Raw genomic sequence first — 60,948 nt, 5'->3', positions numbered from 1 at the left:
AATAAAGAAGGAGGCTGTGACCTACCCAGGAACCGTGAGGGATAACTAGCAATAATCCTCGGCTGGCCTTTCCCACGCCATGAACCCTCTGAGGCTGGGCACTGGTTTAAATGGGTGCACCAGGGTTTTCTGACAGGGTAATCTAGAGCTTTCCCACAGGAGAAGCCGCCTCTACATTTAGAGTGAGGGGGAGGTACGTGCGTACATACAAATGGCACACACACACATTTTACGTATGTTTTTATACATGCACAAATTTTACAAAATACGTTTAAAGTACATAATTCTCTCTACATACACGCTATCTATACGTTTCTACTTGAACAAGTTTTGCAAAGGGCCCTTTCTATGTTACGTCAGCAATGAGTGCACTATTTCTTACGTTGCCTGAAGCTTTCCTTTAAAAACCATGGTTCTGAAGACAGGTATAGGCTCTCCTTTATAAACTCTTACATTTTCCAAGGATAACTATTAAACATTTCTATTACAGAATTTCCTTTGCTAACGGGAATGAATACTCCGTATTTTTTTTTCAATAATTTTTTTTCAATTACCATGCTTTCTTCATTTACCGGCTCTCACTAACTAGCAAAAGCTGGATGATTTTTCTTCATAACAGAGTAATTCCCTCCTACTCCCTGACACAGAATGTACCTAAGATAATAATCTTCATATGAATTAAAATGTATGATTTTGTTTTGTCTACTTCTTATGCATTTATCTTTCCATTCCTTTAAAATGCAAGTGTTATTTATGCAACAGGGACAGACAGCTCCCCATGCTGACATTGCCACAGCTAAGAATGTGAATGCTAAAGCAAGGACAGTCAACATACAGCTCCTGCAGAAAGCACGACTCAGCCACACTGCTCAGCTAGCTCAACTTAAAGCCTGATGGCATATGGAACAGTAACTGTTATGGGCATGGAGGGAAGTCAAGGCCTGTTCCTGTACGAAACCTATCACTTCATTACCTAACGTATTACACCCAGCGTTGCTTAACTGAAAGAAATTTGTACAAGCAGAAAGTTTGGATTTATTGCTTAATTCTCCATCTATAGGTATGAAAAAACGTTGGCTGTTTTTGGAGGGCACGTGCCAAATGAGCTGAAATCAATGGAGCTGCTACAGGGGTGCGTGTCGGACTTTCAAAGAAAAACTGCAGAAATCACAAGACTGCTTGAGGCAGAGACCTCATGCGAGTCACATGAACTGTTACTACAGAGGGAGGGAGGAGGAGGAGCGAAGGAGAAAACAAGAGATAGATTTTAAATGAAACAGGACAACATGGGAGACATGTTGTGTGCAAGTGCTGTCAGACCAGGATGCTGCAGCTGCTGTTCAGAGAGAAGGGGCTTCCAACATACCCAAGGCCTTCAGCACGCGGAAGCAGCGTCTACAGCAGAGGTATTTAACATCACAGTATGATACTTCTGAATTGAGACAGGTTAAGCCTGAGTTCTTCCACTTCTTGTGGGAGTGCAAAACATTCACATTTGCTTCTAACTGGACAGCATCAAACTTTGCAGCGTCAGGCTTGTGCAGCTACTGAAAGAGGACTCCGTGCCTTAGATGACAATAAATGCCTTTGATGTGATGAACGGGGAGAAGATTGCACTCTAGCAAGCTCTATGCCAATGAGGGATTGTAAAACAGGGAGGGAGCCAAAAACCTACAGTTCTTGAGAAGGCAGCATGCCATGGATTGCAAATCCTGTTATATTTGAGTCAAACAATAATGCAGGCACCCATCCAATGTAGCTGCTCAGGAGCAGCCTGCAGGCTGCCTGCCATTCATTACTACTATTTTTGTAGTTTATGGCACGGTTATGCTTTATGGGCCAAATTAACAGGCTGTGTAAATTATACACTGGTGAGGGAGGGGCAAGGGGTTAAGTAGGAGGAGAAGACATAAATTTAAACTTCCTGAAATTTCACTCCTGCGTTCAGTTTTTAGTCCTGCCCTAACAGATTGCTGTCTAGAGACAGATAAATCAAGGGTAAGAAAGAATAAGATGCATTTAGAATGATACTAGTAGAAGTGTCCTCTGCAGTTAAGGCAGCTTTATCTTCATGTGTTCTCAGAGTGAGCTCTACCATTTACCAGGAAAGCAACATACAGATAGTTGCTCTCCTTACAGATGGAGCTGAGAAACCATACTGGAGATTTGTGACGGGTGGGGAGGGAAATGAAAATGATGTGAAGTGCTCAAAGCCCGTGCAGTCAAGGAGAAAGGAAAGAATCACATCAGTAAAATGGTGGCTTGCCAGTGATACAGTTTGCCTTCTTTTCCTGTGCCAGCTGTCAGGTGTAACCACAGCATCCCTTCCTCTACCCTCACTGCAGCCCCCATGGCTCCACACCCTCCAGAGTTGGAGATGCAGGAGCCAGAGGCCTTGGAGTTATGCTGATCCTTTGCAGGAGCAGGATGCCGTGGAGAGATTCAAATGGGTGAGTGTACAGCAGCCATAGAGCTAGACAGGAGATATTTCATCCTATGATTATTCCAGCCATGAATCAGTATTTAATTACTGAATGACAAGCTAGTAGCTTCTTGTTCTACCCAGCAATCTAAAATACATTCAAATTTCTTCATGAAGCAGAGACAAGGCATCCCGTTTGGAGCTGCGACGTCCTATGTACATCTAGAGAAGCTGTGTGAAGGATCCTGTGCAACTGTTTACAAGGGAATCAGCAGGTAAGCAAGGACCACCAATTCCATTATTGCCTTCCCAGTGCCAGCTGAAAGCACCCCTTTAGGGAATCTGTAAGAATGAGCTTGAAGTGGGACTGTTAATGTTGTCATGCCAAGCACTGAGATGCTTCATGTGATCTTCCACTCTGACAGGATCAATGGCCAGTTGGTGGCATTGAAAGTGATCAGGCTGGAGGCAGAGGAGGGAGTGCCCTTTACAGCCATTCGGGAAGGTAAGACATAAAGAGCTTCTTCAAACATTGGGGAAGAGCAAGGGACATCATTCTTGAAAAGCATTTGTTTAGTCCTGAAAAAGCTCCATGTGACGTCTTCCTAAGTCCTTTCTTGCCTACTTAATGTGCCAGCTGTCCTTCTCCCAAAAATCTTGGTTTCCTTACCCCTTCATGAAGTCTTTGTGCTGGGCTGGGTGAGCATCTGATGGATGGAGGGGGAACCTGCTGGCTGGTGTATTGCCTCATGACAGATGCATCCGAGCTTGTGGTAACGACAGTGCCGGCTGCAGCCAGAGCATGTCCTTTCTAGCGGTGCAGGGCTCTCTTACACTTCTGCCTGCTACCTGCTCTGTGGTTGCTCTCTCACTCCCATTTCTATACACTACCACCAAACAGCAGTTTTTGCTGCTGTTGCATTGGGCAGTTGTGGACTGGAAGTGCCCTTTGCACCAAGGTCTCTGCTTGCTGTTATCACAAATGGTGCCACTTTCCTGTGTAATGGTGGCTGATACCTGGACTATTACATATCCCAGCATAAAAAGAAATGCTTTCAATGAAACTGGTGTTTAATAACATCTCGCATTGCAGCCCAGTGAGAAATTCTCTCTATCGGTCGACTTTGTAGGGCACTGGGCAAAATGTCTGCAGCTTTCTCAATTTCTTTGAGAAAGAAGTGCTTTTGTTTAAATGCTTGATTTTGGCTGAATGTATTTACATGTCCCTACAGACTAAGTTCATAAACTGCTTGATTAAGGCTTCTATTTTTGTCTGCTCTACAGTCCCAAGAGGATCATAATCTGGTTTCTTCCTTACATAGAAATATGCAATCTTTGTGCCAGTCTGTTGTCTGGTACTAGTGAGAGCTATCAGTGTAAGAGATCACATATATTTTGTTTTCTACTCTTACTGCAGTTCAAAACTAGGGTTGATTTTGTCACCACAGGGATGAAGTGTCAGGGACCAGATGTGCCAGCTTTCACAGAGCAGCCCTAGCACAGAAGGACTCTCATACCAGTTAACTCAGAATAACGAGAGAGGTCAGTGCATCCATTCCAGGTTTATAACAGTGTAATTAAGATAAGAAAGTTTACAAAGTCCTTAGTCCAATTCTGGGTGAAAGCAGAGAGATGCCTTAATATACCTATTTACAGGATAGCTTGTGTTAGTTTCCTATACACTCATTTGCTGTGCTGCTTTTGCTCTGCATTTACATTTGTAGCCCACCAGTAAAAGAAGCCTTAAAAGCTTTATCTACGTAGAACTAATGATGCTCTAAAGATCATCACCCCTTTAACATGCTCTACTGGACAGGCTGAGAGCCTTAACTTCATTCATTATGGGAGAAAACAAGAGTGATCCTATGAAGGGTCTACTTTAAATAGATCTTTTGTGTACTGCTGAGCTTTGCAGCATCTGACACCTCAAATTTACAATGTAAGTCAGTAGCACAAACAAAGCACAAGATTTATTAACGTGGTGCATTCTCTGCTACCCTGAGGAATGGAACTCCCCTGACAAAGAGGCACTTCAATCCAGGAAGCCCCCCAGAGACAAAATGCGTTTAAAGCTCAGTTCTGGCTGCAGCACCTGACACCCCAGCAGGGGGTTGTAGAAGCAACCAAGTGAGGAGCAGTTCCCAGAGGCCTGGTTCAGGCACAGGGGCTGAATTCTCCGTTATTACTGTGGACTCTCTGTACTGCTCCTCTGGAGCAACAGCTCTGGTCATGCTGGATTTTTGAGGTATCACAGAGCCAGTTTGTATCCGCTTTCCGTAGCAGATGGGATCTAGCCAGAGTATCTTTACTGGGTTCATAGGCCATTAGGTGCAATGTGGAGCGTGTTCAAAGTTCACACTGCCGTGCACTGGAAACATACTGCTGGTAGCTAAATGGGCTAGCATCTGTACTAGAGGCAGTCTAGCTGCAGCAGCACCAAGCTCTGTGCAAGAACTAATTCATAAGTTGTGCTGTTTCCAGTAGTTATGCTGAATCAGGCATCCCTCACTGCTCAGCAGTCTCAGTATTGACATATGCTTAGGCCACAGCTGTGTAATACGGTATATCTGGCTGTAGGGCTTTTAGAACCAGGTGAAATTGTTATGGTCACAAAAGGCGAAGTGCTAATCCAGTATAAATTTGCTTTGCCAGCATGAACTCTTCAAATATCTTTTGCAGATTGTTTGAAAAACAAAAAGCAGCTTTTATCCAGGACCAAAACTCATTTGGCCTCCCACGGCCAGCGCAGGCTCTGTATTGTGTGCTTCGGCTAATTCAGCAGAAACAAGATTGTATGGTATCTGAATGAAATTTGTAGCACTGCGTGGTCTGACGGTAAACTAATTTGGTTTTGTTCAGCAGGGAGAGGCAAGTCTGGAGCAGCTCTGAGGTTATTCTGCTATGTCAGAAGCTGAACTAAAATCTGGAGTCAGGGACCCCTGTATTTGTTGAGCTTTGGGGCTTCAATCTTTGCACAATTTTGGTATAACAGCTGGCTTGGATTTTTCAGTAGTGCCAGGGATCTACACCCAGAGGAATCCCAGCTCCACCACTTCCCTGTGTCCCCTCTCTGTATGGAGCTTTGGCAACTATTGTCTCAAACCTATGGTAGTAAATGATGAAACTTTGGATTCTCTTCCCCCATAAAGATTATCTTTGAGACTTTCTGCTGAGAAGCTGCCTTCATGAATGTGTTGGTGGAGCCTGCTCCATCATAAGAAACGTAACGCAAGGCTGAAAGGCTCAGGAGACTGTAGCTTTTGTCTTAGGTTCAGTCAGTGCTCTGTGGTCTATATGGAGGCAGAGACTCTTTCATGTGCTGCCCCCTCCATCATCAGACCCTAGGTGTGCTGAGGCTTAGCAAAGGCATGTCAGCACCTAAGGACCAGGGCCACACAGTTGCAATGATGCTTTTAGATGGCCAGATTGAAAGAAAAAACATGCCAAAGTTGTATAAATACAAACAAGTTACTGTTCATTCAGTAACTTCATCATCTTTGCTCTTTGAGTTTTAAATCAGAGAAAGTAACCAATGTGCTTTATCCAAGCCAAAAGCACAGAGCTAAATTCAGAATTCGGCTTAGCATCAACAGGGATTTCTTTTGGCAGATTTTTACACCCTGATATTGCGAAGCTAGGAGCTGATAGAAACCCAGCTTTCCCCACAAGTCTCCTAAGGCCCTTGTTGAGGGCACGTGCCAGGAAGCGGATGGGAGAAGGATGGAAAGCTCAGTGACAGGCCAGGGACTGCTGCATTCTGGCTCTGGGAGCTTTTGCCTCTCGGCATTTGCCTTGAAGAAATTATTTCTCCTCAGCTGAGAAGCTGACAGCTAGGAACTGTGAACTGCTATTTCTGACAGAGGCAAGATCCCACCTCTGAGAGATGGACGGGTTCCTGCCAAGCCTGGAGCACTGATGCTTGCTTCTGTAAGGAGCTGTTCCATCCTCCTCCAAACTCAGTAGCTGCTGCTTCTTACAGAACTGCCAAGTTTGGACTATTTTTCCCCAGTTTTTATTTTCGCTGCCTTGCTGTGTGTACTGTCTCCTTCTACTTCCAGCAGCAGCAGCAAAGTTGATCTTCCTTTTGTGTTTCCTCAGCTTCTCTTCTCAAGCATTTGAAACATGCCAACATTGTACTGCTTCATGACATTATCCAGACCAAGGAGACACTAACATTTGTCTTTGAGTACATGGTGAGTTGATCTTCTCTAACTTCCTGTGGAGCTGGTACTGGGAAGTACTAGGAAATGGCTCCATAACGAATTTACTTCATTATGAGACATCTATAAAGAAACAAGTTGTAATCCTTTACTGCAATGATTGATTTTCCTTCTTGATTTCCTGCTTTCTATCCTTACTCTTTTCTTTCTGTATATGCAACAGCTGGATGCAAATATGATTCCATATCTTTTCTCCACTAGAGTGGCAGACACTATTTACCTTCACTTCTGCCTTGACAACACAATAAAAGTACTGTTCTTGAGCCACAGCATGGATAGGAAATAATGATACAAGGTCACATCCTGGTTGGGGTCAGATTTGGCAGTGACCCCAGTGTCTCACCATAACCAAGCTGTGGGTTGCTCTCCTGGGGAGGGCAGAATGCCAATAAAAAAGTTCTCAGCATGAGTCTTGCTACTTCTGTTGCTTTTGCTGATAGCTATCAACCAAATTATAAGGAAAACACAGGGGCTGTGTCTTCTTACTGCAGATTTATGATTAATTCTGGCACAAGTATGAAATCTGTTAACTATCAGCTTCAGGTCATAAACTGCTAGGATGAGGTAACGGGTCAGCCAGGTCCCTGTTTTGACCCAGCACTTCAGCACATCCTTGCGCCCTGCATCAGATCAGATGTTTGCCAAGGTGAAAAAGACACCTTTGTAGTGGTTGCGTATTTTTTCCATTTACAGAAAAGGCATTGGTAGGTGCATTTTACACTAGTAGCCTTGCCTCAAATTCTCCTCTTTTGTTTAGCACACAGATCTAGCACAGTACATGGGCCAGCATCCTGGAGGACTTCATTCGTGCAATGTTATGGTGAGTTCCTTAGAAGCCTCGTATCCATTAAAGCATGAGGAAGGGTTATTTTCCACTATGTATGGACACTGTAAATTGCTTACTAATATTTATTTGTTCCACATATGAAAAACACTTTGGAGAAAAGCTGCCTTTGATAAAGATATAACAACCTCCCTCTCAGTCTGCTAAGCCTTTTTTCAGTTACTCCCTCTTCTCATTTTCTCAGCCTGCAAGAGGACATTCAGCTTTTGTGAACGATGACATCTTGTGGCAAGCAAACAAATTTGTATCCTCTTATCATTAGAATACATTATTCATCTCTCTAATTAAAAACTCAAATCTCTCTCTCTCCTCATCTGGAGCTAGCTTCATATTTACAGTCACTTAAATCCCTTTTGTTTCTACTGCAGCTTTTTGGGATTGACTGGACCTGAGCAGAGCTGAAGACGTACCCTTACTTGATAGACTGATATTATAATAGTCTCCTACTCTCCTTTGTACACATCTTCACATTTAATTAACTTTCAGGATTGTTGCTGCACACTGACTTAAGGTTTCAGTGCAGATGTCCTCAGTGAACGCCTGGGTCCTTTTCCTGAGCAGCTTCAGTTAATTTATCTTACAGCTGTCAACAATAACTTTGTATCTTACCAAACGGCCTATTCATCTGACTTTGTCAGATCTCTCTGAAGTTCCTCACTGTCACTTCCTATCACGGCTAATCTAAATACTCCTGTCATCTTCAAATGTTGCCACCTTGTTCACATCTTTTTACAGATAGTTGTTAAGCAACACCAATGAAGTTTCTTGGGGGCCCAGATTTTAAACATCCTTAAAGCTCAGATATGTCCAAGATGCAGTGTTGTAGTTTTGGCACAGATCTCAAGGGCTCTGCTACCAGGCAGGCTTGTAAAGCACATGGAGTACATGGCTGTAACATGTACTCACTGGCATTTCTGTGAGTAAACACTGGCCAGCTGCTTGGCTTTCCTGTCCGAAATCCTCATTGTCAGCAGGAACTGACCTGCAAAATGATATACAGGTCCTTTAAGAGGGTCATCTAGCTTACTTCATTTTTGCTGGAAAATGTTGTTTGTTTTTTCTCTGAGTGATTCCTATTGAATGTGATGCAAGTATGCAAAATGTTACAGGGACACTTTCCTGGTACAAAAATGACCTATGGGTGTCACTGTTTTTCCTCCTCTTCAGATTAAGCTTCTGCTGAAAAATATCTTTTCTCTGGTGAAGTCTAATTACTTTTGCTATATTGTTTCTACCCATTGTCCAATTTCATACCTTGCTTCAGCCCAATTTATTTTACCCCAGGCCATGGTGGTGGATGTTGGATATTCCTTTCTTGCTTGCTTTCCTGCTTCATTCATCATACTTATTTGCTATATCTGTTCAAAATAGGTCCTTGTGTTTTCTCCCAGCTTGAAGGTAACAGTTCACATGTTGTCAAATAAGTCAGTTCACTGGTCCAGCTCATACTGGGAAGAGGTGGTGTGTACAGCGGCTGCAGAACTCCCTCTGCTGGTGTCAGCTGGCTGAAATGGGCAAAACTTCCAGCTTCTTAAACCTTCATTTTGCTTGACTGTAGGTCTTTGTCTTGAACATTGAAATCAGAGTATCTGCTGTTCTGAAAGGTGGGTCTGTGTTTTGGCAAGAAGTTGTGCTTGCTCCTGCAATCAATAGTCCATTTCTAAAGAAAAGTTAAATTTCCAAAATGTGCACTTAGGGACTGTACTGTAGCTGCCCTCATGACCAAATATGCCACCCCAAAAACTTCAGAAAGCTGCAGGGCAGTCATACCCATTGCAGTTTTCCTCAACCAGCTCTACTCATTTTTTTTATTTTTACTGGTTTCTTACTTGCTTTGTCTCTGCTTTGTTCCAGGAATTCCCCTGAAGGTCAGAGATTAATGTGTCAATGCAAAGTCACACAAAATCATTTCAGTTTTTTGCTGGCTTTTTCTAGCTCTTCATGTTCCAGCTTTTGCGGGGCCTGGCTTACATCCACCAACAACACATTCTTCACCGTGATCTGAAACCCCAGAACTTGCTCATCAGTTGCCTTGGTGAGCTCAAATTAGCTGACTTTGGTGAGTCACAGTTTGGATACTGCTAATATATCTGCCCAGACCAAACCTTTAGCGTGCATATAGATCTGTATCCACTGCCAATTAAGGCATAAAAGCAAAACCTCTAACTGAACTTCAGGAAACTATTTCTGTGGTCAGTACAGCCTTTCTTGCCTTTATACTGATAGGTGCAGGGAGTAACCTCATTTAAGTCAAAGCAATTACTGCCACATAAAACTGGTTTAAGAGAATTGAGAATCAATCCCTCTCTCTTCAGAAAATAATGTAACATGTAGAGTCCACAGCAATGTGCTGAACCAAAAGGCTTTCTTGGCATTGCTTTGGGACGGCTGCTTCAGTCACAAATGGTAAAGCCCTGTAAAACATAGCACATTGCTTGATCTCATCTGCCTCAGAGGTATGTTCCAGACTTTCTTTGTCAGTTGCTTGTAAACTGCATTGGGATTGCTTGTGTTTAAAGATACAAGAGAAAATAATGTCTTGTTTCCAATTATTATTATCTATGCATTGTACAGGTAGAAAGACTGTCCTAACACAGCAGTCTTGCTTTTTTTTTTTTTGCAGGCCTTGCTTGTGCCAAGTCCATCCCCAGACAGACATACTCCTCTGAAGTGGTGGCACTCTGGTACCGTCCTCCTGATGCATTGCTTGGAGCTACAGATTATTCTTCTGATCTAGATATCTGGTATTGACCAATTTCAAGGCATCTGGGGTCCCTTGGGAAAAAATAACCTTTATCTAAATTAAATTAAGTCAACAAAATTACAGCAAATGCAGTTGTAGGTAGAGGAATTAACACCTGTGAGCAGAAAATGTGCGAGCAGTGGAGTTTTGCACTGCTGGGTTCATAGAAGTTTTTGGGAATGATGTCACTACATCTCAGCTATGGATTTATATAAACCTCATCTGATAATATTTATGAGATATGTACATCTCCTTTGGTAACATTTATGAAGCATTTTCAGATCTTGCAACAGAACACCTTTGCTTAATGCACTTCTTGTTTTGTATTTATGTGGTCAGCTGAGTCAGTAGTAGCTGTCTACAGCAATGGCTTTGTGAAGAAACAATGGATCCAGTCATAACTGCACCAACAATGACTTCAGCCTTGGTATCAAAAGGTGGCACTGAAGGGTTTCTGATTGGGTCTGGAGATAGAAAGGTGTCTGAGACTTTGATTACTTCTGTGATACTTTGTCCTTCTTCTCAAAGAATGTCTCATGCACTCTGCATTTCATACAGGAGAAGGGCTATGTTCTGTTAAATCTTACCTTATGAGCTCTATCCTAAAATCCTAACATGGCTAGGAATTGCAGGAAACAAGCTGCATGTTAGAAGAGCTGAAGTCAGAGGGGTCTCTGAGGGCAGGCAGAAAGAAGAGAAGATGAGGGCTTCATTGGGGTCCCAGTGGACTTTTTGGGCTGGCCAGGATGCGTAGCTGGGCCCTAGGGTTCATCCACTTTCTGGCTCACTTCTACACCAGCCTGAGCCCACTTGCAGCAACACAGTCCAGACTTACTCATGAACAACAAGCAGCTCATGAAGCTGTAGGAGACCACCCTTATTCTGGACAATTTTGCACATGTAGATAGTACTGCTGCTTCACCGTTTCTTCAGACCAGTTAATTTTCTGTCTGTGCCTGTCACACCAGGACTTTTCTTAACTGCTCTGCAGAGTGAAAGGCTGGGAACGGGTGGGATCGCAGCAGGCTGAAGAATGTGCAGGAAGAGGGTTGGGTAAGCTTACAAACAGCAAAGCTCCAGGTCTTCTCAGGCTGTGTCCTGTCTTCTCTCCCCCACTACCCGTCACCTCTCCCCTCCAGACAGTCTCTCAGGAACGTCTGCTGAGTTTGAAGAAGATGCCTGCCTAGCAGATTGGAGGGTTTGTATTAGGCAGATACTGGTATAAGCCTGTGGATTTTTCTTCCTGAAAGTTGACCCATGTCCAAAGCCCCGGCTACGCAAAGAAAGCCTGGCATTTCTGCCTGTGCAAAACCAACATCCCTGCTACATAACTCTGCTCTAGTGTAATGAATAGCAACATAGGAGTAGTATACAAAGATCCCATCCAGCTCTGACCAGCTCTAACAGCATAGTACGCTCAGTCCCACTGAACTACATTCACACTATGGGCACCTTTGTTATAATGCCTCCTTATAATAACAACATTCAAAGTGTTTGCTCTAAAGAAAGATGTCACGCTGAGAGAATAGAGAGTACTTCGGTGAGCTCTATTCAGTAACTTCCTCTAACAAGAGTCATTTATTATCTTGATGTACACTGCATTTAAGTTCAATTTTTGTCTATTAGGAAATAATGTGAATTCACACAGATGTTACTTGTCTATTGGAAAGAAAGGGAAAAAAAACCCCTATGTCTTTTGGATGCTGCAATTTACATGAAGGCAGGTCAGAATGCCCTTGGTAATGGCATGAGACAGTGGGTGTTAAACCTTAGTTTAAAGAAACCAATTATAACAAAATAAAACATTATGGCAATTCATGCATAGCGTGCTTGAGCAGCAATACTGTCAGTGGGAGGCACATGGGAAGTGAATGAGGTCTTGAATAGATGAAGAAAGAGATATAGAAGGAGACTCACTTGCTCTTGGACTAACTAGAAAAGCTGCTTTAATCTCTCTGTATCTTTTTTTCTGTCTCTTTCTCCCTCACTATCTCTTCAGGACTTTAAAAGATTCAATTAAGGGATTTCAGGGAGACTAACGTTTCAGGGAGATTACACTGCATATCAGAAAGACTTTTTTTTTTTTTTTTTTTTAAAACACCAAGTGCTTTATGCATGTGCCGCACTAGTAGCTGCTAACATCACGAGTGCCTAAGTCATGTCTTCTTTTCAGTCAGGATTTCCTTGTATAATCTTCCATTTAAAAAAATAATAAATAAAATCACAGGAATCTTCCCAGGTAGATTTAGGAGTTCTGGTGCAGTCATTTAATATGGACCTCCCAGGCCCACTACAGCCTTCCCCCCAGCCTGGTTTGCATTGCGTTGCCCCACTATGCCAAATTGGGAGATATAAGCTAAGGGCTTCATAGTACAGACCACGCTTGGTGAGGAACAAGAGAAAGGATATATTTCTGGTTAAATATAAAATCGCAATCTCCCAATGCCAGAAAAACTGTGGGGAGGGAACTCTGAGATACCACAGAGTTATCTTAGATCTTAATCCTGATGAAGTCGTCTCTCCACTGTGTGATGCAGCACTGCAGGCTGAGGAGCAAGTGCAGTGTTCAAACCTGCCCCAGGGACTGCAGGCAGAGGCAACCTTGCTGTCTGAATCAGCTCTGTTTACGCTCACTGAAACTAAATAACCAGTTACACCTCTCCTATTACTTTAGCAGTCGCTGCCTTGCTTCACGTGTGTATCTGGCACACGCTGAAACGTCATGGTTAGGCCTCGTCCTGAAATAGCCCTTCCTCTGCCCTGGCTCTTCCCGAGGCAGCTATATGGGACTGAGTCCCTCTGAGAAAATTGTAGACTTGAAGGTGGTTAGAGGGCCTTGAAAATAAACCTCAGAGGGGTAAGAAGAAAAAAGGGGAAAAACAAAACAACACTAAGTTTAGATCTTCAGAAATTTTTTTAAAGTAAATGTTTTTGAATCATCCTCATTAACAGAAGGATCCTAATAATGCTGTCAGAGTAGTAACTGTAAATCCTGTATCTCAGAAGGAAAGCCGAGGCCTCTACCGAAAGGCTGATATGATGACTAGCACATAGTTTCCAAAGTCCTACTTTAACAGGTAGACAAAAATACCTAGGAAAAAGAGGGGGGTGCCCATACATCAGTTGTTCTAGCTACTTCTGGCCTTTTTTTTGGTCAAGAAAAGTGCATTTCATCCAGAAACACAGAGATACAAACAGTCATAATTGTCACTGATGAATCAATACAGTATCAAGCAGGCATTAAAGGCAGCTGGTCAGCTGAGTCTCCCTACAGGAAACAAAAAGCCCTTTCTTTCCAGCAGTTGTGGTTGATCTGATAGTTTTGTCTTTATTAGAGACACTGAGGTTTAAAGGCTTCCACCTATAATGGGAATAAACCAGGAATACAAAAGAGTGCTCTCCCAGAAAGTGCATTTGTAACAACAACCCACAATTGTTCCTCTCCTCAAACTGTCATCTTGTCCACCAGTGAAAAGACTGTTTTATTAGATTTGAATTCTTGAACTCTTTGCTCATGAGTAATTCTTAGCAAATGCTAGCTGAATCTAGGAAGAAAACAGCTTTCTCGTTCTTACTTCCATTTGTTGCTCTGTCTGGATTTCAAGCCTTCTCGGCAGTAACAGAAACCATAGCAGATCTGGTTTTCTGTCTGCCATGAAAGCTGTTGCCTGAGCCCTTGCAGCAGAGCAGTTAGCTCACAAGGACCACATTTATAGGGCACTTTCACTGTTACTAGCCCCTTTTCCTTAGTAACTGCTGTGTACCTCCAGTTCCCAAACCCTCAGTGTCTTAAATTCAATTTAGGAAACAGCACAGCCAGCACTGTTTGTTAGAAAGAATCTCTACAGAAGGTCTAGTTGCGTCTGTCTCATTTAGGGGCTGTAGTGAATTCATACAAAGTTTCTGCTGTTGCCATTTCTAGCTGAGATATCAGAACCCAAACTGTGGGTGAGTGTCAGGATCATTTGCTCCAGAACCACATAGAGCTGATTCTCTTCTTCTTACAAACCAAGAGGACCTAAATCACTTTGACCATATACAGTTAAACTTGTGCAATGGGATGAGTGGATTACAGCAGCCCCTGTGGTTGCAAAATAGGGTGAGCCATTTGGGCATGTGCATTGGCTGTGAAAACAGAGGGTTGGTATGACACTGGTCTCAGTAGAATCAATCTGTGGGCTCCAGAATAATATCTAGTGATGTGGTAGTGCTATGAAACACAAAAAAAAAATCTAAGTTGCAAAAGCTGTGGTTTAGGTTTCATGACGCCTGGACCCTGTAAGAGCATATTAAACAAGTATGGAGCTAAGCCCACAAGACCACAAGGTTAGGGTACAGGAAGCTAAGGGAAAGCGCAGCACAGATGTTTGTGAAAACAGCACTAGATATGGATCTGCAAACAGGCTTGGCATCACCTGATGCGCAAGGATGACCAAAATGAATACCACAGATGAGTTGCATGTCAGGCTTACAACTGACCAAAGCCAGGTGGGAATCTACAGTATTGCAAAAACAAAGTGCAAGGGGTAACGTAACAGTACAGATGACCAGAAGAGATTACTAGTTGTAGCTCAGCAAGCGAAAATAATACTTTCAGAGTCTGTTAAACAAAACTGGGTTTTCAACATCTGAGCTTAAAGGACTCAAATTTGCTATAACCAAAGAAGGTTGAGACTGAAGCCTGAAAAGTTGGGATCAGGCATACTGAAAAGACAGGAAACCTAGAAAAAATTTGGAGGAAAAAGTTTAAAAAGTAAATGAGCAGAATTTCACACCATACAATAAGAGATGTAAATACTTGCAAAGAGGTAAATCTACTCTGACCACAACTATTTCATCATTATTGCCAGCAGGACAAATCCACCTTAGTAAAGTTAAGCAGTTTTTAGAGTTTGTTTGTTTTGGTTTTCTTAAGCTGGCTGGTTTGCTTTGGCACAAGTGCAGAGCAGGGAATGGCATAAAAATAAGAATACTTTAACTTGCTATTGTCACTGAGTTCTTTATGCTATGAAATCTTGCCTTCCGTTTTCCAGTGAAGAGCTAATTTCTTCTGAAGGAAAAATTGCTCCAGTGGTTAGTGCCTCTGTGTTCTTTCTGCATCTAATGTATCCTTCAACTGCTGTGTAGTAGTTCCCTGTTTGTCTTTCCTACTGTTATCACTCCAATTTTGCACCTTTTTTTCATGGAAAACAACCTAGTATTCCACAGGCTTCTGCCACAAACATCTTTTTTGGATGGATTTGTAACAGCATAAATTGAAAGAGACCTGAAACAGATTGTTTGGTGCTGGAAAAAAAGATGGTGCTTAGTGGGTTTCTTTTCCAAGGATATCACCTGTCTTGTCTTGCTGGTGAAGGGTGGGGTTTTTTAGTGGATAGTGCTGATGAGAAAAAGGAGATGGGAACAGACTTATGTGGAACTTTGACTGCTTTATTTTTTTCTAAAATCCTGGAGGGATATGAATGTCATGAATCTCTAGCCTGCTCCCACCCTATTTGACTTGTCAGCTTTTTAATTCAAGTGTTTCAATCTGTAGAACTTGGATGAGGTTAATGATACCACATACAACTTGCAACAAGTGCCAGTTTTAAGTGCTTAGAACAGCGCTGCAAGACCACGGATGTATAAGATGGCCCTTCCCAAAGGAAACCTTCCTGACTTTCCACAATCAGTAGGGTTTTTTTATAATGTTACATCCTGCCTACCACTGTACTGTAGAGGTATATCAGCCTTCACTGAAGCCTGTGTTTATTTACACGTATACAAACACCCCGCATCCTGCACACACTCTTACTAGATGACATGAGGTGGGTATACAATACCTACACAACAGACTGGTACTTTTCAGACTCCAGTTGCAAAGTATATAGGGTTTGCAGCTTCTGTCAGGATTTCTGCAGTTACAAATCAGGATTTCTAAATTTCTATTCCAACAACTACCTCTCTTCCTTTCTCCCCTGCCCATCTCAACAATCATATATATGTAATGTACATGAATGAGTTAATACCTTGGGTTTCTTGCAGGAGTGCAGGCTGTATATTTGTTGAAATGATCCAGGGCCAGCCAATATTTGCAGGAACTTCTGGTACTTGTGAACAGCTGGCAAAGATCTGGGAGGTGAGTAAAATATAGCACGAAATGGGAGAGAAAAAGAATATGTTGCTCCAGCCCCTTACTTAATTTTGAAGTCCTAAGCATAGGTCCTATGAATAGCAGAAATAATTTGGTCCAATCTGCCAAGTTCATAGGAGACTTTGTAACCCATTTTACATCTGGCAACTTTCTTCCAGAGACAGGAGTAAATCAAATGACTTTCCTTTGATGTTTGTCATCTCATCAAAAATTTAAAGCCAATTAAAATGACATCAAATTGAGGAAGGCATAAAAGGTGTGCAGGTACTGCAAATTCTATTCCTTCTTGTTAAATCCTTTACTTACTGTAGGATACAGCACACCATATTCTCACAAAGGAGCTCTAATACCGCTCTTAAACTGCCTTGAAAATGGCAAGACCCTGAGGTTTTTCAGAGATCCTTCTTCATTTTAACTTGGAACATTTTGTATCATCCAGTTTATGGTGCAGCCCTGGAGACTGCTTTGGCATAATGGAAAGTGTGAGATTACTTTATAAAGGCAGCAGTGAGTGAGAGCAGACGTACTCGGGAACCTCTTAAGCCATTTTTTCTGCTGGGGAAACTGAAACAGAGCCACATCCTTTGTGCAGCTTGGTAGAACCGAGGCAGTTACCAGCACTAGCGGATTCTGTATGTTCCTTACTGCTTGCTGCTGACCCTCTTACTGATTCTTCAGGAAGATCAGCCTATAGATTCCTATTGGGTTTTGCTGTAGGTGTCTGCCTTTCGCATCTCCTCCCAGGGATTTACTCTTCTGCATAGAGTTCTTCCCCAGACGTGTATTTTCAAAGGGTAAAGTACAGAAAACTGAAATTTGGAAAGTGGTGAGGAAGAACTTTATAGCCTCAAGTATCTGTAAGTCAGATTTTTCCTTCTTAATCCCTTCATCCAGAAACAGTCCTGGTAGGGCTTTCCTCTCTGCTTTTAGTTAAAATGTGATAAAAAGACAGACAAGGGTGTCCAGTTCTTAGACTTGAGTTCAGCCCATTTAAATAAATGCTGAACTTCTCTTTCATAGAGAGTGGAAAAAAAAAAAAAGAATTATTGTGGAAGAAAAAATAATCCATACTTGGCCAATTAACAGGGTTCAAAGCCAGGGCAGGGCCCAGTTTCCCAGACTGTGAATGAAGGGTATCCTTCCACTTACAGCTCTGAAATCTCTGGATACATTTCCTGTGGTTTTGCAGTTGGAGGGTTATAGCCCTATCTTCATTTCTCTGGTATTATAACTAATACCGTGATTAATAGGATTTGTGCTACAGGAGGCAAAAAAAAAAAAAAAACTTATTTAAAAATCATGAGGAAGCTTTAAGAGCCATGAAATAATTAGTGCCTTTCACAGAGGGTTTTATGTTATTATACAGCCTGGAATGAGGCTCTGTGTTAGGCCAAGATTTCAAAGCTCCTTAGAGGCTTTCGATGCCTAACTTGAGATATTTTGCCAAGTGTGAGGTTCAGATCGGGGATTCCTACTGTTTTCTAATAGTCAGTTCCTTTCATGTACTAATAATAGAGGCACCCTGCTCTGGTTTAGAGACCGTCTGCATTTGCGTGCATGAGTCTGTATCACCCAGCATGCTTATCTCCACGTAGGACTGTTGGTTCAAACACCCCATAGCTATATAGCTGGAAAGTCCCCATTCTGTGAAACGTGTTCGTCCTGTTGAATCATCAGGATCGACTGACTTATTTCACCAACATTTCTTCCAGAGGCAAGTGTCACCCTAAGCAGTCTCCATCCCCTATCTCTATCCCTGGCTGCTTATTCCAGCTCCTGTGTTACCCCTCACACACGAACTGGGGAACCTATAACTTGTTTTTCTCTCTGGGTTACTCTAAACAAGAACAGTTTATTTACCCAGTTCATCATCTGGCTGCACAAACAGTAGCACTAATGACCGGTACTCATGAAGGGATGACACAGGAGCAGGACCAAATGGAAAGGGGGTGAAGAGGAAGGAGCCGGCAGTGCTGGTTATGGAAGTACGGCCTGAGTGAACGCGAACTGCAGTGTCTCCAGTTCTCTCATGGCACGGAGAGTAAGCATCAAGATCTATCATCCAAATTTCAAGAGATCAGGCATAGGTCTCCCATTCAAAAATTCCGTCCTATTGATTAACGTTGTGCTGAGAAGGACTTCACATGCGCTGGATTAGGCTGGAGAACGCCACCAGCATGCTTCTGTGGCTGAGCTGAACATGTGACAAGTGCCAAATGAATGACTACAAGGCTTTTCTCTACATAAAACATAAAATATAACTTCCCAACAAAACTAAGCAAAATCAGCTAGGCTGCTTCCTTCAGCTGGTTCACCACAGGAGAAGCAGGCAGTTAGAGGGAGAGGACAAAGATTTATACCAACTTAAAGCGCTTGCTGAAATATGGGCATTGTAAATATGTTTCTGGCTGAAATTGTGCCTTTTCCAAAGCGGAGACTGAACTGAGCTGCACCAAGACCTTTCACTATAGTAAAAAGTGCCTGCTTGGGGAAGCATGGCAGAGTAGCAAGTACAGAGAAGCTGTCTTGCTTTGTCTGATGGCATGGACCAGAGTGTTAACAGCTAGATCTAGGGCAGATACGCAACAGATATAATTAATTTCAATTAAATATATATACTCTGGGGATTGTTCTAACTCATTGTCTGATTTGGCAAGGAATTTCATTAAAGGTCTGGGGGGAGTGGAAGAAAAGAAAAAGAAAGAAGGAAAAAAAAAAAAAATCACCTGCCCCATTACCTTGGAAATTCAAAACCAGATCCAAATTCATGTTTTGGAATAGCATCTTTTGTAAAGAAAAGACACAGAAAAGATAAATATAAATCCATATTCATATGGCATTCAGTGATTGGTGTTCTGAATGCTTTCACACCTCAACTCAGCAAAATTTAAGCATTTGCTGAAAACCTTATGTAGCAAAGTACAAGCATGCCCAAATAACTACTTTCTTAAACTCTTCACCAAGGAAAGGCAGAGTGCTGAGCTGACCCTGGAGGGTATGATTGTACTATGTACCGAACTTCCCCAGCTCCCCCTGATGCCTTTAGGACTGATGCCCGATGGTTCATTTGAAGAATGAGGACACATGAATACAGGCATGGCACTTCAGAACACACACATGGATTTTCAATGCAGAATATTTTCGGCATTTTGCTGTGGCTTCCTGGAAAACTAAGAAGACAGCAAAAGAGAGCAAATTCTGGATGTGGATTCCAACTCTTTCTTTCCTGTGCACAGAGTTTGCTTTGGGCAGACCTGCCCTACTTACATGATACACATACGGGTCCAGAATGCATCCTCATCCAGAGCTGTCAAATTACCCTGAGTGCAAGCCGCCTCTCAACATCCTCATACAGCTGAACACTGCAAGACACCTTCTCTTTGGGGGCTTTCAAGCTTCCAAGACTAATTTTACAGGTGAGCAGAGACAAGGGTCCTACCCCTTGGTCTTTGCTGTAGCAAAAAGTCCATCAGCAGTTTGGAAACATGGGCCACATAAGCCACCCTAGCTTGTTTTCCCCACAGACCGCCATGCTAATATGTGCCAGCCATGAGATGCAGTTCCTGCTTGTGACTATCTTCTCCAGGTAGCTGTAATTGTCCCCACACCTGTTTCCCAACTGGGAGTGAGAAAAGCAATCAGCTACCAGATGCGTAACAACTGCAACAACCAGGCTTTACATTTTTTTCCTTCCTTAATGTATTTATTTACTGATGCCTGTTCTCTTGCAATCTTATCACAAGTTTCTGAGGCCAAATTCCCCATATCATAGATCTCAGCTTTCATTTTAAGGAAAAGGAATTGTCGAAGTGTAACTAAGGTGAGACAAATCTAATGTTGGAGAAGAGAAAGTGAATAAAATCCCCTGACATCTTTCATGTTAAAATTTCACCTTTTTTTAAGGAAATCTGATCATTTTGGGGGTTGTGTAGACGATAAGCTTTGAATGCTTGGAGTTAGCAGTACTGATTTATAATACCATATCACATGCTGTGAACTCAAATATGTGGCTTTACCTCTTTAGCACAACTCATCCATATCAATAGGCACAAGGCCCTTTGGATGTGGCAAGTGTAATAGTAACCCTAAATATCCGCAGCTGCAGCCAGCACAGAAATCCAGATATGGTTGATCTCACACATTTCAGCAACTAAAATGAGGTTGGAGGAAGCTGTCCTGGCCCAAACTTTGCTCAGTCAGGACCTACTTCTGAAGCCCACAATTCATAATAAAGGCCAAAGACACTGCTGAAGCTCTGGACCCTCAGGATGAGCCACTGGGCTGTTTTCTAGCACCTGCCAGTAGACCTGTCTGCCAGCTTTTCTTTTTCACCTCACAATGCCAGGGGTTTCTATTGCAGCTCTCAGCCTGTGCTGACACTGAGCATATCGGCTGCTGCTTGCGCAAGTGGGCTTACTCTTAAGTCCCTAGGGCGGCGGACACCTTCAGCGATGAAAGGGGCTGAACAGTGTGACTCGTGGGCTGACAAACATATGCAGGAGTGATACCTGGCAGTGAAGCTGCATACGCCTGCGCAGATGTTCCCAGCAGCAACAACATTCAATCTCAGCAGGACCCTTTTTGCTATAAAATCAAGTGCTAAAATGTCAGTGTCCTTTATGCACAGTGGTAGATCCAGCACCAGCCAAGGCGGTATGAATCTGCACTGATTTACAGTAAAGGCCACAGTTTCTCTCCATTGAGACTGATTCCTCCAGCTACACACCAAGGCAGGGTATTGCCAGACAGAGATGATTGCTCTCTCGCTCTCTTTCTTCTTTTCACAGGTATTGGGAGTCCCAACTGAGGACACCTGGCCAGGACTTTCCAAGCTCTCTAACTATAACCCAGGTAGGATTTAACTCAGAAGATTGCCAGCTTTTTTCACTGAGCCACCAGCCACTTAATTTTTTGGCCAGTAATTCTCATTATGAAAAATCCTGTGCTTCAGTGTTACTAAATCCCTTAAGCGACTTAACAATAGTGGTGCTGTAGGACCTACAACACTGGGATTGGCCTAAGATACAAGCAAAGGTACATGCGTGGCAAAGTTGCCTCACTGACCACTGGGTATATGTTAGGCTGATGGAAGATTTAATTGCTGTAAGTGCTGACAATATAGTTAGTCTCCACTCCTCAGTGCAAAGGACTGATCTCTCCTGGTTTAGACTGGAAAAGCTGACAGATACCTGGAGACACAGTTTATCTGAACTCTCCTTATTTTTATGGAGATTGGTTTGGGGGCCTTTAAACCTCAGTTTTAAAGGTCACTGTCCCTGATTTTGATGTGGGCAAGGTGAGAAATCTATGTGATTTATAAAGCTGGCTTCTTTTATTTCCACATGGGTTGGTAGAGAAGTCTGTGTCCTGGACTTCAAAGGGCCAGTTGTCTCTTATTTTGATGTGGGCAGGTTGAGAAGTATGCTTTGAAAAGCTAGCTCAGTCACTCTCCCTCTCCCCCCCTTTCTCTCCCTTTCTCTCTCTCTCTCTTTTTGTTTAATGTTTTCTCTTGGGAAAATATATTCAAGTGTCAGTGAGGGGGAAATGATGAGCACCGATTCTCAGCCTCTCAGCAGGATCGTTCTCTAAGAGAAATATAAAAGTGAAATATTAAAAACCCTAGAATGTGAAATCCATCCATCTACAGTCTAGCCGTTCTCTCTCACTTGTACCCTAAGAGAGTGGGGGGGGAGCCTGTCTATCCACAAGGGGGGAAAAAGAGCAGGGGGGAGAGAAGGAGGGAGAAGATGTGCTTTAAGCAAGAGGTTTACAGGTTTAGTAGAGCATAGTAACATCTTTTCAAAGAAGTGGGTGTTGCTCTGTGACCCAGTCCAAGATGCCCCTCCTTTGATTCTGGTGCATGAACACTAAACAGCCTCCATTTTCACATGGTAGCCACGATTGGCTGAACAATAACCTGGTCTCACAGCCGAAAGGACTGGAATCCTTTACACAATTAGCTGAGACACATTAATCAAAACAGCGTGAAATGGGAATGTGTCGCTGTCCACAGCAAGTTTAATTTGGATAGGGAGCAAGCACAGAGCAGACAGCTGGAGGAAGCACTTTCTTCTCTGAGTTGTTGAAGGCTTGGCTGGGTAGTCTACAAGTTGAGAAGGGTAGTCTGGGAGGAAAGAAATGCTCGTGTTTGGGATAAACTGATCACAAAGAATTTTTTTAATGCCAGTCATTTGCTCATACAAGGTTAAAAACTCTCAGTGATGATGATTACGTATCCCAATGCTATATAGAGGGACAATCTAAAAGTGCAAGCATTAAGGCCTCGCTAGCAAAGAAACTAATACAGAGAACAGAGAATGTGCGAGTGCCCAGAACTACCCTCAGTGGCAACTCAGGTTTAGCTCTGTTTTGTCTGAGTAGCAGTGCTGTCCTCTGCTGCTGTGGAGGGTGCTAGTGGCAGAGCTGGAAGGGAGAAGACAGGCACCTAGGCAGCATGGAAATAGCTCCAGTAAAGACAAGTCTAGTCATCGTAAGCAGTTGTAAAGTCTGAGTTGCTTTCAGGCTTGATAGAATGGACTCCAGTGGGGCAGAATTGACTTGTGCTATGATCCTGTGATGCTGGTGCCTTTTGTGGCTGGATCAGACAGAAATGCAGGAGTTAGAGGACACCTTCCTGTGGGAGCATCCCACCATGCCAGCAAACACATAGGAGAGGGATACTGAGCCAGTGTTTGGGTCAATAGCTGTGCCAGCTGGAGAGGCAGCATCCCTTTCCCCTCCTCAGAGCCTCCCTAAGGGGCTCGGAGCGGCTCCAGCTACGTACTGGAACCAAGCACTTAGCTCACACCTGGATTACACAAACCAGTCTGGATAGAAGAATGTTAGTCCTATAAGGGTGGACTATTTGCCCTAGTCATGAACTAAATCAAGTCAGTTTTTGATGGGGCTGCTGGTAAGGTGGCAAATTAATCTCTTTGTTTAAAGCTATTTGCCATTCACATGCTCCTGTGCACTTCCCCTCTCTTCCCTGAAGCACAAGTGCTGTTTCCCCCCCCAGGACACGCTCAGCCCGAGTGGAAGCTGTGGAGTCTGCCTGAGAAAACCATCTCTCTTGAGGTTATTTCCAGCCCGGTTGTGCGAATCTGAGTGCCTGGGATGGTTCAGATAAGCAAACAAACTTTGGAACACTTCCCCAAATCTGATGGCTTGAATGCTTTTAGCTAGTCCTATTGATGTTCCAAGTGAGCACAGGCAGCAAACAAACAAACAGGTTCCTGCCCGAGGCAAGGAACGAACACGGGCAAAACAAAGCACCGAGGTGTGATCCTATTCTCATTGAAGTTGATGGCAAAACTCCCACTGGATTCGGCAGTGTAGGCTCAGCCCCAGACTGAGTTGTTACTGGAAGGGTTCCTGGGCCAGGTGGGTTAGTAGGAATCTTTGAAATGAAAGCTGGAAACCTTTAGATGTTTTCCTGTCATTACTGTGGGCTCGAGCACATCCTGCTGCAGAGTCTGAAGATGAGATACAGCATGGGCTATAGAGACTGAGCCAGGCACACGCAGGGCAGCTGGGGAAAGAGCAGCTCCCTTGCACCCTCTATGGACATTTAGCAAGGGGTGAAATGGGCAAAGGACTATTTGTCCACCCTATGTCCCTGTGCCTTCTTGCACAAAGAAGTCCAGAAACAGGCCTCGTGCCCATTGCCTACAGTTTGCCAAAATCTCAACTTGTGCCTGACCCCAGGTGAACAGGAAGGATGGGTGAGGAACTCTTCCCTGGCCAGCCCTGCAGCAGGTGATCTCCCCTTCTACCTGCAGGAGAGACAGTTGGGGTAGGGAATTACATGCAGCTGTGGGGCCTGAAAGCAGGGTTTTACCCCAGCCCTGGCTTGAGAACCGGTTCCTGCAGAACATGAAGGGTTGGGAGAGCTCCTGCCCCACTTCTCAGTACACTTGCTGGCCCTCTCCCTGGCTCCCCAGGCTTAGGAGCCTTGCCCGTAGCGACAAGGCTTTGCCCTGTGTTTGTTCATTTGTTCTGTTCCCCTCGTTTTGCTTCCCCTGAAAGAGGCAGTTGTAGCTCTGTTAACACTATTTTTGAAAGCTCTCATGCTGTGTGAGCTCAAATCCTTGCATTAATCTACTGCTGTGTTCATTTCACTGCACTGAAAAGCAGGGAGTTTAAATCCCCTCTAAACACCATTGGTGACACCAGAAGGCCAGTGTTTTGATCCAGCCCCATTAATGGTTACAAGTTTGAATCTAGACAGCAGGGGTCAAGGGCAGGAAAGGATTAGGAATCACAGTCCATGACATTAAGCTAGTGCTTTTGCCAAACTGGGAATACTGGAGCGCCCAATGCACCGGATTGGGTTTTGTTTCCCTTTTCTAACATTTGGGTTCCAAAGGGTGGGGAACAGTGCTCGTTTGTTTATAACATGATGAACTCGCTATGAGCAAGCTTTACTCCTTGGTTTATCGCACAGGCTGAGTAATGAGTTTTCCTATGGCAGGTAGTATCTCACTGAGCAGACACAGGTTTTACACTGGGCTTCTTCAGATGCAGCAGTGACTTTTAAATTAAGCCCAGTTTTTCACATATCTGCAGGCTTTGCTACGCTGAATGAGATTTAGAAGCTTTCCAGAGTCAACTTCTGTTCCAGAGTACAGGTTTTTCGTCTCTGTTGCGCTTCCAAAATGTCACCAGCAGATGGAGGCAAGAAGCAGCAGGCTCTGAACCTCAAACTTCAAATGACATTTTTGAGAATGCAGATGAAGTCTGCGCTCCAAGTGCCTTTTTTTTTTGCCTTCTTTTTTTCTTTATCTCACTTTTTATGCTGATGCTTCATTTAAAAAATGGGATGGTTTGAAACTGAATTCTAAAACGATGAAATTTTTATTGTCATAATAAACTGCATGTGGCTTTGATCCCAAAGGGAAGAGCAGCACTGTAACTAATGCACAGTATATGCTGGCCAGGCTGCAAGGAAACTTCCTATCTGTCTGGCACTGGGCACAGGCTGCAGTTTCCAGCCTGCCACACAGACAGAGCTCTGCTTCTGTCCTGCAGCCACAGAGATTTCACTAATGAGAGAAATTTTCTCTGCGAGCCTGCAACCCCAGCGCCTTCATCCAGCAGCACTTGGCATCCTCTTTCTCTCTCTTCATCAATTAGGAAAGTTTAACTTTTGTCCTCTGGCTTGCTTGCCTCATTATCAGTTCATTAGCCACTTCCACCTGGGTTTTCATATAGGAAGGTATTTCCTCATTAGCACACACTGCCTTGCATACCGACAGAAAATAACAAACCCCAGTGCTACCTTTCAGATCTACTCGTATTGTTAAAAAAAGCCAATCAGCCCTACACAATCCCATCATTTTATGTCTATATCATCATTATAAGATGACTAAATCAGTAGTTCATCCACTTTTTGGAATGACATCCAAATATTCTTTATCTCTTACCTTTAAAGAGTAGCTGTTCACATTGTTTTACAATTTTAGATAGGTCTTAATTTTTACAGTAGGGAAAATATTTACTGCTCTGTTCTTACCCTGCTCAACACAATGGGGCCTCAGCATTCTCTAAGGGTTTGTCTATACGGGGTCAGTCAGGAGATTAATCTGAACTGATTTAAAGTGGATTAGTTAACTGCATTAAATCCTTGAGCAGAGACACACTGTTTTCTTACCCATATCTTCCATTTATAATCAAAGCTTTGTATACTCAAAGTGGCAAGTTTGGCAGTCCTCACTCAAGCAGAATTCTCCACTGAGAGATGTGTTTGGACAGGGACAGCAGTAATTGGCTCACTGGCTCTTGCACTACCTCTTGTAGATAATTATTAATCTCCATGTTACATAAATGATAAATTTAAGTCAAGAGGCTTGCTTGAGACAGCGAAGACCATAATTCAAGTATTCCTCCCAGTTCCCCATAAGCAAGCTGGTATTTCTATCTGTAATATAAAGAAAATCCTATTTCCTCTTTGGAATGTTAATCCTGAAAATGCACTCCACAAAAACAAAGTGACGTTTCAGTCAGATATCATTGAAACATTTTGTCCTGGTGTTATCAACTGAACGTGCATTTTTAACTTTTATGTTAAACTCATTAAAGAATATTAATGTTAAAAGATTTCAGTAGAGTTTAAGTACAATATTTAAGTCATCTTGACATTTTTATTAAATATTAAAGGAAATTGAATGGAATGTTTCCATCTCACAAATCAAAATTTTCTGGCAGAAAGTTACAATATCTGAAAGTTTTTGGCCAGCTCTGTTAAGAGGTAAAAATTGCTACCTCATACAAAAAAAATCTTATGCCTTTCCAAACCATTTTTCTAAATTGTTTTTCTTCTATTCTGCCTGGAAAGTTTACATCTCTACTCAATAAGGACAATTTATTTCTACACTTTTATTACAGACAAGGGGGCAAATGAAGGAAAGAGGATCCATAGAGAATGTTATTAGTGATCCAAGAGGAATGTTCTGCCAGAGTTAATCTCAGTGACTGATTTGGAAAGAGGTTATTCAAGATACTAATACATAACCTCTATATATTAGCGATAATTCAAGTGCTCTGGCACCTAAACATTCATGAATCCCATCCCAGATTATATTGCCATTTACTGCTTTAGCAATTACCTTAGTATTTGAGTGTAGGGCAACACTTCAACAGTGAACTGTTACTTACCCTGTGATAGACAGGTTTAACAACCTGCTTGCCTGGCTTAATGGCGAAAGATTGCCGTTGGAAAGGTTAAGTGCTGAAAGTCCAGTCATTTACACTTTTTCAAATTGTCTGTGCATCAAGTCAGACGCTGAGTTACTGAGTCCCTGGGCCTGGCACTCTGGAAAGACAGAGGGGACTCCTGCTTTGCCCGCAGCCGCAGCTGCTGTCCCTGAATGATGTGGCTGGTGCTCCTGGACAGAAAGGGATGGCAGATGCTCTCAGATGGTGCAACATAAGCCCCAGCTGAGTTCTGAGACTACCGGCAACAGACCAGTGGCACTTGCCTCCTGGTGGTCTCGCTGCTGTGGGGAATGCTTGTCTGGGCTGGGCCGGAAGAGAGGTCTACACCACCTTTCCCGCTCTCCTTTCCATGGCGAGAACGCCGTTCCTCTCTGCTGTCAGAAATGGTGCTCAGAAAAATGTAGCTGGATAGAAATTACAACCTTTCTGATGCAAGAAAATGTCTCTGTTGATCAGCTCTAACAGGAAATCTTCTATGCTTAAGCCATTCATTCATATCTAAGCCTGAGAAAATTCATGCTTCCTAAGAAAACATGTAAGGAATGTATTCCTCTACATTTTCCACAATGTTTAGAAATGTGTGCTTGACAAATGGCAGCAACAACACAGTCTTCTCAAAACTGCAAACTCTGCAAAGTTCCAGTCTGGTAGAGATATTTGAATCAGTAAGTACAAAAGGTGCATGAAAATGGTTAACTTGATAAACGACAAACTTAGTGAGGGATTGACACCAAGAGCAGTGGGCAAGAAGAGAACAGGACCCAAGTGCCTTTGCTCCATCCCCAGTCTTTCTGCCAGATCCATGCAGAAAAGCCACATGTGCCCACAGGGCAATACATGAGGCTCAGCAGCCCCTTAGCAAGCCAAGACAATTGCTGGGGATTCAGGCCTGCAAACCTCTTTCTGCTTCCTTCATGTGAAGGCTTTAGGGACTGATGCTGTTTTTATTGAAGTCAAAGAGAAGACTCGTACTGTAACAGAAGGAGGCCCAAGGCCTATATTCACAGATGCATGAAAGGAAAGGGTTACAGAACTGGAACAGCCTTATTAACATCAATGCTGGTACTCAAGTCCTATAGGAATAATGTATATTTATAAATACTAAGATGACAGATTCTATAGGGCCCTTTGAAATTCTGAGCATGGCTTTTTTGTAAGGGCTCAAAGAATGGGTTTTGGCTTGATTTTCATTTAATCCTGTGATTGCATATTACACTTTCTAGGACTGGTTGCTTCCAGGAGACCTCAGAGACTCCGAGTCATCTGTGACAGGTAAGCTACCTATAATGGCAACGTCAAAATTGCCTCTGGGTTTATTTGTTTCTTTATGCAATCATTTAACTTGAAATGAGCTCTTTTGGCAAGCTCAGGAAGAGCCGGGTGGCTCTGTAGTAACAAGCAGATTTAACATCAGTTAAGCAACTGATTTCGAGAGATCGCAGCAGAGGTAGGCACATAGTGGGTTTATTATTCTCAGAGGAGTAGTGATTATTCTCAGATAAGCAGTGATTCAGTGACATTATGAACAGCTTTTTGCAGGGCAGAGTTCGATTCAGAAGGTCGTACTTTCCCAGGCCCTCTTGCCCAGACTGAAGACAGACTTCGCACTGTCCCAATTTTCATTTCTAGAAACAGACTGTAGGAATGTTGCTCAACAGTGGTAAAGAAGACGTGCTAGGACAGCATTTTAGAAGACAATGAAATAATCTTGTGATTAGTTCGGAGGGGAAAATTCACATTCTTTAGTGGCCAAAAGCTATGAGACTAGGGCCATGGTTACATACCTCAGCTTGACCAGGCACACCACCACCACCCAATCACTCCCTCGTGTGCTAAGAGAAGGGAGTATTTTTCAAGCATATATATGTACACACACACATAACGTATGTATGTGTCAGTGAAAGAAATTTGTAATCAGGTAAAGTGCCCTAACCTAGCTCAGAGAGTCATTGAAATTTAATTGCCCCCCAATGCTGATTTTGAGGCACACAACAGGCTTTATAGTTATGTAGGAAAAGACTAGACAGAATTTGTTCTCAGGATTGTATTCATGCACAGGTCAAGAATCAAATATTCTTTTGAGAATGTAACCACATTTTTCATTGCTGCTGTTTATTATCTCTTCAGCTCATTGCTTGGGATCCAGCGCTGCTCAGAGGGAAGTGTGCTGCCCTTCAGAGCTGGGTTTCCCAGACGCTGTTCTGAATGGCTGAACAAACATGCTGAAGTTTTCAGCAAAGCACAGGTTGCTGAAATGCCAGCCGTTGTCACGCACATCCTCAGAAACACACAGAGCTCAGCATGTCCCAAACCCTGATAACACAGATCCTGGAAGAGAACAAATCCTCTCTCAGCCTGAACAAAGAAATAACTATATTCCTTGCAACTCTGCTGTATTGCACTTCTGCTTTGTGGCTATAATCTCTTGACAGGCCTCATTACAGCCCCATACGGACGGGCTGGTCCAGCACCCCTGTGGCAGAGCTCTGGGCTGCGTGTGGGCCAGCTCCAACTCTGTGTTACAGAGTCCTTATGCCAGCATGGCCGAACGGGCGCCTTGGCACGCACAGCTCTTAAGAAGGAAAGAGCTGCTTCATACAGACCGCTCAGCCATGACTCTCCATGGCCAATTAAGAAATCAAAGGGGAGCTCTGTGCAGAGCTCAGCCACCACCAGGAAGCCTGAGCCATGGCGGGAAGCACTGAACCATGTTGCTGCCCAGTGTGGGAGCCTGCAGCAGCAGGGACTGAGGGGGCAGAGGGTCTCTAGTAAGACCCTGCCATGGCAGGGGCAGCCTGTGGTGCAGTTCTAGCAAGCAGCTTCAGGCTGGATGCTTTGGCTCCCTCTCCTGTCCCTGCTCCCCAAGGCAGCAGGGGCTTGAACTGTTTTGCTGGAGGTGAGAATTCAGCAGTTACCTACCGCAGTGAGACCAGATACCTTTTATAAATCTGTTTCTCAGGATCTCTCTCCCTGTTTTTTTTCCCCTTCTTTTTTTTTCTTTTTACATTTTATCTCCTCAAAGCAAAAATCTCAGCATGTCAAATGTTCTGTGTAGGGAGGGGAAGTGCAGGGGCAGGGGGATCCCGGTGCCTGATGTCACTTGGAGGGGAAGCACCGGTGGGGGCTGAGGCGGGGAAGCACAACAGGCCATGCTCTGATGGGCCTCCTGATGCTGAAACATGATTAGAACAAACAAACAAACTAAAAGCTGTAAAACTAAATGACTATTTTTATTTGTTTCCGTGTTGGTTTGTTTTCTCTCTTCCACTTCCTTGTTCCCAGCTGTGTGCTCCTCTAGAAAGCAGCCACTTGGCATTGGTATTTGCTGTGCATGGAGCATGTGTGTATTACATCTATTTTAAGCACTCATCCTGAGAAATAGATTCATCTCTGTGAATCCCCTACACATTTTACAACCAGCTGCACTACTGGTACTAGGGTAGGAAAAAGGGAAATGGTATTTTCTGTATTTTTTTAGTTTTGATCTCTGGTCTGCTCAGTGGGACAGTCAGATTATTTTGTGCACTTGCATTGTCACTGTAAATTGGTAACACCAACCTCTGATGTTCCAGTTATGCCACGTAAAATACAGCCTCCCCAGCAGCATTTTCCCTCTTACTTACAACCTTCTTTTTACAAAACAACAATTTATTTTTGAAATTCCTCTGAATACATGAGTTTGAGCTGAAATCCTGGATGTATATACTGCTACATAATCAAACTCACACGGAAAAGGAAACGTCCTGGAAAGCTATACAGGTGGGGTGGGTTTATCCAGCTCCCCATGTCCCACCACTTTCTCTGCCTCAAGCCCCAAGAAGGGTTGGGTCAAGTTCTGGTTCCAGCTTTCTGGCTTGTGCTTATCTCATGTGCTATTTTTTCTCCTGTTTTCCTAGGCTGAGCAGGGTGCCAGCAGCGGAGGATTTGGCCTCCAGGATGCTTACAGCCTTCCCTCGAGGCCGGATCTCTGCGCAAGATGCGCTGCTTCATTGCTTCTTCAGCCCTCTGCCTCCTCAGCTCTATCAGGTTTCTGCTGGTAAGTTAACTCGATTTCAGCTCACCAAGAAAGAGCTACTTCACATTCCATTTATTATGAGTTTCTTCTGTACTTTGAAAGTCCCTGCCATTCACCCAGACATCTCTCTCTTTTCTTCCTGCCTGCCCTCCTCACTCCCTTATGCTGCAAAGCTTACATCCCACTGCAAATCTAACAGCTTGTTTTTCTGTTTTCTTCCACTCGACCACAGTGTTAATACTAGAAGGGGACCTGGATGGGCTGCTGCCATGGTACATTTACAAAGCGGAGGTGTATATGCTTTGGCAGGTCGTTTCTCCCCTATTCTGTAACCCCAGGGGCCCAGAGCTTTCCCTCGGGCTGGCTCACACCATATATTCAGTGTAACTCACACACACGAATCCCTCCTGATGTCCTGAATTCCCAGCTGCTCAGCATGATGTGCTAGCCCCAATTCCCTTGTACCACTCTTCTTGCTCCCTTTTGATGTTCAGAGACAACAGCTGTTCCTCGTACCCTGTCACACCAGTTCTCCCTCAGTTTTACCTGCTCTATTTTCTTCTTCCCTTGCTCCATTCTCTTAAGCACACAGCTGCACACTCACCGATCTGCCTCTCCCGCCCTGAGCTGACAATAAATACAGGGTCTCTCAAGCTACAGGTTCTGTTCCTTACTAGGAAAAACTCCCTCCTATCGGGCAACAGGCCAGAGAGCCCTCACATTCCCCGCTTCCTCTTGGGCACCCACTACACTAGTTAGTTTGGTGGGTTTTTTTAAGACAGGAGCAATTAAGAAGCAGCCTTCTTGGACTGTGTTGTCAAGCTATTTGAAAACTTAATTTCTGGCTCCTGCGACACATCCCAAGTGAAAGAGCAGCCAGCTCGCGTCTCTCCCAATCCGCCGCCCTTTAGAAGGTGCTCTCTGTGTGTACGTGCATGAGTGAGAGACATCTGCATTCCTTTTCTGTTCACCCAGCCACAGAGCACAAATCTACTTTGACACTTTTAGAAAAATGAAAAGATGGAATCTCGCAGGAGCCTGCCTGTGCCGGGGGGGGAGGAGGGGAGCACGCACAGCAGGAGGGAAGTTGACTTTTCTTTATACATATAGGGTTTTTTCCATGCAGAGTTTAAATTATGCCTGATAAAAGGAGTTTCGTGGATGTTTCAGTTCTTTCAAACCCTCCTGGCTTCCTCCCAATTAAATGAGGTTTGTCAAAGCCACAGGGCTCTGCTGCTGCCGGAGAGGCGGACAAGCACTTCCCGCAGTGACATCTCCAATCCCCAAGGGAGAAGATGAAAGTGTCAGTGCCGAGAGAGAGAGAGAGTGTGGAAAAAAACAGGTACAGAGACAGACAATGTGAGAGAAAGGGAGAGAGTGAGGAGAAACAGAAGGAATGAGAAAACAGATTGGCATAATGTGTCAATCTCTCCAGCACGCTGCCAGAGAGGGGACAGATTCGTTTCACCTGGGTTTATGTACCATCCCATATTTATTATCCCCCATATTGTGGCGAGAAGTACCTTGTGGACAGGAAACTGTATGGCGTTATCATAGCAACCGATGTGTTGGGAAGGGAATCAAAGTGCACAGGGCTAAAACAAGTACAGTATGATCATGCAAGACCATATTCATGAGTGACTCATTAAGCCTGTAAAAATTAGGCAATTCTGAATAATTTCCCATGTAGCCATCCCTGTTGCCATAATTGTATAAGACATTTGTTCTCTTATGTGATTTTGGCATCACACTATTTTGGAATTTAACTGTATAATTTAAAAATTCTGGTTGCTATGATAACATGGTGCAGATTTTAAATATATTCTGTTCCCACTTTGTTCTGGAGGATGCTGGCTGTTAGTCCTCATCCTCTGAAGGAGAAAGTTAAAGGAGAAGGGCAAAGAATGAGCTGGAGATGAAAGGTGAAAGGAGGAGGGGGTTGATCCCAAGTTATGTGAGAGAGTAAGTGGGAAACAGCATTTGAAAAAATAAAAGGTTCTTGTAAGAAATTATTTTCTATTTTTATGAAATAATTATAGACATAACTGTCCTTTTTATAAGTTGCTATGACAAGCTGGAAGCCAAAGGATGTTTTTCAAAGGTCGATTCCCAGGAAAAAATAATTGGAGAGATCAATGTTTCAAAAATAATGGCATGTTTCTGATTACTAAGGGGAACGCTGATGACCAGAGGCTGGCTGCTGCCCCTGGTAAGGGGGAGAGGGAACAAGGGGCTCTTTGCTTCCTGGTGGTCAGCTCCTGCAGAAGAGAACAGGTTGCTGTTGCTTATGCCCATCTGGATGCAAAGTGCTAGAGTAAAAGAGTAGCCCATGCTGTAAGAGAGGAAGACTCCCTGTCCCCAAGTGCGGCCAGTCCACAGATAGGCCTCTCCTACAGCTGCTTGCTCCTGTGCCTCGAGTGCCAGAAGGGACTGCTAAGGACCAGGTTCAAACCTCACTCATCGTCTTGATGGCCTAATTCTGTACATGCCACCAGCACCTCTGGATATGGCAATGAAGGAGAGGAGCATGGGATTCTCCAGTTTCCTTCCACTGTGGCTAGTAGCCTAAGGGGTAGCAGTGATGACCTTTTGTAAAACTGAGGCATTTGCTGTCCTTTTTCTGGCCTAAGCCAATCCTGAGACAATTATCTTTGTGCAGTGCAGCCCTGTACTACAGCAGCTCTGATAAAACTTCAGTCTAACCCTTTGCCACCTGCTAGAGCAGAATGTTTTCTGTCCAATTAATCACTCCTGGAAGAAAGATGAGATCCTTGAATCAAGAAAGCATGAGCTGTGCTCTCAACTTAGTGTCAGTCCTGAAGTGCAAAGGGCCTTCTGAGGAGGTATCTCACTCTGCTGTCAGACAGGTCAGACACAGTAACAATTGCAGCTTATTATTCTTAGTTATAGATTGGGTTTATTTTCCCTCTCTTTTGCCCTCGAATGCTTTAGAGCAGGCTTGCAAGCAGGGAGGGTGAGCAGTGGGATTTGGGATTAGTACCAGTGTGCTCCCAAGAAAGTATGTTGCAAGAAAAGCTCTGGCCAAACAACCCAGGCGCATGGGCCAGGGAGGCCTGAGCCGGCCCCTCAGATCCTGTCCTCACCAGACCGATGTCCAAGCTCAGTATAGACCTTTCTCACAGTTAGGAGATATTCAACCCTGGGCATACCGTCGGCACAGCAGTTAGTCATCAAGTCCAATTTGTGCTCCGTGAGGAGGACTGCATGTTGAGTGGATATGATCCTGGTTTTGACTAGGAGGGACTTGCTCTTTTTGGGTATGGTTCGTCTCTGGTTCCTGCCTCCCCCCAGCAATTCAAAACCAGTGTGCCAGGTAGTGATGACACTGTACCATTTCTCCTAAAACAGCCCACTATTCAGCTTTTCAGAGACAAGGAGGAGGAGGGAGGCTTGGTGTTGACAGAGCACTGTCGTTTTAATGCCCTGTTGCATCTAAACTAATGCAAAGCAAGTGTAGGAAATGAGGAGGCTAAGGCTGCAAGCCATTGCCTACCAAAAATCCCGTAACTGTTAGGATTAGCCAGTGCTGGTAGATGTTATCACAGGGCACATACAAAGAAAACCTGGCTTTCATGGACATCTTGTTTGGGTTGGCTGCTTTCCCTAGCTTCTCCTACATAACTAAAAGGTCTATATAGTCACATTTTTTTACCTCTGTGCTTTGCCATGTCTGTATAGAGCAAATGGATTTCCTTCACTACAAATCAGATACAGACACCTAGAAAGCAAAGTTCCCACCATGTATATGAATCTGGTTTATAATGTGTCTTAATAAGGGAATAAACCAAAGTTGGTGTTGAGCAGCAAATCAGCCATCACTCCTGAAACAAACAGTCTTTTCTGTGAGGTAATAAAGCACATCTTCACGTAACTCAGCAAAAACACCCCTCACTTCAGCTGGCCCGATCTCCACAGTGGTGGAAAGTCTGCTTGCATAAATACTGATGGGACACTGAGGTTTTGTATTATGTCATTAAGCCACCACCCTAGGAAAGAGTGATTGCATCATCATTGTGGATGTGTGCCAAGGGCACAGGCCTCTGGAGATGCTGCCCTGCTAAAGCTCTTCCCTGGTCGCTGGCCTGGAGCAGACATCATGCTGGCAGGTGTTGGGCCCTGTTTAGGAGCACAGGGTGAAGGGGAAGATGGGAAAAGAAGGAAGATTTCCTTTGCTCACTCCCCAGCTCACGCTCTTGCAAAGGCACAACTGGCGCAAAGTTTGGCCCACATGACTTGTGGAAACAAAGTCCTACAGACATGGATCAAATGCTCTGAATCCCATTGATCTCAGGCCAGAGAATCTCTATAAAGGTCTTATTGTTCAGGGAGATGAACTACTCTTGGGGGGAGTGCAGTTAATACCCTTCATGGAGGCAGACGTTATTGCAGCAGAGGTTAGCAGACATTTTTCTGTACTTTGTCTAATTGCAAGTTATATCTGAGGTTTCTTTAACTTCCACTTTCCCTTTAACACTCTTAAATGCAAATCTGAGAGGATTTAGTTGTCTTATTTGCTGTGAAAGACATCCAGACTGGAACTCCCATGTAGTCGTTTGCCATCCTCAGGTGCACTTCTGCCTTCACCCAGTTATCAGCAGAAAAGAGCAAATGGGGATGTAGTGATCAGATTTCTAAGGCACAAAAGTTAAAGCCAAGTTTGAGATTGTGACAGCAAGCAACCATGAGCCTAGGAACTCAATTAGCCTGAAAGACAACTATCTCATTATCTTTCCTAAAATGATATAAATACATAAGAATATAAAAATTTAAAATAAACTCTCTCTCTATTGACTGTCTAGATGACTGAATTTCACTGCTCAATTTCTTTAAACACCCACTTTAGTATTTATTTATTCTAAGCGTGAAGCAGCTCCGATAATTAGACTGTCAGATTTGGTAAGTTAATGAGGAGTCACTGGAGTGGAAGGTTTTGCATTTGTGAGATTGCTGAAGGAGAGAAGCTCCGTGCCTTCGCTCTATCTCTTTTTTCTTTTTCTTTTTTCCCCCTCTGCTGGGTGGGAAGGAGAGAGCTTGGCAGTGCGTAGATCCATTTGAATCCTTTTGATTAGCCGATTGCATTCCCACCACTGTTCTACCAAATAATATTTTGCTCGTTGCTCCAAGAAAAAGAAAAATAAAAAGGAAAAGAAACTGTAGATGAGATTTCTAGAGAAGGGTGCCTAGATTAAAGAAATCATTTTCCAATAAAAATCAGAAGGAACAGAGCGGTGAGTAATAGGATCCTGTATTAGTTTATATTGTGGCTAATGTCACAGGAGAGCATTAGGAAAGTAGCACAGTGAAGGAAAGGACCATTTTGCAGCTTTCTCTTTAACCTGATTTTTCCACAGGACAATCAGTGCTCACAGTTCCAGGAGTGAGACTGCAACCTGAAATCTGTGACCTGTTTGCTTCTTACCGAAAAGGCCGTCTCTCAGGAGGTTGGAGCAAGTTTTGGTAGAAAGCAGGGATGATTGACTAATTCTTGGGTAAGCATGTAGTTGCCACTGTCAAAGCTGCTGCTGTCATCCTTAGCACTTTAATTCCTTTTTGTATTGAAGGTGGGAAAACAGAACTGATACCCAGGGCTGGATGACCACATCCCAGGCTGAGGACAGAGTGGGAAATCTCACATTCAGAGTGAAGAGATCAGCAAGCCAATGGCCCTCAATGCACAATGCTTAGTGGTATCATGGGAGGTTTGGGTTTGTTTCATCATATTCCCAAGCCTCAGACCAGTGCCCTTTCCTCTGATGCCTCCCCAGTCAAAATATTGCTTCATTTCCCCATTGCTTAAACTGACCAAATTGCTTTGTTTGCCTTTGTCCTTGTCTATTGAGTTCACATTTTATAGCTTGCTTGTTTCGGTTTCACATGCAATGGAACCTAACTGGAGCTAGGCAAAATCTTCTTAGCTCTTAACATCCTTGGTTTTAATTAATCAGTATTTTAATACGACACACATCAAAATTATGCTTCAGCATGAACATTTTCCATGTCCTTTTTGTTACAGAAGACCAAAAGATCACTTAAAATCACTGTTATTGAAAGAAATTACCAGAAAATACCCTTTTATTATATCCTGTCTCTTTGTTTACTTTGCGCATTTGTTAACAGCATGTGTCCAGTCAGTGTCACCAGCTGGGTCTGTGCTTGCAGGGCAGACCTGGTAACTGATCTTGGGGCCAAATTAGTTTGACTGTCTTATTGTCTGCCAAGCTAAGAGGCAACCTAGCTGTGAGAGCAGAGCAAACCTCAGCTCCCCATCTGTACTTTCAAATGCAGGTAGATGGCATGTACCTGCTATAGGATCAGGACCCAACACTCAGTGCCTGGTCTCACAGCCTCTTCCTACCCCTTCTGTCTTCATCATGTAGACAACAGCAGGCAGACAGGACAGCCTGGAGTCCTTTTGAGAAGGACCTGACGTTGCCAGCCCTGTGGCCAGATTGGGTTTTGGAGGCAGCCTGAATAAATTCCCTGCTCACCTGCCCAGCTAAGCGCAGACAGGGTGGCTGTTCCCTCTCTGTGATCAGAGGGGAACTAATCCTGCCAAAAAAGCTGGTTGTCAGTTCCACTAAGGCTTCTGGGACAACTCAGTTGAGGAGGGCACTCATGCTTCAGTGTTCAATGAACTTTGATTTGGCCAGTTTTAACTGATTTTGAGAGTATTTCACAACTACATCATCTAAAATAGTGAAACCATGGAAATAGCAGGAGATACTCTTAAACATTTTCTTTTTAATATTAACCTGGCCTCAAAGTGATTGTGTCCCTTTGTTTAAACTGCTTACAAAACATACTAACCAAGCTTAAATGTCAACTCTTCTTCTGCACTTAATTACAGGAAAACATTCTATAAGTGATGGTGTTCTTATTATTAATTCTCTTTTTAAAAACGGCATCTGGATTCAGACATGCAAGCAAGGTTATAAATGAAACAGGGTTTTTTTTGTCATTTTAATAGGCTACCAATGGAAAGCAGGGGGCTCTTTATGCTTTTTCAAATCCAATCAGAGGTAGATAGGCATCTAAAGCACAACAGCCTCATGCTGGCACATGAGAGAATGGAATTTCCTGGGAACATAATGAAACTGGGCAGCCTTCCTTCATTGGCCAACCTGAGTTAAATTACAAAAATAGACAAAACCAAAAAACTAAACATACCAGGCTCAATCATGAATCCGTGGGCCCTGAGTAACACAGCAAGGGGGAAAACATCATCACAGTCTCCTCCTTGTTCTCCTTCTGGTTTCAGGAAGGGAAGAGACAGTGCCAGGCACCCGTGCCAACACTCCATCCATTTTCTACCCTACTTCACCTCTTTCCCTCTACCTGCTGAGGAGGAACGTATGGGTCATTGGAATCTGCTTCTGTTCTCATGCTGCCTCTGAAAATGCAGATAAATTAAATACAGTGCCTCTTATATGTATGTGCTGCTGTACTAGAGAAGTGTAGTTGAATCTACAGGAAAATTAGAGCTTATTTTAAACCAACTGTTAACAAGCGAAGTAACTGAAGTTACTAGCCCTGCAGAATATTTGGAATTAGGATTTATTTTTCCTTTTGATTCAGGATTGAGGCCATGGATTTTTATCCTAACAGAATTCCTTTGCAACAGGGGTAGATTCTACCCGCCATTACACCAAGGACCTTTGAAATAACTCTTGATATTGACAAAAATGAAGTAAAATCTTTGGGGGTGTAAAACAAGGACAGAATTTTATTTTTTTGGGGGGGGGGTGGTGGTGGTGGTATTTTTAAAAATCACCTTTCAGTAGAAGAGAATGAAATTGTGCAGATATCCTGCCTTTTGTTTTTCAGAAAGCAATGTCAGAAAGATTGACTTGGCAACGAAGATGTAACAGCACAGTCTGGACACTGGACTTGCAGAATAAACTCAACCATGTGTCACTTAATAGAGAGATCCCTGGACCAGAAGATCGATGTACAAACAGGACAGATGGGGAATGACAATTGAAAGAATGTAGAGGCTGATCCAAGGCTTACAGAGACCTGTCATTCCTGGGGTTTGCCTACAATCTCCTTCAACAAAGGAGCTCCTGAGGGAAGGAGGGGATTAGTCAAAAGTTGAGTGAAGTCTCCAGGGAAGATGGTTTCTTGGATAAAGTTGTCAACAAAAGGAATTGTTTAAGACTATTTGTTATAATTTCCTAGAGGGAGCTTCTGTCATTACTAACAGGATTACCAGCATACTGGTTCCACACCAGCAGAGCATTAGACATGTGCATTGCAGACTGGTTGCTTAGAGTTGAATTCAAGGGTCGTCTTATAGTGGGTCCCAAATGTGTGCAGGTGTTGATGAGCAGAGGGGAGATGGCAAAGAATTAAGATGCAGACAAACATGGGCCATTTTTAGTCCAGCTGTTGCAGAGAGTCCTGGCTCATTAATGAGTTACCAGGGTGTTTTAATCTCCTTGATCTCAGGGCTGCTGACAGACTATGAGAAGGAAAACTAATCTGAGGTGAGTGCTGATCAGGATAGATGGGGAAATCAGACAGCTCTTCCCAACTACAGTTACTGTGAAATTTCTCATTTAATTCTTCCTGGAAGAACTGGGAAAGCAAGTAACTTACTGCGTTCATGTACTAGTCCGCTTAGTTTCAGATATCTGTGACTTTGTCTCAGCTCTGGGACATCAGAAACCAGAAGCCTTGGTGTAACCTTGCAGTAGATCTGGGAAGAAAAGGAAGACAAAGATAAATCATTAAGGAGCAGGCATGCAAACCTTCTTGAATAGTTCTTACTCATCTGAGTAGTGTCACTGGCATGACTGGGAGAACTTCTCTGAGCAAGAATTATGCAGAACGTTGAAGCATTGGAACAAAACCAGTCATGGAGCTATGGGGAAACACCAGAGAAATGGGTGGCAGCCATAGAAAGACTGATGAGATTTTAGTGTAAAGGAGCTACATCTCCAGGCCCACCCCAATCCATTGTTTGCTAACCAAACACTGCAGATCTGGACAGGAAGCAGCACAACTGTTTGTGTTCCCCTTTGCCCTTGCTATAGACAAAGTTGCAGGAACATATAGATTAGCTACATAAAAGAGCACACAGACTATTTGCAGGCACTGCTCAGTTAAGAGGACAAGAGGTATTCCTCATGTTACGTGACAGTCCTTAAATTTCTCTGCCTTGATGAAGAGGCATGCTATGAACCAAAAGTCTTTCTACCTCTAGATTATGTGGTCCTAGATCTCCCAAACAACAGCCACTGTCAAAGTGAGTGTGAATGCCTGACCTCCCTTTGCAATCCTGAACAGAAATTTGTCTCAATATTAGGACCTTCTGCCTTTCATTTACTCTGCAATCAATCTGGAATAATATTACAGTGACCTCACAGCAGTTTTAGCAAGATCAGAGCAGAGTATCCTGTAGAGTTCTGCTTAGGCGTGTATCTCTGTGTCAGCTTCCCATGCACAGGTTTATTCATGGAGAGAAGGGCATTTGGAACCTTTTTAGAAGAAAAACAATAGTTCTTAAGCACGCTGGCACTGGCTGTTGCATTGCAAAAGCTTCTACGAGCCAGTACAAATAAGAAGCTTTTCTAAAGTGGATGGCTGTCTGCATAGGTAGAAGGTAGCTCCCCATTTCTGAGTTACGCTGTATTGTCATGTTCAGAATAGGACACCCAAGTGAGGATAGGGGGGTTCTGCGTTACTTTTGCACTCCTAGACGGGGCTGGACTAACAGCAGTGAAGAAGCAGGACCTCTAATGCCTGCCATGGGATGGTTATGGTTGGATGTCTGCTCCTAATTGGGAGCCACTAAATGCTCAAGATATGTTAAATGAAAGGATTTGTTATGCATGGGCAGTGAGGGATCTAATGATAAGAACTGACTCATTTTCCTCATGTTGTCTATCCAGAACATAAGTTGTAAATTTCTTCTGCCCTGGAGCAGCAGAGAGAATGGCTTTGCTCTTTTACATAGCTGCTAACCAATAATGGCCAAAGCTCTTATGCTAAATTGCCAAAGGGCCTTCTAGCTCTGAACCTGGAGGGGCAGAAAGCCAGGAAGACCCTGGCAAAGGGATGTGCTGCAGTCCAGCACTCTTCTGTTCATTAACTCAACACTGGAGGCCCAATGACTTAAATATGCCAGATCAGAGAAATTGCCCCAGAACTGCTCCTCTCCCAAACCAACAGGAGTACTATTTACATCAGGAGTACTGATCTCAGTAGATTTTCCATCCCCTGGCCTGCACAATCTCAGAGGCAACAGCTCTCAGAGAAAATGGACGTAGTGTTGTAATAAGTCAGGAAGAGTAGGTAACAAGAAACACATCTGAATTCATGCGCCAAGTTAGTGCCACCCAAAAAGGCAGTCCTGCTTCTCCATTTCCCTCCTTGCTTCAGGCTTCACAGTCTCTCTTTTGCTCTCTGGCACTTTTCTAAGCCCTTGATGAGCTGATTTAACTCACTAAACAGGTGGAAAATTATTAACTCTTTTGTTGGGTTGTTTTTTCATTGCTTTATTAAGCTGAATCAGATTACAAAGGGGTCAGAGAAGTACCAGACTTCATGCGTGCCTGAGTATGGAGTGGGAAAGGAGGAGCAGGAAAAAGCCATGAAGTTGAGACTCTCTTATCTCCAACCTGCTCACATGTAGTTCATGTGGGTGGCCGTCCCCTGTCACATCTGGATGACTGATGTTCTGTTTTGAGGTAATAACTGAACAGGTTCTGGTGAATAAGTGCTCAGTGCTGCTATCATGTATGTGGGCCCATCTCAAATCTAGGTGTTTGCTGTTGAAGACCTCACAAAAAATCCCAGACATTGGCAGAGAGTTGGCAGAGACTGACCTTTCCTTTTTTCCAGAAATTACTTTCTCTTGGCATGGGTAGGATGCCTTGGTAAAGCAGGTGAGAGTTTATGAAGTGCACGTAAATGGAGATCATTGTGCTTGAGGGTCATCAAGCTATTTCTTCTCACCACCTAATAAAAAATTAAAAACAAATCTGAGATTTTGGAGAAATCCTTTAACATCCTCTTTTATGTAAAGAGAGTTTAACAGCAGACTTAAATATTTGCTTTAAAAACATCTTGAAGTAAATGAAATAACTTCTTTCCCAGGCCAAGATTCTCTGTTTTACTTCAGCCCAGAGCAAGTTTGTTGGCCAAATTACATATCCCCCAGAAAAAATCCAAAGACTTTTAATACTTGCAAACCCCTGTCTGTAATGGCGCAAGTGGGCAATGCTCTTTAAAGGGGGAAAAAGCGCCAGGAAAATCCCCCTCACAAGCCAGAACTGCATTTGGGGAGCCCAGATGAAAGCCCTGATGGGGGTCATGTGACAGGTGTCACTTCAGTAATGATATTGGGGCAGAGATAAAAGTCCTCGCCGGCTGGTCATGTGACACCGCTTCATTACCGGCACAGCAGGTGGTCGGAGAGTCTCAATGCCTTTATTTTTTTATTATTTTTTAATTTTTTTTTATTCTGTGATAATGAGAAAATGTTTAAACTTCCATCCGTGTGTTTAAACACTTCTTCATGCTGACAGCAGCAGGAGATCCCTTGATCAGCTGTCAGATGGGAAAGTGCAATTTTTCTGGAAAGTAAACAGCGTGTTTGCCAGTTGGAAATCATTTTCTGTTTGTTGGGACTGCTAGTCGTGGCGTGATGGAGCCATGTCACAGCATCTGACAACTCGGGAGTGGGGAAGAGAAAACAGGCTGAGAAATGGGTTTTAGACTCTGCCTCTGATAACAGGAACTTGAGATTTTTGACACTTCGCTATTGTTACTGGGGGGAAAAAAACCCACCACTTATGGATTGCTTATGAAACTTTTAAAGCAGAGGCTCAGTGTCAGTGTGGATATGTTGGACCTTCTTAAAGAATGTCCTGCATTTTAATAGAAACTTTCCTAGGAGAAAAACAAAAGGGACGCACAAAGGAACTGAGTGGGTGTGGAGACGCGTGGGGGTGAAGGTGGCCAGGTCTCATTCCTGGCTATCAATAAAAAACATAAAAAACGTCTCATTATAATTATGTTAGATAACTTTTCATGGCTCTAACGTCACATAGGCTTGGGGGACCCACTGGGAGTGTCAGGTGAGACAAGGAAGGCAAATGTGGTCACAGGGTCATGCGAGAGAGCTCAACCCCATCCTGGGGCAGACGGGACCTGGCTGAAATGAAAGCTGTTACCCTCTCCTTTGGAAGTTCCCTGGAACCCAACTAAGTTAACTTTAAATGCTAACCACATTTTTTTGTTTTCCTATTAGGCAAATACCCTCTCAAATTCAATTCCCATAGAAAACAAGAGATACAGATGTAATGCACATAATTTTAATTAAAATTAAGGTTTGAATGTGTTTATGCAGAGGCATACACAGCAGTTTTCCTATGCAGACATAGACAACATCTTATATGCAGAATCAACAAATCAACCTGATTTCAACACTGCGAAAGTTAATTACTCAGAGCCCAGCTTGGATTGCGTATTAGATATTTGCAGCAATTATGTTACACGAACTCATTGGTAGTCTCCCAACAAATGCTCTCCACTGCTGGCTGCACTGCAGCCTTCTCCCTTTTCCTAAAGATCCCCATTAAAAGCTTCCTGCCTATTACACTTCATGAAGTGCCTGGCTCATTAAGACAGAAGTTTCGATGCCCAGTTGATATCTCACTTGCACCAGGAAAGCCCTAGAGCTGGCGCTTTGGTTTCAGCTCTGCCTCTGGAGCGAGGCCGGGCTCTGCGGAGGCCGGTGGAGCTGGGGAGGCAGCTGCCTCCCTTCCACCCCTCACGGCTGCAATTAGGGGCAGGGCCGGACCATCAGCAAAAATGATCCCAAGCGAAAAGATCAGATCAGAATCTGGCCCTTTGTTAGCTGTCATTAAAAAACATTGCACTTTTAATAGGAGCTTATTCAATTAGCAGACTAACAGGCTCCATCAGATAAGCTGGGGATTTCCCTGGGAATCTGAGTCACATACTGCAGAAGCGGCTCTGCACCCTATGTTTAACTCTCTCTGCACAGAACCGGAACGAAGAGGCCAGATTCCAGCAAAAGGTTTATTTTTGGATTCTTAAGGGAGAAGGAAAAGCCCTCCTGAAGCCTCTGGAGGTGCCAGTGTCGAGTGTGAGTCACACACGCTGGAAGGACCCAGGAGGATCACGGCACCAAACTGCAGCTGCTGGAGACTCGCCTGATCTCTGATAAACACGCTGACATTTGGCAGCCTGACAGCTTCACAGTCCCATAAGAGGCTTCCTAATTAGAGCCTGGGTGAGAAATAATCCACAACTTGAAGTTTGTCTCTAGCTTCCTTGCTGTACTTTTTTTCCCCCTCCCTTTTTGTGCCTTTTCTCCCTTTTCAGTGTTTTCTCTCACACGTTCTCAACACATCCCCGCCCCGCAGGCGGAAGCAGTTTGAAACACCAAGCTGGAGGAAGGGTCATTTTTGCCTCTCCTCTCAGCTCAGAACAGCTCTCAGCAAAAGCACTCCTCTTGCGTTCCAGCATTGCCCTTGAAGGAGACGCGGAGATAAGGCAGGGGACAGGACGGTACATGGTGAAGTTTATAATGAGGCGAAGTACAACCGGTCTGGAAGAAAACCAATCCAGTCCCATTTATTCCTAGTCAAACAAGTAGGGCAAACCTAGTGCTCCCAGCAGCGCGAGAATGGGAACTCTGGGTCTGGATGCAGCCCTGAATTTTGCTGTCCTCTACAGCAAGCTGGCCCTGAACAGCACATCACGACATTCTGAGCCTTTTAGCTTGAGCCAGGGTCTGAATTTAGCATTGCCTTCAAGACGTACAGTACCGTGATGCTGCTGTATCACAGCAAGACATTCATCCAGCCGATCATAAGACGAAATATAATTTTTAGAGATATGTATTGTTACAGAGCCAGATCTTTTAAAGCTAAACCATATTCCACCCATTTATGCCACCACATGCAGATACTCTGAATGGTTCCAGAAAAGCTCTTAAAACGCAATAACCTCTGAATTTGAGATTATATCAACAAGCAACATCTGTTAAGACAAGGATAACTCTTTTAATGTATTTATTTCCCAGAGGGTTATTTACTGATAGTGGGATTGACTGTTCCATATTTAATATCCCAAAGTCTTTTCCAGGGTAATGAGACAGGTAGCAAAGCTCTTCAAAGACAACAGCCATTGTATACTCTGCAATAGCTTGGATACAGATACAAACATCAGAATCCACTTCATCTTAGGGGATTGTTCCCCTTCACTGTCCTCCTCCTCAATGAACACCATATTCCCTGGATAGCCACCAGCAAAAGGCAGAAACTTGGGATTCTCCAGTCTTGGCCATACCTTACATTGGACAGCTCTGTATGTTACCACCATTCAGCAGGATCCCACATGATGGCATGGGACCAACACCTACAGATACCTGACCATTGGCTTTCTCCAAAGCAAACAGATTTCAGTCAAAATATGCAGTTGAAGCTATTTCCAGGACAAATATATTTATTGCTGAGGTATAATAGAAGATCTCCATCTAACGCTTCTAGAATTCAACATGAATCTTATCCAGAGGACTGGGGGTCCTTGAGGAGTGCACTTTTTTATGTTTCACTTTGGGGACTTCTTTATGATTGCTGATGCCCAAGTGTCTCATGTGCTGCAGATGTCTATGCATTGTGCACGTATGGGAAAAAAATGTGGACCTACACCTTTGTACTGGGAAGAATAACCCTGCATTAGAACTGCGAAGGCCTGTAACATCATCCTCATCTGTAACGCCTATTCCGCTAAGACACTGAAGCTAAGAAAATTGTTTATTGAACTGATATTTCCAACAAACAGATGTCTATGAAGTAAGCAGATCTGCTCCCCGAGGTTCTAATATTAACAAATTCCCTGAATAGATTGTAGCTGTGTGTTTTCTATCAAGCCTCTCTATAAACTGTAGTATGGATTAGTACACACTATTTATAGAGTCTAGCCCACCCATTTGCCTTAAGCATCCCTGAAGATAAGGGAGATGTAGCTGCATTCGTAGCCAGACACCACCTCCTGGGTCCATATAGCATCATATCAAAATTCTGCCTTTCAGCATAGTAGAAACCTTGGAAAAAATTAAAGGTTGTTCTGGACGTAAAATATCTGGCTCCATCCCTGCTTTGATTTTTTTTTGCATGATAAATGAGTACAGATATGAAGAAGGAGGACAGCACAGACATGGGGAAAGCTCTCCTGGAGGACTGACTGGGAGATGAGGCAGTGCTGGCTCTGGTGACTTGCTCCTCAGGTACCTGCATTCCCTGTCACTGCAAAGCGGGCACAAACGTCAGAAGAGCAGCATTTTACACACACATGCATATTTGATATGAGCCATTTTAAAATTCAGGTGGATCAGATGCCATGAGCAGGTGCAATACCACAGGAGAAAAGAAAAACATTGATTCTTTTAAACTCCATTTTTTTCAGGGTTTAGAATTTCAGTCATTTAAATCCATTTTAGACTAAGTCTTAGAAATAGAAGTTGGCAGCCTGGAGGAATTAATTTTTTTATTATTTTATTTTAAGGGATTAACTCAAGTTGATAGATTTAGAGCATTTTTTAAAGTTTGTTGGTTTCAGATGTTTAAAAAGAAATTTAAAATAAACAAACAAAATCCAGTTGAAAATTTGGCAAGGGCTGAATCCTTTGGGCAAAATTTTCCCAGGAGAAGCATAGATCTCTGATAAGCAACACAGGAGATGCCGTATTTCACAGCTGCAATGCAGATCTGTGGTGTCTCCAGAGACTCCCACACACTAAACAGGGACTTCTTTAGTTTAAATGCCAGATCTGCTTTGGTCCCAGTGAAACTCCAGAGGGGCATTACCTAGGAAAATGGAGCACGATTAATCCACTTTATCATTAATGCAAAAAATAGTCTCAATATTTGTGAAAATGAAAATCATGTGTTATGAAAGGTCCTTCATATCTCGGGTAGATTAAACTCTACTCACCAGCCTCCCCGAGGCAGTTGGGCCACGGTTTGTTTGTAACAACTCTATTTATGATATACAGGTCTTTCTGGGTCTGTGATGAAGCAAGCATGAGCTAAACCGCTGGCCTGACTGGGCACTTCCCTGAAGGATGTGCTGGAAAGTTTAGTTTGGTGACTAAGGCTGCAAGTGCCACAGGTGCCAAAGGAAAATAACACCTTTGAGCAACACAGTCTGACTTTGGCTTCGACCTTCTCATAAGGAATGGTTGTTGGATTTTCTCTGCAGAACCTTCTCTGCTAGTGAAATCTCAGGTCATTTGACACTTTGACTGTATTTAAAATAAAGGATGAAAAGATTCCACGCCACTGAACATGGCTCTTGCATTTATCACCATGCGACAGTACTACCAAGGCCAGCTGTCCCCATGATGAAGTCTGGGAGCAATTCTTGTGAGCTAAACACGATGCTAATGCACAGATCTCCTCCTAGGTATGTAGTCACCATGCTGATGCTGGTGAGCTGCGGGCTGAGCTACACAAACCTGCACCCTGCAGTTGGTGAAAAGCAGTGAGGCAAACCGCACCATGCAACCATGCTTCGCTGGGTAGGTGCTGAAGGCTTCTCCCCTGATTGTCTGTCTGTTTTATACAAAACCCTCTCAGAAGTCATTCTGCTGCAGACAGACCTGAAAGATTTAATTCAGTTGAAAGAAGACTGTCTGCAAGGAACCTGGGAGCAGGGATGCTGACCATCCCAACTGTGGATCCTGTGCAGAAAAAGCCAGGAGACAAGCCTGGAGACAGCTATGAGGCCCCAAGCTCGGGACCATCTTGGGGGCTCCTGCTAAATGAGGCTGCCTTTGGGGCTGAGTAAGGAGGCAACCTAAGAACCATAAACTCTTTGAAAGTGACAGAGAGAAACCCAGGAAAGCAGCTGCCCGGCCAGCAGAGAAGGGACTGTTATCGTCTGGACATGACAAACGAAGGCAGACAGGTTGCTAGCTGTCCCCGTGTCTTCAGGGAGCTGCCTGTACACACCAGGCTGCACCACAGCCCCTGCCGGGGCAGATTCTGCTCCACTTAGTACAAGTGAGGAAAAAATGGCCAGGCCTGGAGGGAAGCATGCTGTGAGCAGTGAGGGCCAGCCACTCCATGCCAGACAGTGCCTGAGGCAACTGTGGAGGAGATGTCCCTGAGGGGGCTCCCCTGGGGCCCTGGCCTGGGAGGAAACAGCCTCTGAATATGACCTCCTCTTGCTCTGACCTTCACAGCAGGCAGGCAGGCAGAGAAGCTCGTCCCCAGTCATGGGTATCTCTGGGCAATACCCATCTCAGTGAGGAGCACGGTGCTTCCCTGAGCTGCACACCCTTCAGAAGGAACAGCCGTTATCATCCCCTTCAGTTGTACCTGGGGGTCTCTGTTTCCGTCAGGTGGATCCTCCAGCTGACAGGAGGAAAGGCAAGCCTTGGGCAGATGTTTGAACCCCCCAGCTTGATGGCCACATTTGCCAAGCACCCAAAGCGCTTTCAAGGGTCTGAAGATATCTTCCATTGCTAGTATGATTACAGCTCTAATGAGATTTGAAGCAAACCATTTCTTCAAAACAATGGTGCTATCTCATTCTAACCCATTTAGATGATAATCTGCTCTTCCAGATATTAATATTTTCATATTAATGTAGATCCTTTTATCCCTGTAGCTTAGCACTGGGTTCTGATTTATTAATAGCTGGCTCCCTCTGGACTAGGGGAGCAGGATGCTGCATTGTGATGAGCTTAATAACTCACTGCTCCCCATTAGTAAATCACAGACTAGCGCTTCAAATTTGCAGAGAGAATTGGGTTGACTTTCCCTCATCCCTTGAAGCATCTTAGTCCTGTTGTGCAAAACTACCTGCTAACAATCTTTCTCACATGAGCCAAGTGCTCGAATATGGGTTCAGCCCACTAGACTGAACTTTTAACAGCATTTCAAGGAGCAAGGGCAAAAGCAGAGTTAACCGATTTCAGCGGCTTTTCCCATCAAATGGGGCCAGGGAACTTTTCTGGAGGCACCAGTAATATAACATCCAGCAGAATTAATGTATTTATTATTTTAGAAGAGCTCATGTTTTTTTAATGTTTCCCTGTTTGAAGGAAGGGTTGAAAGTAAGGGCAGCCTATTTGCATTGTGAATAAAGTTATCTGCCTCCTCCGCCCCCTGGAATATGCAGAAATAAATGCCTTCTAATGAACCCTGGGGGGCTGAAGCTTTGATATGGATCTTGCCGGTGGTATAGTGGTCGGGAGAAGTTCTCGCCAGACTGAAACCCAGCATGGCGAGGGGGGGTAGGCAGTCTTCCTCAGAGGGCGAGAGAAGGGAAATTGGATTATCTTGCTAGCAGTTGGTGGTGTTCTGTCTGCAAGAACTTACAGATGAGAGGCCCCAGTTGGGAAGTTAAATTCAGCCCTCTGCAAACAGTAATGTCTTTTTTTCTCGTCTAAATGAAAGAGATGATCCCGTTCAAGTTCTGGAAACATTCTTCTCCTGCGCTAGCTGGGTGCAGGGCAGGTGGGTAGAGAAGCAAAACTGCAGGATTTGAATTTTAGTTTGGTGGCTGCTGAAAGTGTTGAGTATGTGTGGCCATGTGTTTGTAAACACAGATTACTCTTTGAATGTGACATCTGGCTTTCAAGGAGCTCCCACAGCAGGCAGAATCACAGCAGTACACACTTCAGTTCCCTCAGACAAATCTATTGTAGGACACTGTTTTGCAGTTTACAGCACACCGAATAAGCTCAAAAAACAACAAATGCAGCTGAAGCTCCTTAATAGAGAAAATCTGGTTAAATGGGTTGCTTTCTGGGAACAAATTGTTGAATAAAAAGAACACCCTGGCAATGGGAAAGCTTTCTGCACTGCCAAGAAGTTCCATAAAAAGACCATTTTATAGTGTTAACCCATTCCCTATAGAAGCCAGAGCATACCGCAGAGGATCACATGCTGCCTGGGAAGCAGCAGCACAGAGAGATGAAATACAGCAGCCATTGACAGAAAGGGCGTGCAGCATCCAGGGCGGCTGCGCTTGCTCCCTGGGCAGCGGCTGGCACAGGACAGCGTCATGGGGATTCCACTAACAACGCCAGACCGAGCAGCTCTACCCTTGGGGTGCAGGCACAATGCCTTCCTAACAGAGAGGGCAATACCAGGAGCAATAAGCAAGTTGCCTGGCACCCAGGATGTGCCAAGGAAAGAGCAAAGGGAATCACCAGTTTTTTCTCCTCTCCCAGAGGGAAACAAGATATAAAGTGCTGCTGTGTTTTTCAGGATCTAGACGCCACACCAATAAGTTTCACAAGGTTGCAGCATCCTTACACATCAACTGCAGAGTCCCAGTGGCAGTGTTTTGGGATGATTCGCCCTGATTACTTGAGAATTTCTGCAGCATTTTTAAGTGAGGCATTTGTTCCCCCCACTTCTGTGTAAAATGCTGGCCAGCCCTGACGCCAAGGAGAGCACTCTAGGCAGGCTCTGGTATCAAGCTGTAGCTGCACTTTTGACAACAGTGCTGCTTATGTCAGTTTAAACAATCCTGCTCCCCTTCCCCTCCCCATTGCATCCTCGACCCGCACCATCAGCTATACCAGCATGCTGTCTGTGTAGCACATGGCGAATGAGACCAGAGAACCGATCCAGATAAAAAACAACACGAGGAAAAAAAAAATGTTTATTTTTCAGCTGGATTGGTTCCTGCTCTGGGTCACTGCACAGCAGGGCAACTCAGGGATGAGAGCAAGTGCTGAGGATGGGGTCTGTAAGCTGTCAGTCACTAAAGGTCCCTGCCACCACCACCCCTTTCTACCCCTTTACGTGTTGGTTTAGACTTCATTTTCTGTAGGGCCTTTACTTTAGATTTCTCCACAGAGATGTGATCCAACCTACAACAAGAGCTTGAGACCCTTCCTATTTCACAGAATATCCTTGGAGTGTCAGGCTACATTTCAAAGTGCAGCTCACTGCAAGGATGCTCAGGATCTCCTGCAAATAGACTCATCTGTGCGTGTGGCATCATCTAGCACCACCGAGTGAGAGCAAATCTGGTCGCAGGAACAACAGAGCTGTGTTATTAGCACGCTGCACACTGCATACTTAGCTCTTTCCTTCTCAGCATGTTTTCTGGTCACAAGGATGTAGCTACTCTGCTCCTGGCTCTGGGATTAGTGACTTCTGGGCAGGCAGAGCCCCATGCTCCACCGCAGGCTGAAAACGCTCCCGGCAAACCTCATGAGGCAGCTTCTCTTTGGGTTGCACGAGGCTTGTCTGACATATTCCAAGTGGGCTAGTTTTAGCACCAACCACTTCAGTACCAAAAGGTGTAATGGAATTTTAATGACCACAGATGGCCACAACTTCTGTTTTATGTCTAATCTGAGCCACCCTGCCCCCAAAGCACCACCACAGCAGCACCATGCTCCCCTCCTGACAGGCTGGGGAAAGGGTGGGCTCAGGTGAGTGAATGCTGCCAGTTCTACACCTCTGCTACCTGCTGCTCAGCCTGGATTTTCCTTACCTATTACAGAATGTGTTAACTATATGTAAATATGATGGAGTCAGGCAACAGAAAACTGTAGGTGAATGTCAAGTAAAATACTTTTGATCCACCTCCTCTATAACATTACAAATCTATGTCCTCGGGGTCTTTGAGACACATATTTGCTGGAACACCTTGTTTTTGTACTGGATGATTAGATTCCCACATTTTTCCACAGGCGAAGGAAGCATGCCCAGATACAGTTCACAGCAACTGTGCAAATTCATTTTAAGTAGTGGCCAGATGTTGGCAAGAAGAGACTGAAGAAAAGCGCATGTTATTTTCTCATTTATGTGTATAGGAAAATGGATCCTCCTATCCAGCTGTGAGTCTTTCCAGAATACATCCTGGAGTATAGCTGATGGATGTGCCTCCCACAGCCCATAGGGTTTGATGCCGTTCCAAGCACGCTTCATGGGGAGTATTCCATTCAAAATAATTATCAACTTGAATAGAGTAAGTACCAATCTATGCAAAAGCCACTTTGGCTGCTGCCTGGGAATAGATTACAAAGCACATTTGGCTATTGTGTGCATGCTTGTAAATTTTCAAGTGCTGGGTGAGATCTCCGAGTCTGGAGAGCATCAGAGGATCTTGAGAGCACTAATGAATTGTGGAACCCAAATCTTTCTGTTTCTTCCTCCCAAAGGAGTTCCATACTGTATTCGTTAAAAGTCACCACAGCTTCAGTAACTCCTAATAAATCTTACACTAGCTTCAGATTTGGGGAACCCACACAGGAAAAACCTGCTCCCAAACTCTCATCTTCCATCTTGCTTACATTAATTTTTCCTTGTAGTCTTTTGCTGACATCCATAATGCTCCACCTCCAGTCCAGACAGATAAGAGTAGTGCAGATCTAACTCATGCAGCATTGCCACTACATTGCTCTCTCAGTCCCTCCACTGTAGCACTCCTTCCATCACACCACGGAACAGGGCATTCAAGCTCCTCTCTGACCCTGCTCTTTTTTATTCACCCACCAGTTCTTCTGTTACAGTGCCAATAGCATGCGGCTGCACACTTTGCTCCTCCAGTGCTAGCTGCTTATTTTCCTCACTGGCCTGCATTTCCAGCAACTGCCTTCTCGTTTCCAACTGCAATGTCTCCCCTCAGCACTGGCCTGCCTCTGAAGGTCTGCACAATACCACCTCATTTAGACTCCTCCTGGATACTAGTATCCTTTGCACTGGCCGCAATAATCTGCCTATATCAGTCCCAAGCTTCTATACTTCACTTCTCCATGGCTTTTCCTTAAAGGAACGAAGACATTGGCTTTTGAGGTACATCTTGGTGTTAAAGACCCTGAAGGCAGATGAGACAACCTTATGTGTAATGACAGACTCACTGAAGACACATTAGGTTAGAAAAGTCCCCGCTGTGCCCTGAACATGCAGCCAGCTGAGGTGCAAGTATAGATTCCCCACGTGGGATTGAGGAATTTGCAGTCTGGGCCACAAAGTTTCGAGACTTAGGCTGTGGTTTGATTAAAAAATAAATCTGACTTCGTGGTTCACAGTATTAGATCAAAAATGCCACAGCCATATGACAGGGAGCAGGGATCCGGCACAAACTCACTCCACTAAGTTAAACGCATTTAGAAAATGTACACAAGTCAGTTTTACACAGCAAGGCATTGTGGTAGACCAGGTATAGTCTGCCTATGCCACCCTACTTTCCTGCCAAATCAGGTATAAACTGTCCACCACAACCAGCCCAAAGCTGACATAACAGCACAAAGTTGCATAAACTCTGTGTTGTGTGCTCGGGCTACTTTGACAGAAATGCAGTTGTGTGTACAGGACCGATCCAGGTTAAATGGGGACTGCTGGGTGATCCGTCAGTGCCCAGATCCACAGTGCTGGTGAAACTTGGGCCTTCAGAGTATTGCGGGGTTCTCTCTTCCAGGACAAGGCAAGATTTTCTGTGTTTACAGCTGCGTGATTCATCCTTCTGCAAAAACTGAAGCAAAGGGGGTTGTGTGGGCTGTAGGCAACTCTGAGATTCCAGTAAGGATATTGGAGAGGGCAGCTGTAAACACTGCCAAACCTCTCTCTGAGATGAAAACTCTTTTCAGGCAAAGACTGGCTGCTCTAAAGCACATCACATATTGTGAGTGAAACTGTACTGCCTGCAACAGAAACATACTGGTAACCAGTCACAAACACAGCCAACGGTGAGAGTAAAAAAGCCCTGCAGCAGGAAACAAGCAAAGGCAGCAGGAGGGGATGCATTCTAAGTATGGGGAGGTGGGTGGGATGGGGTGTCCAGGGCCAGGGGCACTGGGGCAGCCGGAAGAAACAGGGCAGCCAGGGGGAATGGGCACTCAGGTGGGATGGGATGCCTGGGGGTATGGGGCTCCAGGGTGGGATGGAGCACCCAGGAGGAATGGGGTGCCCAGGAGGGATGGGGTGCCCCTTCTCCATCCCCTGCAGCCTGGGAGAGGGCTGCAGAGAGGCAGCGTTTGTGGCTGCAGAGCAGGGAAGGGGTTAACTGGATTCGGGTACCCTTCTCTCTGTTGAACTCATTGATTCATTTTCTCTGTTCCTATTTCTTTCTCTCACTTTCTTCTTCTCTCTCTTGCAGACTGATTAAAAACTCTTTGAGTTTGAAGGTTTTTGTGTCAAAACAGCTCAGCTGCCAGCTGGGTGCCAAGCAGTGAATATTCATGGTATTTAAATGTGACAGTGCGGTGGGGGCTAAAGGACGGGCTAGTTAGCTCTTTTTAGATGGAGATTAGCTGCCTCTTTGCTCCTAATCACCACTGTTGTTGAAATATTACAGCTTCTGTTACAACTATTAATGTCCTAAATGAAGAACAGACTTCTCTGAATAACATCAAACACGAAATGGTCACTTCCAATTTCAGCCTGTTTCTCTCCTCTTTGCTAATGCCTGTTTCATTTTTAGCTGGAGACCTGCCTTGGTACCACACGGTTCAGCTTCAAGCCCTGCAGGAGGAGAGCAGCGAGGGAGCCGAAGCAGCATTCGCCTCTGGGTCACTGGTTCAAGAGAGGTCAGTAGCTGGACAGAGGTTATTATTTACCTCAAGAGGATGGTGGCTGCCTGGAGTCAGGAGCAGGTACCCAGCGCCAAGCTGATCCTTAATGGGTGAACTTTCAGAATCTGCTACTGTAGGTGAAGCCCCTGTTACCAGCACAGGATGGAGGCAAGTAAATTATTTTCTTGCACCTAGCAAGGGTCCAGGCAAGAGTGAGCTGAGGACCACCACCAGAGTGATGTGCAGGAAGGCACAGGGTTCCGTTGCTCTCTGGGCAGGTATTCCACAGGGACAAAATGAAAACCGCAGCCTTGGGTTCCACCAGGAACATTATAAATGGTGAGGTAAGCTGACAGGCTCCTATTTGAGCTTTACTCAGATAAAACTCCCACTGAAGTCAGAGGCTGGATAAAATCTGTGACAGGGTGGTGTGAGTTGGTCCTTTCACAGCAGTATCTGGAGGGAAGCCTGATGGAAAATACTTTGCAGAAAAAACTGCCCAGATGTCCGATGTGTGTTTGGCCATTTGGAACCTCTCCGCATTCATCCACAAGAGCTGCCTGCCGTTATCCAAGAGCATGCCTGGCAGTGTGATGAAGAGGAGGGAAAACCCATGTGTGGTCCTTAGGCTCTGGCAAGAAATAGCAGAGCAGAACACCAGGCTATTGATTTCATGTTTGCTTTAAAAACAACCTAAGTGCATTCCTGGAGCAAGGCTGGTCTGGAAGCCTAAATAAAATAATATTCTTCAGCCTTGAAAACTGACACTAGACTTCAATGACTGCTTTAAAGTCCTGTCCCCCAGACTAAGACCTGCACATTTCCTAAACTCTTGTCTACACACAAAAATGGTGCTACTTTAACTAGACCAGTGTAGCTAAAGCAACACATCTCTCCCCTCTTCCATCCTTTTCTCCTTCCTTGTGTGAAAACTGTTAAAAAGTTCTTGCATTTTGACAAAGCTTTCCTTATTGGAGGAAAATATGTTTTTACCAATAGGAGTCTTATTAGTATCAGCACATCTAAGTAGGACTAGTGACAGCATTACTGTTTTGGTAGCAAAAATTCATATCCCTAAACACAGAAGGGAAGCACAGAGCAAACCTACGGAAAAAGGCAAGCAGAAGAGGTCTGATGCATCTTCCTGCTGACAGGACTTATGGGCTGCACTCCACAGAACACAAATGATCCCATCTGAGATAGTCAAGGACTTCTCTGACTCTCACCAGGCAGCACAGTATCTGGTTAAAATGTGTGCACGTTATTTATAATGTACAGGCAACACCACAGAATTCAGACCTTCCACAGCATAAGAAAATCAACAGAGACTACATTAGCTAAGTTCACTAGAAAACAAACAAAAAAACCCCTAACAACCAAACAGAAGCCACAATGTATTCACAGATACAAATAATAATTTGAGCACCGGTCTGTTAGAAATGCTAGTTTCCACAGATGGTATCAGAAATATGTAGGCCTGGCCCTTTAAAATTCTTGCCTCTCAAGGAGAATTGCATTGGCTAACACTGGGCTCCTGAAGAAAACGGAAAAAAAAATATATAGGATCTACATATATTCCCTTCTGGCAGAATATCAGGACTATAGATTTTGACAGATTGCATTTGATATTCAAGATGCTTGTGGGCAATACAGTTGTACAGGAAAACCAACATAATTTCTCACTGGTACCTTTGTAAAGGCATCCTGGTTGTGGTAATAGTAATAACAACAACAACAACAACAACAATAATAATAATAATAATAATATCAAACTCCTAACTTCTGTCTTGATGCTCTCAGGATTTTCCTGCATCAACCCTATTACCACTCAGGCTGAACAAATTCCCAAGGTTCTAAATGCTGTATTTAAAGCATCACCAATTCTAATATTCTCAGTAATAATATCAAAGCCTTCAGGTGTCTTATCCATTGAAGTTAGGGTGACCTGAATTGCATTAGATTTTCCCTTGAACGGTGGTTGTTTCATTCTTTCTAAGTAAATCAGATGGTACTTAGTACATACTTCTGGAGGAAGAAAAAACAAAAGACAGATGGATGTGGCTCCCAGTAGGCAGCAGTTTGAAAACATGGCACCAAATACATCAATAGTCCCAGTCTGTTCTTTGACATATTGGAGTGCTTCTTGCCTTCCTCAGATAATTTTCTTCAAAAGTGTTCAGCCCCCACAAATTCTGAGCTCCAAAGTTGTATGAAATAGGAACATCTCCAACGCAGCCAGAACTGAAGCTGCGAAGTGGCATAGCTATACAGCCAGAAATGCAAGAATCGCCCTAATGCACTAATGCTGGTGAAAGTCAGTGTGCAGGCACTGTTAGCCAGCAAAAACGAAGGTAGCAGCAACGTGGAAAAGTTATTCTGGAATATCCCCACCTTGCTGCAGGGTTAGGAGCCCCACACTAAGGGGTTGGGCTGCATCAGAGAACTGTGGGTGTCCAGAGCTGTCTGTCCCTAAAAGGAGCAGGTATGCCAACAGTTGGTTAGCTAAACAACAGCAGGACAGGAAAACAGGGGAGCAGCTCTCCAGGCCAAAAGGAAACTTGTCAAACGGGCACACATTTTGAGGGTAGACGGCCTGTCACATTCCAGCATTCCTGCTCGTTTAGTCAGGAACCAGAAACAAAATGATAACCTACACTGGCAGAGCGTGGGCTACAGAATTCCTAACACCTTTCCCTTCTGACACCAGTGATCACAGAGAAAAAAACATCCAACTCTTTGACCAACTGTTCTGCCTGCCAGTAGCCTCACAGGAAGAAAGGCCATAGAGCAGTGGGAACTACTTCTTTTGGTCACAAGTGTCTGGAGACATCCTCTTTCCTTCATAACTCTGTTGTTCTCTTAATCGAGGGCTGCTTACGCTGTAAGGAACAGTGATTTCTCAGCTACTGATTGTGAGCAGAATGCATTGAATAGTCCTGTTGATCTCTTCCTTTCCCTACTGCCATATAATCATCTATTCTCCACTTTGTAGTTCACCCAAACCTCACCAGTAAAGTTGCCTGCCTTTGCTTCATTACGCGTGTCACATCTTCCCTCTCTCCTCTCCATCTGTCCTTCCTCTTCAAGACTTCAACTGCTGACCCCGTGCCCTGTTCTGTGGTTCAGTGCCTTCCCCTTCGTGCTCCCTAGCTCCCTTTGTGTCCTTTCAGCTCTTCTGTCTTTATCATGCTGATCTCCCCTCCTCAGCACAGTTGCCCACTTTCAAGCCACAAAGCCTTCCCCAGCTCCTCCAGGGGCACCACTTTTTAAAGCAATTCCTTCTCATCACCAATATATCTCTGTTATCGTATGCCTCTTGTGTGTTTGTTTCACCTGTCTGAATTGATAGGTGCAGACAAGTTTGCAGGCCAACGTCCAAATCCGATTTATGAAATGATTGATAATGAAGATTTTTGTGCATGGATGTACGCTACAACAGACCTTCACAATTAGGAAGTTATGTCAGGTCCCCACTGTCTCCTGGTGGTCCAGGTAACCCAGCTAACAAAGCCTTTTGTGTCCTGTTTGGCTAGGAGGTAGATGTCTTTTATTTCTGCTCTGGGGTCTGCTTCAGATGGGTACCTGCCCTGCACACTTCAAGCCCACCAGGGTGTTGGCTGAAGCAAAAACCCAGCTCAGCTGGGAGAACTCACTCAGAGGTCCCTGAGCTCATGAGGAGCATGGTGTTCCTGCACTGGCTGAGCTGCAAATGGGCTCTGAGGAATACCTGAATTTCACTGAATTTCACTGAATTTTTTTAGAGTTGGAAGGGACCATATAGATCATCTAGTCCAACTCCCCTGCTGAAGCAGGATTGCTTAGAGAATGCTACTCAGGACTGCATCCAGGCAGGTCTTGAAAATCTCCAAAGAAGGGGACTCCACAACCTCCCTGGGCAGCCTGTTCCAGGGCTCTGTCACCCTCACCGTGAAGAAATTCTTCCTCATATTCGAGTGGAACCTCCTATGTTCCAACTTGTGCCCATTGCCCCTTGTCCTGTCACTGGGAACCACTGAAAAGAGTCTGGCTCCCTCCTCCTTCAACCCACCCTTGAGATACTTGTAGGCATTAATAAGGTCTCCCCTCAGCCATAAGGTCTCCCCTCAGCCCTCCCCTCAGAAGATTCATCTCATTAAGTCCTATTTGATTTAGATCTTGCTATCTTTGAGACCATCTCCTTTCCAGCTTTCAGAAGTAAAAATAATTTGGGTGACTTCGTTAGCAACTGCTGGGCTACTTTCACATCTGACTGATGCAAGTTAAAGCAAGGACTGAGAGCACCTGGTACAGGAAAGTTTTCCATGAGAAAAGCTCGAGGTAACCAATCTCCTCCTAAAAATGAGAGCAGGCTTAGAATAGGTGGTAAAAAGACAAGCACCTTTCCCCACAGCTCAAAGCATCCCTGCTGCATCCTTGCTAATCCTGGCATTATGCCTTCTCTGTGTGCATCTCCAATGTCCCTGCTTCCACGGATATTATCCAAAGTGACCTACTTTCCATGCACTCATTTTTAGAAGTATTTACATGAGAAATCAGTAGATAGAGGCTACACAAACTAATGTTTCCAGTCATTTGCCTCCACCGTGTTTTAATTTTCTTGCCTTAATCACCTTGTATGTATCTCCTATTGGCAGCCTGGCACACACCCTGGCACATCACAGCCTGAGGAAGGCCAGGGTCAATGCTTCCTCAGTTACAGCTTATCAGAGAACCAAGAAAGAACTTTTTTAGATTTAAGTACATAAAATCTGCACTTCTGTCTTGTCCATTCACCAGGACAAACAAGGGTATGCCTCACGCCCAAAAGCCCACCTGGTAGCACCAGGAGGCACAAGAGTGACAGAAGTGACAGACGTTCCTGGCCACCAGCTGCCCGTTTGCTGTCTCTGCTAGTGTCTGCTCTTCCGTGTGCATGAACCCTCCAGCCTGGCCCTTCCCACCAAGCCAGTGTCCAGCTAGAGAATGATTCTCCATCTTAATTTTCCTCTTGCTCTTTCTTTATGTTGATCAGATCTCTGGTTACTTTCTAAACTTACTGTTTTCATTTTTTAGCAGAGATCATTATATCTCATTATGGTTTTGTTTATTAAACTGATCTGCATTTGCATGGGGGGAATGGTAATTTATTAAGGCACTGCCTTGCTGCTGATGCAGCATCAAGCACAAGGAAGAAAATGAATACAGGGCCTAGGTTCTTTTCTCAAAAGCAAAGGCTGTCTTTCCTCCAGGAAAGCAATGTCTCTGCATGTCCCCTCTGCCAGCCGGACCCACAGTTGGCCCCTGCAAGAAGCACTGAGTGAAGCAGCCCTGCTAGCAGAGGAAGCGCTTCATAATGGCACAGCCCCTTAAAGCAGACCCAGCTTCAGTATCTAAACCCTGGACAGGATTAATTACCCAGCAAGCAGCTTGTTAGAAGCTATGCTGGCACGCAGATAAGGGGAACTGTAATGGAATCAGCCAATTAACCAGCCGATGGTGCTGAACTAAATGTGACCCCATCGTTAATTGTGGTTGTTTCTCAGCAGTTTTCTCATCACATTGGGTGCTCGGGAGAGGAAAGAGAGAGAGAGGGCTTATCCAGGTGCTTAATTTATTTCTGCTCACAAACAGGAATCATGGGATATAAACTTCATGACAATTACATGGCAGGGCTTTAAATCTTATTACACCTACTCTTCCTGAAAGAGAGGGGAGATGAAAGTCCTGGAAAAGCAGAAAAGAAGGCCTCCTCACACTCTTCAGCAGAGTAAACAGCTGTCCAATATAATGAAGCCTTCTTAACGTAGTCTACCTGAAGGTAAATTTTCTGTGTGAGTGGTGTGTGAGAGGAATTCCTCTCGCTCTATCTGCCGCGTGGCCTGTGGCCCAGCTGCACCGTGCGGAACGGAGCCGGTACTCTCAAAGAAAGCTGACATGAAAAGCTCAGGATGGCCTCAAGCTACAGCTGTGGATCTGGCTCCAGACTTCCCCTCAGTTCAGAGGTGTTTGAATCTCAGTGCCTTGCGGAGCTTTTGAGCCAGATGGAAAATCCAGGAATGAGTTTCCTTAAAGTTCAAGAGGGTTCAAGAGGTTTTGCTTTAAACCCATCTCTGGGGATGACCTAAAGCAGTCAGCGATGCAGAACAAAGGTCTATCTTCTTGTGGCTGCTCCCCTAAAGGAAATAGTTGGACAATTCTTTGTTAGGAATTAATCTCACATGCTCCTGAACAGCTAAACCTTCCCTGGAGTAGGACTGTGATGAAAGAGCATCAGTCACAAGAATGAGTACATTAATTGCTAAGTGTGGCCTTGCTTCCTGGAGGATGTGGA

The 60,948-nt window shown here is 44.2% G+C and overlaps 1 protein-coding gene across 1 annotated transcript; it reads left to right on the top strand.

Annotated features, from left to right (window-relative positions):
* The first annotated feature begins 1,286 nt into the window (after positions 1 to 1,286).
* CDK15 (cyclin dependent kinase 15) lies at positions 1,287 to 36,575 on the top strand. Its single transcript, XM_074145258.1, has 13 exons — positions 1,287 to 1,406; positions 2,301 to 2,450; positions 2,600 to 2,697; positions 2,848 to 2,927; positions 6,521 to 6,615; positions 7,400 to 7,462; positions 9,422 to 9,545; positions 10,110 to 10,230; positions 16,254 to 16,347; positions 21,150 to 21,213; positions 28,302 to 28,350; positions 30,975 to 31,114; positions 36,466 to 36,575. Exons 1-13 carry the CDS (start codon positions 1,287 to 1,289, stop codon positions 36,573 to 36,575), a joined length of 1,308 nt encoding a protein of 435 aa, XP_074001359.1.
* Positions 36,576 to 60,948: the final 24,373 nt, after the last annotated feature.

The sequence above is a fragment of the Numenius arquata genome, chromosome 3, assembly GCF_964106895.1.
Source record: "Numenius arquata chromosome 3, bNumArq3.hap1.1, whole genome shotgun sequence".
Taxonomy (NCBI): domain Eukaryota; kingdom Metazoa; phylum Chordata; class Aves; order Charadriiformes; family Scolopacidae; genus Numenius; species Numenius arquata.
This window is presented reverse-complemented; position numbering and strand designations above follow the sequence as displayed.

Excerpts from the sequence above, each read along its gene's own strand:
- CDK15 (XM_074145258.1), top strand. The coding sequence starts at position 1,287 with ATGGGAGACATGTTGTGTGCAAGTGCTGTCAGACCAGGATGCTGCAGC. Across the intron at positions 1,407-2,300 it reads AAGCAGCGTCTACAGCAGAG|CTGTCAGGTGTAACCACAGC; the intron begins GTATTTAACATC and ends TTCCTGTGCCAG. Across the intron at positions 28,351-30,974 it reads CTCCGAGTCATCTGTGACAG|GCTGAGCAGGGTGCCAGCAG; the intron begins GTAAGCTACCTA and ends CTGTTTTCCTAG.